At 41.9% G+C, this 72,089-nt stretch overlaps 1 protein-coding gene across 7 annotated transcripts; it reads right to left on the reverse strand.

Moving 5' to 3' along the window:
- Positions 1 to 2,795: 2,795 nt before the first annotated feature.
- slc71a2a (solute carrier family 71 member 2a) lies at positions 2,796 to 44,828 on the reverse strand. 7 transcript variants are annotated; one of them, XM_086186596.1, is made up of 14 exons: positions 44,452 to 44,828; positions 41,085 to 41,123; positions 40,600 to 40,686; positions 38,341 to 38,439; positions 30,962 to 31,024; positions 29,582 to 29,709; positions 28,928 to 29,042; positions 27,425 to 27,643; positions 27,014 to 27,127; positions 20,999 to 21,070; positions 17,669 to 17,781; positions 17,269 to 17,366; positions 15,912 to 16,075; positions 2,796 to 7,454 (listed from the first exon to the last, which is right to left on the reverse strand). In XM_086186596.1, exons 1-14 carry the CDS (start codon positions 44,524 to 44,526, stop codon positions 7,182 to 7,184), a joined length of 1,659 nt encoding a protein of 552 aa, XP_086042722.1. In that variant the 5' UTR covers positions 44,527 to 44,828; the 3' UTR covers positions 2,796 to 7,181. The 7 variants fall into 7 exon arrangements, with proteins under 7 accessions (XP_086042722.1, XP_086042726.1, XP_086042725.1 ...); XM_086186600.1 differs by lacking the exon at positions 41,085 to 41,123 and adding an exon at positions 43,232 to 43,487 and having other exon boundaries at positions 44,452 to 44,826; XM_086186599.1 differs by lacking the exon at positions 41,085 to 41,123 and adding an exon at positions 43,232 to 43,492 and having other exon boundaries at positions 44,452 to 44,826.
- Positions 44,829 to 72,089: the final 27,261 nt, after the last annotated feature.

A 72,089-nucleotide genomic window follows, 5' to 3' on the forward strand; every position in this document is an offset into this window, starting at 1 on the left:
TTAGTATGGATTCTACACCAGTTTTTATAAATGAGGCCCCTGCTCTTTATGTGAAATGCCTTGAGATGGCTTTTGTTGTGATTTGCCGCTGTATAAATAAAGATTGATTGTTTGATTGATTCTTTGTACAGGTTTACTCAACAGGAACTTGCATTTCTTGCAGAATACGGAAAGAATGAGCTCAGTTGCAAATGCATTTGACGTCCTTCAGGGAGAAACCCGTGTTCAGATGGGATGCTTGGTCCCCGCCATAGAGTAACTCTGCGAAAGACCAAGCTCCAACACCTTCACGTCTCCTCCAAGCTCTGTTAGCCTTTGATTGCTGCATCTCTTTCGAACGCTTTGAAGAGGTGCTTGTAGATCCAGGGATCACAGCCACAGACATTCGACATCTCAAATTTAAGACCTGCTGGACAAGTGATGAAAATATCCTCAACCTTGGTAAATGTCTCTCTTCTCAACATCCCCTCAATATGTGCAATTTCTCTAGAAACAGTGAAATGAGTTTGAAATTACATTTAATGACACATAGAGAATCTGACACACAGATTACATTACAGTACTTTCATATGGTCTAAATTATGGGTGGCATGATGATGCAGTGGTCAGCACTGTCACCTCCCACAGTCCAAAGGCATGCAAATGGAGACTAGGCTAATTGAATACTCTATATTGACCGTAGGTATGAATGTGAGTGTGAATAGTTGTCTGTCTATATAAGTTGGCCCTGCGATGGACTGGCAACCTGTCCAGGGTGACGCGCCACAGGCCTGAAAGCCGCTGGGATAGGCTCCAGCCCCCCATGACCCTTAACAGGATAAGCGGAAGAAAATGGATGGATGGATGGATGGATGGATTGGTCTAAATTATCCTGATATTTGTTTTTTATTCCACAGGCCTTGATTATGTCAGAAGTCACTTTGACGGTCAGACTGAGAATCACATCAGTGAGGGTTCCCATTCATCTGAGGAAGAGGACTTCTTTAGATGTTTTTATGTTTGTGCATGAAGGTTTGTATCAATGTAGACCTTTAAGGTTCTATGTCGCCAATCTTGTTTGAGTATTTTTGTGCAATGACAGCAGAACTTTCTGATTCATATCTTCACTAGTATTGACAAATTTTTTGGTTCATTTTAAGAATCATGAATCTGTATGATTTCTCGTACAGCATATGGCTGGTCCCACTGATCCTGGATCTGCTCCATGTAACTGCCTGGTAAAAGGAAGGTTTTTGTCACAGCTGCTGCAGCATGTGCTTGCTGATGGAGAATTGCTGGATGTAAATTCATTGAAGGAGTGAGGTACAAGACCTGGTCTGCTTGTAAAGTGTCATGAGAACTTTTATTGTGACTCCATCCATCCATTGTCTTCTGTTTATTCCTGTTAAGGGTCGCGGGGGGGCTGGAGCCTATCCCATCGGCTACGGGCGAGAGCCAGGGTTCACCCTGGACAGGTCACCAGTCCATCGCAGGGCCAACATAGAGAGACAAACAACCATTCACACTCACATTCGTACCTACGGTCAATTTAGAGTATCAATCAGCCTAGTCCCCAATTGCATGTCTTTGGACTGTGGGAGGAAGCCGGAGTACCAGAGAGAACCCACGCAGGAACAGGGAGAACATGGAGACTCACCCAGAAAGATCCTGTGCCCGAGCCGGGACTCAAATCCAGAAACTTCTTGCTGTGAGGCCACAGTACTAAGCACTGCACCACCATGCAGCCTTTATTGTGATTTGGCGCTACACAAATAAAATTGACTTGACTTAACTCTTAGGACTTTGAATATTGGTGAATAATACTGATTGTCTCCATAGGGTTTGTGGTCCATATATTATGAACCAAAAGTTAAACAGTAAATAACTGAACACATGGTGATGCTGTCAGCTTCATGTTTCAATATTTAAAGTCATTCAAAGAGACACTTTTACATGTAGTAGCTTCGACAGCCAACAAAACATACAACTATTGATAATACAACTGTTGAAATGGAATGAAGAAAACAAGAAGCCTAGTAAGACTCGTAATGCAGATGTCAAGTTGTCGAGTGTTGTTTTGTTTTAATCTCAAAGAACCTAAGACTGGCTTGTACACATCCAAACAAAACATGTTGTATTTATGGATATTTCCATGTTAAGTTCAATTCTTCGCATATAGACATTTAACTCATGTATAATATTAACACTGTCGAGGCAATTTACTACTGCTTAACTATCTGAGCCAATGTCATCAATAACAATGTTTGCATTACACATGCACACATATACTCTGCTCATATACTCTGCATGATGTGGGATTTGGAGTATCTTCTTTGTTGACAAACCTGAATTATTGGTTATCAAGGTTTAAGAAGTTATTTTCTGTGATTTGATTGATTCTAAAGGAAAAATTGTGTGCGAGAATAACTCAAAAGATGGAGTTTGCCATTTTACAGCAAGCTTCAATAAGAATGTGATGTGTAGATTATTGTGACAATTTCCTGGATAAATAATTTAGATTTTACTCACCCTGTGACCCCTTTTGTTGGCCACAGCACAGATTTTACATTTGTAGTTCTCCTGTTGGTAAGGCTGTGAGAAAAAGGACATCGGGATGCTTTCTTCATAGTGTTACAGAAATAAATGCTGCAGCAATGCTTGCTACACAGGACTAAAAGCTGAATGATCAACCACTTCAACTTTATATCAACCATAATAAATAAGCCAATCCTAAACTGTATTTATGTTATACACACTGTATCATCCACATGTACATTTACATTGTCAGCCCATAAGGCAAATAACTGTACACTCTGTGCCACTTATATACTGTTTAATTCATCAGCATCAAATTTTCTCTTAAGCTTTTGTTTCACATTTGCTACTAAGTACTTCAAGTACAACTTCAATTTATTCACTGGAAAACAAAAGCAGTGAAAAAGTTTATATCTGCGAGTGTTTTTAAATGATACAGTGTTGGACTGAGGGTAATTAGACAATCTTGATTTGCAAGACTGTTGACTTATGCTGAATGAAAGTTTTGTCTGGGCAGAAAAAAAGCATTGTCCATCCATCCATCTTCTCCCTCTTCTCCTGTTAGGGTGGTGGGGGTGGAGCCTATCCCAGCAGCCTTCCCCCTGGACAGGTCACCAGTCCATGGCAGGGCCAACACAGAGACAGACAACCATTGGCTCTCCCAGCCACGCCTACGGTCAATTTAGAGTCTGGATTAACCTGGTCCCCTCTTGATGTCTTTGGACTGTGGGAGGAAGCTGGAGTACCAGAGAGAACCCACGCAGGAACATGGAGAACATGGAGACTCACCCAGAAAGACCCTGTTCTCCAGCTGGGGCTCAAACCCAGAACCTTCTTGCTGTGAGGCAACAGTGCTGACCACTGCACCACCAAGAGCATTGTCACATTTTGCCAAATTTCTTTAAGCATGGAATTACAGTACTGGAGAATCTGCTGGTTGTGCAAATTAGATTTAGTGAGATTTCAAAAGTTTATTTGGTCATATCGATAACAGCTCTGGCATCGGAAGTCAGAGGATAGCTCTCTGAAATTGGGTATCATTTTGGAAATACATTTGTAAACTGATGCTACAAAATAGGATTTAGGATTGGAAAAAGCATGTCAGTATCGCTTATTCCTAGTAAGAAAAAATGGGTGGTGGCTAATGGAGTATAATTACAATAAAAATGAGTGGATTACAGAACCACATGTCAATCAAATTATGCTTAGCCCTTTAGGCCATATCTTTTCTTATTCAGGTCCATCTTAAGAATTGGCTGCTAATTATCTTGCATTACACATCTTCAAGTGAACTAAAATGTACAAAATAAACATAGGTGTGTATGTTTTCTCTCTTTTCTCTCTCTCTAAATATCTATATCTATATCTATATATATATATACACATACCAGGAGCAATTAGGGGCTCAGTATCTTGCTCAAGGATATTTCGTCATGGTCATGGTCACTGGAGGAAGTGAGGATCGAACCAATGACCTTTCGGTTGCTGCCATCCAATTCTCCCATCAAGCAGGCTCGCTCTCCCTGCTCCCCCCCGCCTACCAGAAGTCCACATTCATAACATGTGTTATAAACTGTTGTCTGTAACAACATCTACTGCACGTCTGTCCCTCCTGGTGAGGGATCCTCCTCCCCTCCTCACCCTGAGGTTTCTCAGATTTTTCCCTGTTAAAGGTTTTCTATGGAGTTTCTCCTCAGTCGATGTGAGGGTCTGAGGACAGAGGATGTTGTTATGATGCCATGGGAAGCCCTGGAGACAAACTGGTGGTGGAAACAGGCTATACAAATAAAATTGCCTTGCCTTGCCTAGATGGCCATGTTACCTCCAAGCCACCCTGCCCCCCTTTCTACTTTTTATCCACATATTGTTAAATATCATTATTTTCAAATAACTTTTTCCCTAAAAAAACATGGCACAAAAAGTTATTTTATGGCTGTTGACAGCATTTCCTGATTTATGGAGTGCTAAAAAGAGATATCCAAAATCCCCCGATGAAAAACATTCGACATTCAACATTCTAATATGTCATCAACATTAAACAAGTTTTAGACCTGGTTTTATCCAATGATCAGATTTCTGATTACAGAAAAGCAAGCAAATATATGCACATTTAATTTTTACAATACATCATTTGCATATTTCAACAAAGAACCTCAAAAATGTGTCACAAACACACACACACACACACACACACACACACACACAGACAGGCACACACACGCTAGTATTCAATTAATTCACTGTAGATGTTTCAGGGTAATATCAAACAAGTAAAATGCAAATGTTAAAATTAACCGAGATAGGCAGTGATTGATCCAGGTTGAGTGTGATTGAAAAACACACTGATCTGAGGTAAAGTGGCAAAATGTGACTGATAAAACACTGTGAGGTGCTCTGGTATTATATACAGTATAATGGTTCATTCAAGATTATTTAACTTCTTTCATTTCATCTAAAATATCTAAAAATAAACATTTTTTGGCTCTGTAGAGCATGTGTTGCGAACATGGTCTAGATTAAACTGAAAACATAACCAGATTATGATAAAGTATGTCTTTTAAGTGATATTTTGACTTTTTTTTTAGACTTTAGGTTGTTGACCCATCTTTCAGCTTGTTGTACTCTATTATTATCTAGCTCATGACAGATATATGAAGGAATATTAGAGCCAGAGAAGAGGGAAAAAATGAGAGGAAGAAGTTTTCTTTGTCAAGGTGCACGTTGAGAAAAAGTAAAAATGTTGGGGGAAAAAAGGCTAAATGTCAAGAATGAAGTCAAAGTCAAGAAGATTTTTTTCATCAGGCACTTTAAAAAATAGAAATATTAAGAAAAATTTGATATGGATCAAGAATAAAGGTGAAATACTGTTGCAGTAGGAAAATCCAATGACTAGAGCCTTACTGTAGGGCAGGGTTCCCCAAACCTTTTCTGTGAGGGCCACATAACTTTTCCCTTCTCTGATGGGGGGCCAGGGTCAGTTTGTAAAAAAGTGTGATCGCAGGGGTGCCTAAACGTAAAAATGTACTGTTTTCCAAAAAGCCACACAACCCAATAACCCTCTCTGGGTTCTTCACAGAAAAAAGGTCAGGAAATATATAATGACACTACCAAATAACCCTCTCTGGGTTCGGGTCTAGGATTTTTTTCTGTGGGTTGCCAGATAGGAGCAGAGACTGCAGAAGGGTGGAATAGAACGTCACATTCTGTGCGTGTATGAAATAGTTACTAACTGACTGTGTGTTCACACCAAATGGCAATGCGAATTTTCACGTTGCTTTATTCGTGAATATAAACACATCGATCCAGCGATCAAATTCACGTCATGTTTGGTGTGAACACACCTTAATAGTTAATAATGAAAATAGTTCATAGCTAGCTATCAATTTCATTATCAAATACAAATACACATATATGGAAAAACAAAAACAAAATGCGTCCCTGGTATTGTTCAGGGGGCCGGGCCAAATGTGGAGGCAGGCCGTAGTTTGGGGACCACTGCTGTAGGGCTTATGTATGCAGACACAGGTTCAACTCTAATTGTTCTTTTTCAGATAAATTTTTTGCACTGTTTGCTCTGCCTAGTAAATTTTTTACTCGCGTCAACTTGTTAGCTTAGCACGATGACTGATAGGAAGGTTGGATAACAGTAAAATGTCTGATTTGTTGTACTGCTTGTACTCTTCTGTTTGCCTCATTATAAATGTTATTAAGTAGAGCAAATAGAAAATTCAAATTTATCTAAAAGAGTACTATACATTTCAAGTCCGGGTCTCCCGTGTTGGACATCCAACTTACTCACTTATTGTAACGATAGAAGGAAAATCACTGAATTTGTGTTTTAGATTTAGTTTTCTATACAATCAGTGAAAGTAGTAGCACTTGACTTCAGCACTGCAACTTTATACTAGACCCTGCCACTTTTCACAACATTTTGACTTTTTCCTCAAGTCCACAATGGAAAAAATTTTTCTTGATGTTGACTTGGTACTCAACATTTCAAGTCTTTTACTTTAAGAGCCAGTTAAAAAAAATCCCCTGCTTTTCTTTTTTTCTCCTCATCATCGGACCCAATACTCCGTCGTCCAGATAGGATTATGTAAAAAAATTCCTTTCAAAACTGTAAAGCATCATCAGTAATGCTTTGGTTGCTGTTAATATGTTGCAGACATGTTTCCTCTGTAAAATAAGCAATTAAAAAAAAGTAAAACACAGCATTAAAATACAGCCTCAGAATGATACCGCTGAAGGTAAAAACACATCAACATCTTCAAGCTTTAAGATAAACAATAATTCTTCCTTTAAAACCACAAAAATAATTCTCTTCCTGTCAGGCTGTAAACCTACACGGGCCCTTTCCATTTCAAAACTATTTCTGCCACCAAAGATGGTGGCCTTGTTCTGCCAATCCCAAAGTTGTCTTTGTCCAAACTTGCCCAAATGCAGGCATCCTATTTGCAGCTTTAAGCTCCTGCCACCTTGTTTAACAAACACGGGTCATTCACAAGACTCTGCTAACCTAATTTGTTATCCCTGCCTTCTGAGTCAATATCTTCTAAATTTCAAAGTAGAGGAGAACATGGAGAAAACAAGTTCTTTTCTTTGTGAGAAATGTCTATCAGTGTAATCACAATTGGAATCCCACTGTCTGTGGTCCTTCCACCTGTCCATCAAACGATACTGTCCTGCAGCAACGGCTCAAAGTCCTCATTGCTGGTGGTGGGAGGGGTCTCATCATCGCTACCCGGGAGAGGCGTGTTGATGTGGACACCAGCCAGTGAGGATAGTGACTCTTTACTGCTTGGGAAGGGCTTGTTACTGAGGGAGAGCTGAGAGGAAGAAGAAGAGAAGGACGATTTCTCAGGGATGAAGAGAGCGACGAGGAAGGCAATGACCACAGAACACGCCCCTAACAGGAAAGGTGGGCCAGGGATGAGTGCCCGCTAACAAAGAGAGAGAGAGAGAGAGAGAGAGAGAGAGAGAGAGAGAGAGAGCATGATTATTTGTCCAAACAATTCATTTCTTTCATTTGAAAGTCAATTAAGTAAAGCTTCAGAACTATCTGACTTTATATCATGGTCAGGCTTAATGCTCTTTTCTGATTGGCTGTCAGGGTGTTGATTAAAACCGTACAAACGCAAACGTAGTTCATCTCAAGCTTAAACACTCATTCGAAATTACTCCACCAGCCAAGATGCTACTAAAGCGACTGTCCACTGTTAAAGCTTCCCTATGAACAGCAGCCATTTAATTTACAATTTGAATTTATGAATTTTGAGCACTTTTATTATTAAATGTATCTATTTTACTGGTTAAAATGTAAACTTGTTGTAAATAGTTAAGTAAATTGGCTAATTTATATATGTATTCATTTATTTTATGAGTTAGCCTATACTTTAACTGTTAATAAAATAGATGTTTCTCATCCAAGACTGCTCTAAATATAAATGTAAAAAATATCTTAATATGACAAATCAATGGAATTTGCTTTAAATTAAAAGTCAAATGAATTAGTGTGAGCTAAACATACCTGCAACAAGGCATACTGTAAGAGCACCTCAATGGTGTGGGAAAGTAGCGTTAGTCTTAGGACATATCTGAACACGTAAAATGAGGGTCAACATTTAAGATAACATTAAAGAAAATAATTAATCATCCCAGACCACATTGAATTTCTTCTTCAATGCAGTTAAATCTCCTTATTTTGAAAGTAGAAAACTAACATTTTCAACAAAATCTCTCAATTCAAATAACAGCATTTCAAGACAGCAAGCAGCTGGAACGAGCTCCCGGAAGACAAAACACATTCAATATTTGACCAGTGATTTTAGCAACCACCTTCATATAGCTGTTAAAATAACTCATGTATTTCTTCAAACTGTTTAACTGTGTTGTGAGTCTCATAGAATCACAAATTATTCAATTTTAATCAATATTATATATCAATAGTGAGTTATTTAAAGACTTTGGAGTTCTTTGGAGCAAGGAAGACGTTTGCATATTATTCTACAATTTCATTAGGCAGACACTTTTGTCCAAATTGATGTACAACACAAGCAAAAATTTAGACTGGAGGGAAAACCTTAGTCAGTACGACAAAGTGCCCCAAGGTTGATTGGCCACAAGTGTTGCCATCTAGTGGCATGGGAAGTGCCAGTTTTTTTGTTCTTAAAATAATTTCACCACAACCTATAATTCAACATCAAATTCATTCTTTTGCAACATTAAAGCTACTACATGTGTATTTATAACATTAATTTACAAAATAAAAAGCAAATACACAGAACAAACTAACTATACTAAAGGGAAGAATGTGTGTGTTTTAGAAGGAGTATGAATAAAAGGGATGTCCGTGTGTATTCACATGCCTGTAGTGCAGGGATAAGCATGTTTGAAAAAAATCCAGTGGTTTGTGTAGAGCCCTCGGTGTTTTGTTAAAAGTTCCCATCTGTGTCACAGCCAAGCAAACAGGAAAGAACCCAGATGTGAAGCAGGAGGTTGATGTAACAAGCAAAAGTTTTCTTGAACACTCAGGATACAAATTTAGTGGAACAGACAGGGCTTGAACCTATATCACCAGTGGGAGAGTCAGAGATGTTACCATTCGGTCATAAGGTGGTGATGTGATCAATTTAACAGGACTGTTTCATATACTTCGCAGTCCAAACAAAAGGGAATCTTGGAACACACAGTTGGATAATCGAAGGCAGGCAATGGGTCAGATAACCAGCACAGCAGGGACTTACAGGCTGTCTTGTTGTCAGGGACAGAAGATGAGGTTAAGAGGGCTGCAGGTGAGTAGATGATTGGCTGAGGCACAGCAGGTGAGATAATAGTGATTGTGATGCAGGTGTTGCTGGAGCAGGGGGTTGTGGAGGTGGAAAATAACTGGGTAGAGCAGGTTCAAGACTGTGACTGAACCCCCACCCAGAGTACGGCTCCTGATGTCTAAACTGATCAAGCAGGTGACAGGGTACGGCGTTTAATATTCTTCTGAGGCAGAATCTTCACGGATGTCAGGCAGCGTTGGGATCGGTGGCTCCTTCCCTCAACTGCAGAATCCTCTTCAGAGATGTTGGCAGTGGAGGGGTCAGCGACAGAAGATGGTCAATGTATGGGACCCTGCCCCTTGCCTGATGGTTGGTCGGGGTGCCTGTAGAGGAATTGCCTAATAAGGTCTTTATCAAAGATGTCCCCATGGCACCCACAACCTTTCCTCTGGACTGTAACCTCCTCTGGACCCCCTTCTGGTCCACGTTGGACCTTTGGGAGAGAACTCACATTCCTCTGCCTTTACAAAGAGTGAGATACTCAAAGCAGGGCCTCAATGATTTGTCCTCCTTCCCCTCAAAAAAGAAACCTGTGACGAGGAGGGACAGATGAGGCCAACCAAGAGTAGTTGATGTATTCTTTCATAGCCTTGCTCTCAGGAGTGGAGAGAGGGAGCAGACAGCCCTTATGTGGAGCTGTGCCAGGCAGGAGATGCCTGTGATGCCACAGTCATATGGCCGGTGAGTAGGCAGGGACGAAGCCCTGACCTTGCTAAATGCTTAGCTGTAATCATAGTATTTGGGTGGGATATTTGAGAGTTTAGGTGGTGGTGGTATTGTGCTGCGGGGGTAGGGGGTAGCAGTGGAGCAGCATTCTTCAGGCAGGTGAGAAGATATTGAGTTGCCGGACCAAGAATGGAGCTAGTACACCAATCGACCAATCAGGTTTTAGTGGCAAAGCCAAGAGAACCCCAGAACCACAGGCAGATCAGCATAGTCCAGGATGTGAAATTGAATGGTCTCATGATGATTTCCAAGACAGAAGCATGGAGGACTGACGATGTCTGGTGGGTGATGGTGTCCATCTTGTGACTGTCAAGGGCTTGTGCAGGGATTGTGTGAGTCAGTGGGAGTTAAGCTCTAACTGCAGAGCCACCCTCTCACTGACCAGGCAGGAATCAGCTCCAGAGTCGATGAGGGTGGCCTGAGTGTGCAGACCATCCAGGAAAAGTAGGCGGGCTTGGAGGAGGGGGGTGTGAGGGTGAGGAGACCGCTAGACCCGTATCTGCTCAGCTAAGAAGGAGCTCTGTCTTTTATTGGGCAGGTGGTGACAAAATGTCCTTCTCCTCCGCAGTACAGGCAGAGCCTGGCTAGCTGACATCTCCTCCGTTCTGCAGGAGTGAGGGAGATGCACCCCAGCTGTGTGGGTTCTGGTTCGGTCTACGGTGGGTGTGGACTGATGGAATCCCTCGGACATGCAACCTGCGGTCAGTCATTCCCGCCACCGAGTCTGAACCCTGAGATTAAAGCAGATGACCAGTTTGATGATGTCGTCGAGGGAGGTTGGGATCTTGCGTGATACCAGCTCATCCTCTTTTGAAAAATAATTTTAACCCCAATTTTTGTAAACCTTTCTTTCTTTTTTTTTTTCAAACACCCAGTGTCAATTTACTACAAATCCTGAGCACTACCTGTGCCTTACAGGCACTACCTATCTCTGCCAACCTGGGGATAGACCTGAACTGGACTCATGCGTCCTCCTATACATGGCCCATTAGCAGACCGCTTTTTGTCATGAGACAGGGGGGACTTTCACCAGGAGGACTTAGCACGTGGGAGGGTCCCACTTCCCACCAATTATTTTCCCTCCCATCAGGTGCCACAATTGACTAGAGGAGGTGCTATAGTAACCAGGATTTGTGAGGGGTTCCTGCAAGGATACCCCGAGTGCAAACTCCACACAGAAAGGCCCTTTTGCCAACCCCACCCAAGCTGTGGGCACTGGTAACATGGAGGACAGGACATGAAACACAATGACCACAGCATCCTCTGTGGGAATTGAACCCAGGACCTTCTAGCTGTGAAGTGACAGCGCTACCACTGCGCCACCATGCCCCTACCAGCTCATCCATGATGTAGTAGGCCAAGCTGTGCATAAAGGCATCGATCTGGGCAGTGGTGTTCCAGCCATACTGGGTGGCTCAAGAGAGAACATTTCTGGAAAAGTCTCCCCCTGACCACTGCCTTTGCCTCAGGTTCAGGAGTCTGACAGTGACTTTGGATCAGGCAGGAGTTGGCTAAAAACTTTGTGAAGCTCTTCTGAGAAGGCCAGGAAACACTGGAAGGCAGGTGACTGTCTTTCCCACTCTGCAGTTTCCCACAACCGTGCATGGCTGGTCAGGTGGTTAATGGCGAAAGCTACTTTGGCTAGTTCAGTGGTAAATGTGGGTGGCTTTGTGATGAATGGGGCGCTGGTCTCTGGGTCCCTGTCTTAGCGTTCTGGTGTTCCTACACGTTGCTCAGGAGTCTCAGAAGCTAGGAGAGGAGCCATGTTTGGATGCGGCAAGAGCAGAAGATGAGGATATAGGTGAAAAGTCAGTGAGTGATAGCGTGTGATTGCAACCAGTAGTATATAAACCACAGTTTGAGAATCACTGCCCAACAGGAACAAATTCATGCCTAACCCAAACTTTAACCTAACCTCAATTCACACCTTAACCAGGAACTGAGGACAAGGGTCAGGAGTAGGGTCAGACCAGTAATTCCGTAAGGTATACCACGGTACATAAACCTGGTATGTGACATCATTAACATAATGATTATTGTGTCTAATGCTGTGGTGTTGTGTGTTGGTTTGTGTGGTAAATGAGGATCACTCTCCTTCCCAGCCTCCTCCTCTTCACTGCTCCTCTTCTCCCCCAAAAACCAAAATAGTTGAGAGACATGAGGGGATTCTTCAGCTGTCTAGAGACACTTTGGAGCAGACTAACTTAGCGTGGAACATTTGTTTCATGCTTGAAACAACATGACAATAAAGTTAATCACATGGTGTATGTAAATGTTCAAATCATGCAGAGATGAAACAAAATAAATCCATGTTATGTTTATTTTTGCTGTATTTTGTGCAAAAGAGAGACTTGATTTTCCAGCAACTTTAATTTAACCACAATAATTATAGTTAAACACCTTAAAAACAATTAAAAATAAATTAGTGGTACATGAATAAATTCATAGAGTAACACACACACACACACACACACACACACACACACACACACACACACTAAAAACTGGTATCATTTAAAAACAATTAATCACTAAAGACACTCCCTCCCCACAGTGAGCAGAACACCTGCCTAAACACACACTCCTCCATGAAACTGTTCCACCTTCAGACGTGCTGCCACTAAAACTCTAAGACACAGTCAGTCCTGGGTCAGTCCAGTTCACTCCAAGTATCTGATTATTCCATCTCCTCCAAATGGCTAATTTCGTTCTAGCTAAGATAAAATTCATCAAGAGCAGAGTTCATTTTTTTTCTCTGGAGTATATTTTTGGCAAAACAAAATCAGGGAAAAGAGAAGACCTCTTCTAAACTCCTTACTTACTTCTTTCACATTTCAAACAGACCAGTCAACTGGGGACAAGACACAACTAAATACTCCAAAGTCTCTGACCCTGAATAGAAAGGTCAACCCTGCCCAGTGCTCAGGTGAACTCTGTGTCTCTTTGTAGTTATTGTTCCATGTATGATCCTCCACTGGAGGCCAGCCATCCTTTTCACCACAGGAGGCTTATACAGGACCTGCCAGCTGCCATTAGGGGAAAAGTCTGACCCAAAACCTCTGTCCACCTCGACTCCGGGATTCCTGTTAGAGAGCTAATGTTTTGGACCATCACACAGTTGGGAGTACAGCTGCTTCCTTTTATCTGTCCATCCATCCATTTTCTATACATCTTGTCCATGAGGGGTCGCAGGGCTGGCTGGAGCCTCTCCCAGCTGATATTGGCCAAGAAGCGTGGTACACCCTGGACGGGTCACCTGCCCATCGCAGGGCCATTGGGAGCAATGAGATGTTCAGTATCTTGCTCATGGATACTTTGACATGGTCAACAGGGGAAAGTGAAGATCGAACCAGTGACCCTACCGTTGCTAGATAACAACTCTACCTCCGAGCCATGCTCCCGATTCCTTTTATCGGAGCTGAATCTCCGATTTCATGGAAAGAAGCTGCCTACTCTCCTCTCTCCACTCCCCCCACCGCAGGATTCACAGTTTTGACAGGTAAGATGTAGTCCTGTTCCTCATTCCATTGGTCTGCCAGATCATAGCTCTGAGTGAAGGCGTGGAGTGGCACCGGGAGCAACTACCACACCATATTCAGTGGGCTCCACAGCACTCTAGTGGACTGCATACTTGTCTGTTCAGCCAGTCTCTCCACTGATGTCTTTGTGACATGGCCCAGCTTCATAATCCCTACGTTAATAATGCCCTTTCTTAGGCAGGCTGACGTGAAGGTGCAGTCAGGCAATCACTGTCAAACAGTAGCTCCTCAAACAGCCATATTTCTGGGGTCAGGTGGTCTCATGAAGCTCAGATTCCTCCAGGCGCTGAGTACAGAGCCACAAAACAGTGCCCAGTTAAACTGTGTACAGGGGACTAGATTAGAAAAAGTTGTTTGTCATAACCAAGCCACACTGCCCTCCAGAGCAGCAGCCAAACGACACCTGACAAGCAGGGAGAGCAACCATACAGCAGCTGCTGAGCTGCCTGAAGTCTGAAAGCAGCTGTCCTGGAATCAACGTCTCTGCCATTCTGGCTGGAAGAACCTTCTTTCGAAAGACTCCCTTAAAAACAGCTGTTGCATCCTAGTGTGTTCCTGAAGTGTTCAAAGAAGCTGGTAAACTGTCCATGCCCAGAGCCTTGCATAAGGCCACCTGAGTCACAGCTCCTGCAGAATGACGTCAGAGCCAAGGTTGTCCCGTTTTGCTGGACTCAGCTGAGGAAGACCTTGGAACAATTCAACAGCAGCATCCACATCACATCCTTCTGCTCTGAACAGGTCTGTGTCGAAAGACACTGCAGAACTCCTGATCTCAGCAGGTACAGAGGTCAGCTCTCCATTGGGCAAATGAAGACACACCATGTGCTTCCTTTGGCCCACAAGCCTCTCCAGGTTGAAGAAAAAGGAGGTTATTGTGTCTATGTTTCTCTATGTGAATCGGGCTCGTAACAGGGCTCCTTCAGCCTTTTCACGGAGAAAGCTCAGCTGTTTCTTTATAAGAAGCAACTGTTCAGCATTTTTTATAGCCACATTTTTTTATTTCTCTGATACCACCTTCCAACTGGTTTATGGCTCTTTTTGTGTTTGCAGTGGAGAAAAATGCCAGATTGATGTAAGTCTTTTGGCAGGGGATGAATCCATGTCTAATATGACTAAATGATGGTCTGAAAAGCCAACTGGTTGGACCTGACAATTTGCTGTATGTGTCATAAAAGAAGCAGATATGTTAATTGTGCATAACCTTGCAGCACTGACACTACCACCAGATACCTTCATCCAGGTGTATTGTTTAACTTAAGGATGTTTCAGTCTCCTCACATCCACTAGATTAGTCTCTGTTAACATTTGTGACAGGGAAGAGGATAACCATGGCTGAGGCTCCTGTCTAAAGTGGCTTCAGTGCAACTTCAAGTTCTAGCCACAGGAGGAGGGGCCTCAGCACTCGGCTCCCCGCCCCCCCAGGAGATGTTACCGTGGCTCAGCTGCTCTCCCACAGTGACCAGTAACTGCTCCATGGTGGAGCTGGGGTACCAGCCTCATGTCATGTCCAAGAGACTTTGGGGGCATTTTAGAGGACGCCATCCCGCTGGGAGACACGATTCACATGCAGAGCAGCACTAACTACACTTCAACACTGCACAACTATCGATAGCAATGATCATACAATAAGGAAAAAGAAAATCAGAGAAAAGTTTAGACACCGTCCTTTCCCACATACATCTTCACCACTGGAAGTCAGAGCAAGAAAGAGAGATCAGCTGATGGTCAAGGTAATCTGACTTTTAATGAGACTGAGTGGTGCAGAGACAGTTTTCTGTTTATTAAGTCTGATATTGAAACTAGAAGAGGAAGAAATTAGTGCTCAGACTTGGCCTGTTTCCTTGTGTGTTCCTAATAAATAGAACTTCCCAGGATGTTCGATGTCTGCATTCACATGATCAGATATTCCGATAACAGGCAGCTGGACTGATATCAGCTGATGAGGTACTCCTTCAATGTGATCGCATTTCTTTAAATTTGAAGTGCAGTGCAGCCATCTCTTGGCAAGAAATGGTAAGATAAAAACTCTAGTTCAATGTGTGATGAATATTTGATTACAATTTTTACCCCAAAGTTTGTATATTCCCTAAAAGACAAATAAAGAAATTGAAAAATTGTCTTTTCCTTAAAGACAAATTTTACAGTCATGTTGTCATCATATTTTATATTCATATTATCATTACTTAATGATGGATACAATTTCCTGGAACATATCTTATACCCTGTGTTTCCACTCTGCTGTGGGCATTATCTGCTCAAGCAAAGCCAGGGGCACTTCAGTCTTTGGAAGAAGCGTATACTATACCTCAGTGGGACTATGCAGAGGCAGGGGGTCAATGTTGAAGTCTCCCTGGATGGGATCCATGGTGTTCAGCTCAACATTGAAGAGGAAGAAGATGAATCCATACAGAGCTGGACCCAAACCATTACATAGGCCTCTGATCCCTGTTATCATCCCCTGGACAACACCTGTAGGGGTAGGAAAGGAGGCAATTTATGTTGACTAGCAAGATTGTCTCCCTCTGACTGCATCTATCTATCAAGCAAGAATTGCTGTCTGTCTGTAGATCTAATAAATATCAGATTTGTTTCACATTGCTGGGGATTCAGAGAAACACTATGTTGAATTTGGTACAATTTGAACACGCGGTATCTATCTATTAATAAATTTGAATGAACTCACTCAATGAGCTGTGTATATTTGTGTATGTGTGTGTTTGTGTGTGTGTGTGTGTGTGTGTGTGTGTGTGTGTGTGGGGGGGGGGGGCGCAGAGCTTCAGTGCTGTGCTGAGTGACTCCAGGCAGCATGCAGACAGAGAGCAGAGACGAGCAGAGTGTCCCAGAAAAGTGCTCTACAGAGAGAGCACGCTTACATCGCAAAACAGCAGCAGATGAGCTGCAGCAAGCAAATATATGTGTTCAGGGTCAGGACTGTAGTTACATGCGTTTGTCTCATATGCTCTGAGACAATGGAAACTGTGAAACCCCACAGGGGAACAACGCATTAATCGTTTTAAACATACCCACTCAGAGGCGGGACACAAGTCAGAGAAAAGTGCTCTAAAAAGAGACAAACAGACAGCAAAATCAGTATTTTAGCAGTGAAGCTGCTGCAACTACTACAAAGGAGGAGTTCAGGTATAATGTTGACTGTAGGTCATCCACATTTTGGAAGCACTCAGAACCCAATACACAACGACCATAGTTACATGTGTTAAATTGAATCAAATACTTCCCCAGGCCAGTTCAAAGCCAATTGATCTCATATGTATAAATGCTTCTGAGATTGTGGCAATAAATATAAATTGTCACTTGCACACAAATCACATTGAAACATTGATATTCCAACTGAAGACACTATCATATCTTTAAATGGATCCCTTACTTTGCTTGAAATGAGAAAAAAACATGTATTTATTATTCAAGTTCACATCCTCTTTAAGGTAGAGTATGTTTGCCATAAATTCATAATAAACTATATTAGTCTTTCTAAGCGCGATGGTAGTGAACAGAGAACATGAAGAACAAGCATGTTTCGAATGGGCACAAATTTAACAATATGCAGTGTCTGCTCAAACAGTTAGCTGGCAATGAATTGATTTCAGTGTCTCATTTAGCAAACAAAAAGTCCATCAGAAAATTCTAAAGATTTTCTTCCTCACCTTGTTTATCAGGATCAGCAGACTGTGACACCAGAGCTGAGACTGCAGGGAAAGTGATGGAGGACATTGCTGCTACTGCTCCCGCTGCCCACATCATCCTGTTCTCACACACACACACACACAAAGTCAAAGATTTGTATATGTGAGAGTGAATGGAGTATTCATTAATGTAATATTCATTGATCATTACTAAATCTGGCTTTAGGTGTGACCTCACCATCCCTAGCTGCTACATTGTGCTAAAATGCTAAACATTACCTTTGTTTAAACCTATTATCTATTAGACAAAATTTTGCCATAAGGAAAAATAGTGTACAGCATGGATCACATATGTGGTCTGAAGTGGTGGGATTAGCCCCCTTGCTGTTGCCAAGTTAAAACACAGATACACAAAGCTCACCATGGCTCTGATCCAAATCCATACCAGGCCAGCTGAAGTGTCTGGAAGCCCAAACCCAACAGAACTGTGTTTTTATTACCCAAAGTCCTCATCAGCAGAGTGAGAAAGAGTGTCTAAGGAGGGAAGGGAGAGAGAGGGAGGTCATTTTAATTTAATTTGTTTAACTTTGTACATGCGGTGTATGCAAGTGTTTTAAAAATCCTTTGTTCAAGCATATCAATAACTGAGATCAGAATTTCATATCATAAAATAGTAAGAAAAAACAGACTAATAATTAATCAGGAGATAATAATTTACATAATTAAATGTTATTCGTTGTTGATGGTCATTATCCTATACTGTTCCCTCTGTGTTGAATATCCTGTGGTGAACTCAATTTAGGGACTGTATAAAACACAGATGAGCATGATTTCATTCATGTTGTGACTGTAAAGAGACAGAAACAAAGAATATCAGGGGGTGGCACAGTGGTACAGTGGTTAGTACCGTCGCCTCACAGATTTCAGTTTTTTTTTTAAGCGCTGGAAAATGGATGGAAAAATATAAGGACTAAAATCACTTTTCATGACAAGCAGCCAACTGTTTTTTTTTTAAATATATTCATGTATCGTTTTATTTGGCTGTTTTGTTCATCTTTTTAATTTGTAAATTATACAGTTTCATTCACGTGGAACACAGCTTCCACAGAGTGAGGTGTGCTGAGTTGCCGTGATGGCAGTCATCCATCTATTGTCTATATCGCTTATCCTTTAAGGGTCGCAGGGGGGCTGGAGCCCATCACAGCTGACTTTAGGCAAGAGGTGAGGTTCACCCTGGATGGGTCACCAGTCTGTCGCAGGGCCAAAGGGCCAACACATACGGACAAACATTGAATGTTTTATGGAATGGACGGAATGCATGTTTTCAAATAGGAGTAACAAAGCTTTGTTCATTTGTGGAGATTTTACTATTGACCTGTTAAATCCTAATAGAGTTAAAGCTATCAATGATTTTATTGACACAATGTATAGTTTGAGCCTATTTCCAAAAATAACCAGACCTAGTCGAATTACATCCCACTCGGCTACACTAATTGACACCATATTTACTAATGATACTGAGGACAAAACTGTGAGTGGCCTACTGATCAAAGTTATTACTGACCGCCTGCCTGATTTTTGTTGTATTCAATGGAAATTGAAGGATGAATAGGTTTGAAAGGCCCAAGCAAACAATACAGAAAAATCAGGTCAGAGGAATGCATCACTTCATTTAAACGAGATTTGCTGACGCAGAGCTGGGATGTAGTCTATGACAAGGTTGATGTTAACAGTGCTTAAAAGATCTTCCTAAGAATGTTCAATACATTATATGATAAGAGCTGTCCATGAAGAGCGTTGAACAGTAAAAGTAAACCTGCCATTTGCCCATGGATCACAAAGGGATTATTAAATGCCTGCAAGAAGAAAAACACTCTATAATTAGAATTTTTAAGAGTGAAAACAAAAAGGCAGAAAATAGATATAAAAAATATAATAAGTTAACTCATATTATAAGGGTAACATAAAATGTAACAGCATTTTATGAAATGGCACCACAGCAAACAACTATCCCAAGTACTGCATTAATGAGGATAAGGTTAACTATAATACAGAAGATGTTGCCAATAGTTTTTATAATTTCCAGGGGCAAATGGTAAGAACATGGGGGAACTGTTGGACAGAAATCCTAACTCAACATTCTTGTATGGTGAGGATGAAAATGAAATTTTGGATATTATAAATAATTGTAAGAGCAAATTGTCCACTGATGTTAACGACCTCCACATGGCACTGGTGAAATAAAGTCATGACGGGAATTTCAACACCACTAACTTAAATGTGTAATTTCTCGTTTCAGACTGGATCTTTTCCAGATGAAAGTTATACCTCTGCTTAAAACTGAAAGCAAACACCACTTCACAAACTATAGGCCCTAACCCTAACCCTAATACTAATATTCATATAATCCTCATTTTTAAGAAACATCCGCATTTCCCAGTGTCTCAAACCAAGAAGGTAGTAACGGCAAATTAACTGTGAAAGCACCATCATTGCCACTCGTGGATTGACATTTCCCATCTTGCTGCTCTCGCGCTTGCATTATGTCGCGACGCAACACCCCCACGTGTGGCGGAGCTACAATGAAAGGCCTACATAAACGGCGACGTGAATACCAAAGTGCACGGGGTAGGCTCGTGAGAACATGCTGATTTCTTTCAGATCGCACTTTATTTTATCTCATAATTATGAGATAAGGTGTCTAATATTTTTTATCCAGTGAATGCAATGCGCTTCCATAGAAATTGGTCCTTTTTCCTGATGACACAAATATTTTCTGTTGAGGAAAGGACTTAAAGCAACTGCATGATGACATTATGAAGGAAATGAATGAATTAAAATTTTGGTTTGATTATAATACAATTATAATCAACAATACAAGTCTTGTTGTTTGGAAAGTGTAGAACAGATATACATGTACATATTTCAATTGAGGAGGTGTGTGCGGAAATATAATTCCCCCAAACACCTACAAACTAAGTTATCAAAGAGCATATCTGTAATAAATAAAGCAAAACCATTTCATGATCACAATTCACTCCACATTCTTTACTGTTTCCTAGTCTTTCCATATCTTACCTCCTGTGTGCAAGTGTGGGGCAACAATTATAAAACCTCACTATACCCATTAACTGTTCTGCAAAAAAGAGCAGTACACATCATTCACAAGGTTGGATATTTCTACCACACACATTCACTATTCTTACAATCAAAAATATTGAAATTCACTGATATTGTACTGTACCAAACTTCACAAATAATGCACAAGGCCAATGTATTAAGAAGGATTTCTTTTTTTGCTGTCGTCTTTGTCAGTTGTTGACTTATTTCTTCTTTATTTCTTGCATTTGAAATAAACTTTAAAAAAAAGCCCAACCATTCACACTCACAGCCAGCACAGTCCTGCACATCTTTGGACTGTGGGAGGAAGCTGAAGTACCCGGAGAGAATCCACACAGGTACAGGGACAACATGGAGACTCAATACAAAAAAGGCCCAGGCACACCGGGGCTTGAACCCAGAAGCTTCTTGCTGTGAGGCGACAGTACTGACCCTCCCATTAGGACCAAAGCTCCTAATAAGGCATTATGTAATGTCTGAGTTCCTGGTTAAAGTTAGTTTAGTCTGAATTAAGGTTAGGTAAAGGGTAAGGTTGAGCATCAATTGATTAGGGCTTGCGTTAGACTGTCCCTAACAATACAAGTCAATTAATTATATTCCTAATAAGGAAATGACTTAAAATGGTTGTTACCTGTGCTACAATAGACAGAATTCCAACGACTCCGATAAAAACAGCAATGGTTGTCGAGGAGAAATTTATGACCTGGAGGGAGAAAAATCATGAAAATTTCTTTTTCATTATTACTGAATATGTCATTCAAAGATATACACAAATGAGCAGAACAACAATCAGGAGTTCATATTTGTTTAAAAGATACTGAAGGCATCAATACATTGTTTTATGTGGAAAATTACAACCAGCACCTATGGCCCTATTTTGATCATTGGGCAAATTGGCACTTGGTCAAGCGCAAGTGGCATTTCCAGTTTCAAACTAAAATTTTTTCCCATCAAGTGCACTCGCCCTAGCAAATGAATCTGCACTCCATAGGTATCAACAGATGCTTAATTGTATTCATGAGGCAGAGCCTGATGCAACCATGGTGCGCTGCTACTTTTCAAGACCAGAAAACTTTTTCACCATAAACCAAGTAGAGGCTAGTCTTCGGTCAATGGCATTGGGTGTGAAGTACTTTTTAAAGAGCGAATCAATCAGATGAGCAGATGGGGGGCATTAGAATGTGATTCTCCCAATGTCTGACAAAATGGAAACACTGGCTGCCACCTCCTTCCAGGCCTACTTCGCACCTGATGGCTTGATGGATACTGCTGCTCCCTTATATTATTATTATTATATTATAAAAACACAAGATGTGCTCACGTTTTTAACTGGGGAACGAGGAGGTCTTTTTCTCCAGCTGAGAAGCACTCATTTCTCCCAAGTTGGAATGTGCACACCACAGAAATAGCAACATGCCAACATGCTAGCTCAAATAAAGAAAATTCATCTTAATGTATATAACAAGGCTTTGTAATTAAAAGCAGGTATTCTGGTGGCATACATTGCTTTTCAAGTATACTGTAAGCAGAATAAGCATATAGGGTGTTCCCTGAAAGATATATCTATAGTAATATGAATTGTTTGTAGGAGTGTTAGTTTCTAATGTCTTCCAAGGTAAAAATGTATTGCACTTATTAGAGAGTGGCTGGGGTCAGCAAAACTCTCCAGGGTTTAAATTCATGGATTTATTCAGAATTTTCCTCGTCCAGCTGTAAATAAATGTTTCATTTAGTACACTAAAATGATTAATTATTATAAGAAAATCGAAATATTGAAAAATAAATGGACTAAGCATCAGAGCAGTTGGAAGGAAGTGAAATGTGATTGAAATGAGTCAGAAACGTATTAACAGCAAAGGCTTCCAATGTAAACATGGAGATGCATTTCACACCAGTAGTCTTTTGAACTTTAAACTGAATTGTCCTTTCTTCTTTCTTTTTTGTCTGCTTTGGCACAATGTACACACAGGTATGTTAATGAATGACCTTTTGTTTCTCTTTAACAGAGCTTCAAAGACTCAGAAAGCAAAAGCTGAGGTAAAGCATCAGTTGGAACAGTCTCCTTGCACAGCCTCCAGATGGTTTTAATTGTGTTGTCTTTCCTCAAACTTCCTTTCTGTTATGTGAGCTGTTATCTGAGTTTCATACCAACAGATGAGACATCTATCTGACATTTTGTCCCCAACTTGGCTACTGCCATTTATCGAAGCGAAGTAAAATCTGGTCAACTGGACGTAAGTTTATCTTGAAGACGTTTCACCTCTCATCCGAGAGGCTTCTTCAGTTCTAGTGAAGAGTGTGGAAACTCCAGCTTATAAACCTATGTGGGAGTGGTCAGTGCTATTGTGGTGGAAACGACCCTCCCGAGACTCACCTGGCCTCCCCAAACGACAGTCGTTGTGAGGTGTCAGGGAGTTTCAGGGGTGGTCGTTAGGGAGTTTCAACGACCACTCAGATGCTAATGGGCTGTGCTGGCAGCAGCCGTTCCACATGGGTCTTTCAGCTGAGCTCTTTGGGGAAGCTTTGAAAGGACTTGGTTGTAAATTAGCTTAGATGAGCAGCATCTAAGCTAACTTCTTCTGCTTCCCGCTTCTGAAGAGTGCAGACGTCTCTTTGCTCTCTCCTGCTGCTTATGCTTTTATCTGCCTTTTAATCATTTTACTTTCATTTGACTTTTTTTTCTGCCAGTTTTGGATATGATTTTGTTTTTTTCTTTTAAGTAAACCAAGACTTCTTCATCATTGTTATGCTTTTTTAAAAACGTATCTGACGACTCAGCGACAAGTTTTCAACATGACCGAAGGAGTAACCCTAACAGAGTCTCCCTGCGAAAACTGTCGGATTTACAAACAACAAATTTGTGCACTACAAGAGCGGATTTTCGCCCTAGAAACAGAAAAAGGACTTCATGATACTCTTCCAGTGATCTCCAGTGGTAAGAAATCCACTTTTACTTCCAAAGAAAGGGGTGAAAAGACTGCTACTCACAACCTAAAGCTAAATGACACTGTGTCTTTTCCGAGGCTTGACCGTAATCTTGGTGCTAAACCAAAGAGATGTCAAAATGTTCGGAATGAAAGACTAATTACATCACCCGGAATAAAGTTAACCAACAAATTCTTACCACTGTCACATAAAAATGGGGATGACGTCAAAGCAGGGCAGCAGCCTGGCCGAAAAACTGTGCCAAGCGTCAAGGTCAAAGATACGCTGCTGCTAGGAGACGGGGCCGTATCTAACATAAACTGTAAGCAGATAATAACAAGCAGCTACCCCAGTGCTACAGTGTCTGACATCACTCAGGCGCTACCTAGGGAGCTGGCTACGAACCAGGGAGTGAAACAGCTGATCGTTCACGTGGGTGCAGTGGACATCAGAAATGAACAGTCTGAAATCTTGAAAGAAGACTTTCTTGCACTCTTTGAGAGACTCCATAAAGTGGGGTTACCCACGTTTATTAGTGGACCCCTCCCAAACACGGACAGGAAAGTGAATAAATTCAGCCGACTGCTTCAGTTGAACACGTGGCTACCCAACATCTGCAAGTCCAGAGGATTGCATTACATCGAGAACTTTAACCTGTTTTGGCATCGAGGTGACCTTTTTAGAGGAAAAGGGCCACACCTGAATGGAGGTGGAGTAAAGAGGCTGACGGATAACCTCCTCCACACTCTGAGGCATCAGAACCGGCCTGAACTGAACCAGGCTTGCGGGCAACCGATGAGAGAAAAGAGGAGAGGGAGAGGAGCTCCCTCTTCCCCACCCAAGGACCCGGCAAAGGATGTACCCAAAACAGCACCTTCTGCAACCACTGGAAAGGACTCAGCCACAGCAGCCTCAACAACAAACCCTGCATCCCCAGTGAAGGCATCAGCTCCAGCTCCCACAACAACAACATCAGCATCTTCAGAAAACAACTCTGCTGCAGCTGCAAGGACAAAACCTGCATCTCCGGAGAAGGTAAGGGATGCAGCATCCCTGTCACCTTCTCCCTCACCGCCGTCCTGGGCACCACCTGCTGTGTCTACACCCTCCGGAGACTCTTCACTCTCACTCCCATCTCCACAGTCACCTTTGAGATTTCCAAACCATCTTGAAAGCTTGATAAAATCAGGCACGAAAATGGCTCCTCTCACTCCAGACAGGATTAGATCGAGGGTTCTAGCCCCAAAGAAGTATCGTGCCCCTTCCCCTCCCCCCAGATTCCCCCCAGCTCGGTCTTCACCACCAGGCCCAGCTGTAATCTTCAACAGTGTCACCACTGCTGTCTAGGATGTAAAGGGCCTCTGCGTTGCTACCACTCATAGTATACCCAACTGGAGGTCCAGGGAGGAGAACTTCTCTGCAAAAACAATACCTACTGTAATATCACAAAGATTAGATAAGAGAGAGACAGACCATATGAGCAGAGAAATCGAATCCATATCTCTTGTAAGAACTTAGAGTCCTTTGAAACTCAGTCTAATCTCAAACATGCTGTGCTTAATGTCAGATCTTTAAATAACAAATCATTTTTAATTAATAATTTTATTTCTTCTCGTGATCTTGATTTAATGTTTTTAACTGAGACGTGGCTTGACAAAAATACAGGTAATGCAGTCCTGATTGAGTCTACTCCACCTCACTACACCTTTGAATCTGAAACAAGACAGAGCAAGAGAGGTGGAGGGGTGTGTAGCATATTCAGAGAAAATATAGTTATACAAAAATTGTCGTTTGGAGTTTTTTCATCATTTGAGTATTTGTCATTCAAATTGGAGTTAAAACAAGCCACCATACTTTATATCACTATTTATAGGCCACCACAGAACTGTTTTATTGATGATTTTACTGAATTACTTTCAGCTGTGTGCACCGAATTTGACTGTTTGGTTATTACAGGTGATTTAAATGTGCATGTGGATGTAGCCAGTGACAGACATGCTAAAGAACTCAGTGCTGTCCTTGAAACGTTTGGTCTAACTCAGCATGTGAACGAACCCACTCACAACAGAGGGCACACACTGGACGTGCTCATTACAAAAGGGGTTATTGTTTCAGGTGTTAATGTCATGGATATTGCATTATCAGATCATTTTTGTGTTTTCTTTAATCTGTCTGTTATACCCAAGCCAGCACATGGGTCGTCAATGGTTCGGAGAAGACTCATAAATGACAAAACAAGGACACAGTTTATGGAAATGGTTGCTTTTGAAAATACCTCTGGTTCTAATGTATAAACTCGTATAAATAAAGTGTTTTGAATGTCTTGGACACCATTGCTCCTGTTAAGGTTAGAATAGTTAAAGACAGACAAAAAGCGCCATGGAGAAATGAAGACTCTGTCAGGGCACAAAAAAGCGGGTGCCGGAGAGCCGAACGGAAATGGCGCAAGTCAAAGCTACAGGTTGACTATGACATTTATAGACAAAAATTATCCATGTTTAACCAGACTTTACGAAGAGCTAGGGAGAGGTATTTCTCTGAAGTGATTACAAACTCTAATGGTAATTCTCGAGTTCTGTTTGCTACTGTAAACAGATTAACAAACCCTTCAGTTCCACTACCCTTAGAATTCATTTCTATATCAAAATGCAATGAATTTGCAAAATTCTTTAGTGATAAAGTTCAAGATATTAAAAAAGCTATCATTTCTAACACACAAATGATAGCCCAGCATCCACCTGAACACCTAGAAGAAGAGAAGAAGAAGAGCCAACTCTGGAGGACAGGACTCAGCGGTTTTCCTCCACCTCAAGGAGGAAAGCCACTCCTTCCAGGACGACCATGTCCAAATCCTCGACAGAGAGGACAGATGATTTGAAAGAGGAGTTAAAGAAGCCATCCACGTCAAGATAGAGAAACCTTCTTTGAACAGAGGAGGTGGACTGCGACATTTCCTTTCACCTATTTACAACCAAGTCCTTTCAAAGCTTCCCCAAAGAGTTCAGCTGAAAGACCCATGTGGAACGGCTGCTGCCAGCACAGCTCATTAGCATCTGAGCGGTCGGTGAAACTCCCTAACGACCACCCCTGAAACTCCCTGACACCTCACAACGACTGTTGTTTGGGGAGGCCAGGTGAGTCTCGGGAGGGTCGTTTCCACCACAATAGCACTGACCACTCCCACATAGGTTTATAAGCTGGAGTTTCCACACTCTTCACTAGAACTGAAGAAGCCTCTCGGATGAGAGGTGAAACGTCTTCAAGATAAACTTACGTCCAGTTGACCAGATTTTACTTCGCTTCGATCTACGATGACCTGGATGAATGAGAACCTACACAGACCTTCTGCCATTTACCACTCATGCATGTGTGTTTAAACAACAAAACAGAAAAATATACATGATACATTGATACATTGCAGCCAACTGAAAATCCTAGGTTTTTGGACAATCCAGGCACTTTGATTTTGGGCAATGGTGACTGCTATTTTTAAGAATTTCTACTTTACCAAGAGGAAACATTACATCAAAAAGATAAATGACAGCTTAATCAGTGATGAAAATAAATGTCAAAGCACACAATTTAATTACAACCTTCAATATCTTTATTTTCTCTTCTTCTCTTCTTTTCTTTAAACAGCAGCCAATGTTAAAGCACTAATAATGTTAGAACTAGTCGCAACTTCTACAAGAACTTGGTGGGAAGCAGCATCGTGTCTCACCTGTCTAAGGTAGAGAAAGAAACTGGAGTACTGTCCTGCCTCTGGCAGGTAAGACAGGAACACAGTGATACAAATCAGCAAGACTGTGGAGTCCTGGCCCACCTTCCTCAGAGACTACAGAGAGAGAGAGGGACATAGGACACACAAAACAACAGCAGACAATCAGCTTGTCCTTAACTAACACATGAGACGTAAAGTTGAGTTGATGTTAGGCTGGGAAATGCTACTATATTACATATGTTGTGGACATTGCAAGATTAAATGTGTCTAAATGTACACAATCTATTGGTTTAGAGAGGGAATTTGACCTCTTCTATACACTTAAGTGAGGTATCACAAACTAACAATTTTAAGTAGTTTCAAATCTCAAAGATACATCATATACTTTGAATAGTTATACATGTTACTGACGGCAAAGGGGTCTGCTTGTTCCCAGGATATTGGCACCCCCCAGGTGTTGAGCCTCATTTTGTTGGGCAGAGATTCAGGCACAGCCAGCAGGATGAAGCAGATATCAGCCAGAGCGATCAGTGTTGCCACCAGAACCACCAGGTTGTCTCCATACCAGGCTGAGAGGTATGCTCCGATAGCTGGACTTGTCACCAAGCTGGCTGCAAAGGTAGCAGAGACCTGGAAGGTTTGGAGGAAATGAAAGATGAAATATAAATGATAATGTTACATCTGAATCACTGAATATATTGAAGAACCACATTTTGGAAAGGAAATAAAAAAAAAAAAGACGGATGTGTTCAGATGTAGGGGGTGGAGGGGGAAATTAATGCAGGGTCAGTTGTAAAAGCACTGGTAGTGATACTCATAAACCAGGGGTATTCAAATACAAATCTTAAAAGGCCATAGAGAATTTTTTTCATTTCTATTTTGAAATAAATTAAAACAAATAGTTGAATAAAACAAAACATGATGCCTGTCATGAATCTAAAAAAGTATATCGGTGAGGTTATAACACTTCTCTTTTTAAATATAAACACAAAGAACCACAAGAAAGAAAGAAAAATGTATTTCTGTCCTATGGTGAATCGGGCATCTCAGGAGTTCCAAACTAACATCAATGCTAAAATCAAACCAAATGCCCCTTTCAGTTTGAAAAACTGGTTAAATTTCAAAGACTGTTCCAAAAACAAAAGTAAAAGGTAAAAAAAATGTGCTCGCAGCAGTGAACTCTGAGTAACTCATTTCAGGCTGTCTGTGTATCGTCGGCATGGAGACAAGTTCCAGCCAGTATACCATGTCCTGGGGGTGGGGGCACGAGCAAAGTGCAGGTGTGGTCCCTTCTGGATTATCGTTGTACCTGTCTGTGTGTGCTGCAGCCACAAGGGCAGGGTGGAATAGCATTTGGTGTGAAAAAAAACAAAACGAAACAAAGCCTTGACATGCTGACCCAACCAAAACAGACAGTGAAGGAGTAACAGTTCGGGAGCCACAAATGGACAGTGATCCTTCTATTGGTACAGCACTAGGCCTGGCACAAAAATGACAAAGATGAGACATGAAGCAAATAAATCTGCTGACCTCAATACATGTCCATTGCATTTATGTGCATTTACATAAGAATGTCACCATTTTTAACATTTTTTGTGGGAAATTTTATTGATATTGATTATTTGATATTTTTCAGATTCTAATTATTATGCTTCACCTTGAATATACTTTGAAATTGCTGATCACTTTAAAAGGTTGTGTCTGCATTATTATGCAATATTATTATTATTATTATTATTATTATTATTATTATTATTATTATATCAATGTTACAAACTGCTTTTAAAATCACAGTAAGATAGTTTGCTGAATTTTTTTGAACAATTTATCATCTGGCAAAATTTGTTATTGTAACAGGCCCATGTGTTATCAATAATATCCAGATACCCATCCCTATCAAATGGAAGTTCTTACAAGACCATAGGCTGTACTCCTCTCTCGTTCATCTGTCACATCAGCAACATAGGCAAAGATGACGGAGAAGGTGACAGAGAACGCTCCAGACATGGAGATCATGGCAAAGTACCACCTGCAGACAGAACAAGAGGAAGAACACTCTTAACAGTTTGTTTCTGGCAGACACTGTCACAAGACAAGAATGAAAAAGCTATTCTTTTCAACTGATCTTGCCTACAATTACATGCTTATATTTTATTGCTAAAAAAAGTATACCAGCTGATACACTGTCATCAGACAAACTTTCAAATATCTCTATATGTAACAACCCCCCAAAAATATCTATATTGTTGACTTTGGGTTTCACGGCAGACAGAAGTCATGAATAAGGTCATGCTGACAAGGTTCTGCTTTACTGAAAAACAATTACAAAGTTATGGCCATTACAATAACAATTCCATGACAGCAGTATGGAACAAACCCATCCAGTCGGTAAGGTGCAGATTCTTTTGCTGTCTAGTTTTTCAGATTTTTGGGTCAAACATCATTTTAGCCCTGGATGGAAGCACTTCCATTTTCACAGCCGCTGAAGGTAAAAAAATAGCTGTTCCTGCATCTGTGTCTTTGGATGTTATCAGCATTATTGTGGCAAAATAAGACATTGTGTCCTACCAGGGGCTGAGCCTCATTAGAGGGATTGGAGCGCAGGTGAAGAAGACAGTGACCAGTAAGAAGGACCGCCTGCCCCACACGTCCGACAATGCACCAATCAGTGGAGCAGACATGAACGACAGCAGACCCTTCACAAGGTGAGTTGAGGTAAGTTAGTGTTAACAAAAACAGCTCTTCACTTGCTATTCTGAGATGTTTAGAAACTGCCCACTGTACAGGCAGAAATTTACCCTGTAGTTTGCAGTATGCAAGCCAAGCAAAACTAGTAATAGGCCAAAAAATATGAAGATGCCATATTGTTTTGAAAAAGGCCCAGAGTATTCATTTGACCAGTCTACCTTAAAATGCAAAGTGGGACACCAAAAGTTCATGCATTTGTGGATCTTTCTGGTACTCGAGTATGAAACGCTCCATTTAACTATATTTTTTCTTTTGTTCAACACTTCAATCATAGCAGCTTCTTTCACAGTTAGCACAGGTGTGCATTTGAAAAAGCAAAGCTAACAGAGAGGGATATTAAATCCATGTTTGGAAGGCAATTTCCTCACCCCGAGCTTTGAAAACCTCATGAGACAAGTAGCAGTCTGAAATATATTGCTTTCTCCTTTTCTCTGTCATTGCTGTGACTTTGTCCATGGCGCAAATCCACCCTTCACACTGTAATTTACTAATTAGCCACAAATGTCACTTTATGTGCATGTTTGCCAAGTAATAATATTAGTGACTACTTTTTGTGAATCAGATTGGGGGGCAGGTAAATGGCACAGATGGTGGGCAATTCATTGTGCTATGAGTTTTGGTTTAGTCATGGCATTGCAACTCATTGCTGTAATTGCAATAAAATATTCACAGGTAAAAAACGCCTGTTTAATAAGCATAAACATAGGTGATATTTCATCCTGCTTTGTCTAAAGTCCACAGCTTCAGCAATTTTTTTATGCTGCTATAAAGATTGCTAAAATGAAAGCTGTATGCCATCCTCCACTGGCCCAAATGAGTGAGTATTCAGCAAGGTCAAGATCCTATACTAAAGAGAAGCTGCTTTAATGTGAAAAATTCTGACAGTCTGTTTTCTTCATCAAATTATCAAGCTGCTTTAGTAATATTATGATATTTAATACAATCTTTTTGCTTTCCCAAACAATGGAGAGCTGGGATATTTTGACTTCTTTTTACAAACGATAGGAGGAAGTGGAGAGACAGTCTCCAGGTACAATTAAATATATTTAACAATTCAATGTCAAAAAAATGGCTTGCAATATGTTGTGCAAACTGCAAACTGGACTTACCTGTGGTTGGTTTGAAATTCAACCTGCGGCTAATATGCAAAATGGATCTACTGTGCAAGTCACACTGAGTAAATCTAAATCAGATTCTTACCTTCACCCCCTGAATGAGTCCATTCATCAGGAATGTGTGCTGAGGAAAAGTTTCATGTAACACCTACAAAGACAGATAACAAACACATTTTAAAGACCCTCCCAGTATAACAATTTCAGCAAAACATGAACAACTACTGAATTTCAACCACAATGGAAAACTGTAGGATATGGTGTATAGCTCATGGAGAAAGACAATGTCAAGCTTTCTCCACAAAATATGGCCGAGTCACTTTTTACCATGAATTATTATAAATGTATGGTACTCAACAAGATACAATTCCCAATATACACACAAAACATATCTATATAGTATATATGCATTCTTAATTTGAAAACACATTTCAAAACACATAAAAACTCCTAAAATCAACTAAAGGATCCAGGTGGTGATAGTAAATAGACATATTTTCAGTGGAATAGTTCTTAATTTATATAACAAAATAGCGAACTGGGTGGAGCAGCAGCGAGTCAAGGCCAACAACAACATGCAAGCCCAACCGTCCCAAACCATTGCCTTTGTGAGGGAAGGAGGCAAGACTCATAAAACCAACACAGTGGACAAGATCCGACCCTCTATTCCGACCCTCTATCCTGCAAGGAGCCTCGGACTGGGAGTTGAGGGTAGACCTGAAGCGGAAACTAGTTTTCCCACAGGATGTGGTAGTGACCTCACTCCAATCAGACCTCATCTTACTATCTAGGAGCACAAAAACAATCATTGTTGCTGAGCTCACGGTACCCTGGGAAGAGAGGCTGGCGACATCCCACCAACTCAAGAAAGCCAAATATCAGGACCTACTCGACGAAGCGGTGTTAAAGGGGTGGCACGCAACCAGCTACCCCATCGAAGTCGGCGGCCGCGGTTTCCCAGCAAAATCGGTGAACTACTTCCTGCAGAGGATGGGACTGGATCCCAAGATGTTGAAGAAAGCCACCAGGGAGATAGCTGAAGCAGCCGAGTGCAGCTCAAGATGGCTGTGGTTGAAAAGAGCCCACAGTTGGAACCCTTCTGCAGGTGAAGGCTTGTCAGTCTTTGCTGCCCCACTCAGGCGAAGTGTTCAGGTTAAGGAGCGAAACACCAGTGAGCCTGAGATCCCTGCTGACGATGCGGAAGGGTACCAACAATGTGGATGCTCAAGGAATTCCACGGAAGATCTGCATCACCGCAGTTAGTTAGCGTAGTCCCTAGTTGTAGCTTGTGGTAAAGCATCTCTGATGTTTTCTTCACCCATAACACTCAAAATCTAAATATTATGGCATTAACTTTTGTGTACTGAGGGAAAGGAACATGGTCCAACATATACAGTAAGGGATACTGCACCTTTGTCCGACCTGACTGAAGACACCACTATTTACGCCTTCAAGGCAGATGATATATAGTGATGAGGGTCGTCAGAGCAGTGATTCTAAAACTGTGGTACATGTACCACTGGTTGTACGTGAGCTCCCTCAAGTGGAGCAGAGGAATCCTAGAAATATTTTTTTTAAAAATGAAATGAAAAATAGTAAATACATTTGAAATAAATTAGAGAAATCAGCTGTAATTTAAAATAATTTAAGTTCCTGTAAAATGTTTGTGTCAGACCACTACGTTGTCACATTCATTCACGTGGTGCATGCATCAATGTCAATATAAGCAATTAAAAAAAAACTTTTCATTGTAACCTCAGAGTTTACCTGACTGACTTATATAGTTGGAAAATATGTTCAAATTCATTAGCATATTCTTCTTTTTTTTTAAGCTGTCCTGTTCAGCAGCATCCATGTTCCTGGTCCCTTGTTGTACTGAAGCAGTTTTACTCTGCAAAGGAGGAATCTGATAAACTCCTATCACCATTTATGCTTCACTTTATTAGGAATGGTGTTGGTTCATTGATAAAGCGACCGGACTGAGGCTCAGGAGTGGACAGGAAGAGAGAACAGGGACAGGATAGGGAAGACAAGGGGGAGGGGGGAGACAAAAACAACAACAATAGCAGAAACAAACAAACAAACAAAGAAAAAGTAACAACAACAACAACAGAGAGGAGAAAAGAAAGGAAAAAACATTGGTTGCAGAATTTCCAGTGCAGGCTTCCCATTGGGTTTAATATAATTTTTAGATAAATGTCTGAGTGTGTGATTATGGGTCAGTTGTGCACCGCATGCGTGTATGTGTGTATACGCGTGTGTATGTGTATGTGTGTGTGCTACGGTTTGTCTTGGATGCTGTGCGTAGCTGGCTGTAGCTGATGTGGGGGGGCCAGGACATCGCCCCCAGTCCAGGATAGCAGGCAGGTCAGGACCAGGCCACCAGCGCACCCAGAAACCCCCAGGAGACGGGGAGCCCCAGGCCCCCCCCCCATGCCAAGACCCTCTAATAATATTACAAATGAGTAAACAGAGGGAGAAAAAAATATAAATATAGAATTGAAATTAAAAGACAGTAGAAGCAAAAAACAAAACAGAAACATCCATCCATTTTCTTTCTATTCCTATGAAGGGTCGCGGTGGGGCTGGAGCCTATCCCAGCAGCTAAGGGCGAGAGGCAGGGTTCACCCTAGACAGGTTGCCAGTGCATCGCAGGGCCAACACATAGAGACAGACAACCATTCACACTCACATTCATACCTACGGTTAATTTAGAGAATCAATCAGCCTAATCCCCAATTGATGTCTTTGGACTGTGGGAGGAAGCCGGAGTACCCAGAGAGAACCCACGCAGGAACAGGGAGAACATGGAGACTCCACACAGAAAGATCCCATACCCGAGCCGGAACTCGAACCCGGAACCTTCTTGCTGTGAGGCGAGCGACAGTGCTGACCACTGCACCACTGTGCTGCCTCAAAACAGAAACATCACAATGCAAATGTATAATTTTTACAATAATAATAGTAAGAATAATATCAATAATATTATTAACTATTGATAATGATGAATTAACAAAAATACAAATATGGGGGGGGGGGGTCTTTAAATTTATATAATCCCTCAGGCCCCTGCCGACCTACACGGGACCAGCCTGCAACACCAAACACCCCCAGGCCCCCTCAAACACCCCTGTATGCTCTGGATTGAATGCAGCACAGCACCCTATGTCTACATGTATTTCCTTTTCCTGGCATTCTTTTAAGAGGTGCCCATGATTTCTAATGTGGTGCATCAAAAAGAGAGAGGGGAGAGGGGTTGTCATGAACCATAAATTTGATTTGATTGTGTCCCCTTTCCTCTTCCTAAACTGGTGTGATCTGCATTAAAAAGGTGATGTGCCACCTGAAAGTACTCCTACCAAATATTTGGTAATAGTTGACTAATTATCAAGAGCCCCTGTGACACACACATTTTGAGGAAAAAGTGAACGGGGCACGTGTCAAAGTATTTGTGGATGCAGTCAAGCAAAGTCTCCCTTTCACTGAGGCCAGGTTAAAAGTAAATACAGAAAAACAGAAACCCGCCCCATCTGGGCAAAGATGATCGACTACTTCTGAGAGTGAGTGGCCTGCGAAACATGGCTCATACAGAGAATTGTGCTTCCCGTTGCATGAGACAAGAAATCCTTAAGTATTGTCAAGTGCGGAGTAAGCACTCACTAGTTAGTCAGGTGGCCAGGATTGTCAGTCTACACAGTATACACTGTTCACAGCACAGGTGGATCAAAGAGAGCCCATACTGACCACCCCAATTCAAAAGTGACCCTGGCAACAGCTCAGCCAGACTTATTCTGGCAACATTTGTGGGGTGGAGCTAGAGTGGCTACATTACACACACTAATGACGGACAGATCAGGAGAACACATACATGCACAATACTTCATACATATCCTCATATAACACTGTCTGATGCATTTGATGTGAGCCCAGAACCAAGTAACCCTGACACACCCACTCACACCACCAGTGACAAAATCATCTCCAACTGCCTGAAAAGCAGGCAGACATATCTGCATTTCTGAAACATACCCAAGCTCAATGTAGGATCAGTGGCGAGGATGCAAACACTACCTCTGTAAATAAGTAAAATGTCATATGACTTTGTCCAAGCTGCAAATAATCAAGAGATAGATAAGAGGCTCAGAATCTTGCTCAAGGATACTTTGACATGGTCACCCGGGGAAGTGGGGATACAACCAGCAACCCTTTGGCCAGCCACTTTACCACTGGGCCACTCTACCACTGAGCCATGCTGCCCCCTTAGGTGTCCGTTATTACAGTTAATACTTGATAATAACTGACCAATGAATAAGGGGATAGGAATAAATATGTTTAAACTTCCTTCAAAATCAAGATGTTAAAGTGTTTGTGGATGGATTTTTTTCATTTTTTTTCTTTTGTAATAGTTCTTTTTTTTAATTTCTGCCCTTTACATATTTTAAATAAATTGCATCAATTAATCAATCAATCAATCAACCAAACAATCAAATAAAAACCCCAGATTCCCTTTAAGATCGGTACCACCAGGCACTGATCTGACACACAAACACATTTCTGGGAAGATCACTGGCTGCCTGTTTTGGATTGGAGATCTCTGAGAAGACCGAGCTGCCAGGACCTCACCTCAAGCAGTCTGATTATCCCTGGGGGACTATCCAACACTTCATCAGTCACCAAGGGGTTACAAGCAGGGGTGAAAGTGAGCCAGAACGGGCCGGAATCCAGTTCCGGTAAAATATTCACGGCCAGAACGGAGTTCCGTTAAAAAAGGAGGAGAAGAAAGCTGTCAAAATCCAATTTGTGTGTGCGTAGCTATCTTGAAGCAGGGCCAAATGTTTGTGTCATTGACCACTGAAAAGGGAGAGAGAGAATGGTGCTTATCAGAGGAAATGAAAGCAAATCACAATGATAGAGATCTCTTACAGACCTTTTCCTGTGCATATTGACAAATCTACCCATCTGAGATAACTGATATACCTTGAATAATAGTATTGCTTTTCACATGATCAGTGGCAATAATAAGAAACTGTTCACACACTTATCAGTGTGTATTTACACTTTCTTTCCGTACACCCAAGAACATACAAAGAGAATGGGTAGACAACAGTGCATTCCTCCTTTCTGGTGTCATGAATGCTAAGCAGTACAGTCAGAGAGATTTCAAAATTCACAAAGCATGTGGGCTATTTCAGATGTTTGAAAGCAAGCAACAGAATCTTTTGAATTTTGCTCAGCATTTTTGAGAATAAAAGCTTTCAATTCAGCTCAAACATGTCGAGTTTCTGCAGATAAGCAACACAAAACAAAACAAAACCAAAAAAACAAACAATTTACTTAAAAGTCAGTCTATCAAAATATTCTGGCAGGCCAGATGTCATTGCCGGGGGCAGTTTAAACCAATTACCAACAACATGTGTACAGATGGTAAAGCCCCACAAGGCAAGTTGATCGGATTTGTGATTTTGGGTTGATAACTTAAATTTGACTTATTGACTTCAGCTTTATCCACACTTTCTTAGCACTTTACTGAACATGTATACACATGATTGTGCCATAGTTATTCTCTCCTTTTTTTACTCTCACTGTTACAACTCCATATTTTACTCTGTAAGTCTGCTTTCTTCAACAATTAGTCTGCTCCGATATGACAGCAGGAAACTGATGGTCACATCAGCTATGCCTGAGGGAGGGGGGAGCAGAACAGGGTTAAAAAATATTGCACTTAGTCTGGGTTTCACATTCTTGCCGAACCACAGAGGATGATCGTCAAAAAAAAAATGGGTCACCTCCGCCCATGTCCACCACCAAAGACCACATCCAGGGTGTGGCAAACATGATGGAATAAAAAGGCATTAATAATTTACCTAAACGTGTGGCTCCATTTCACAAAAATGGCGAATGGAATAAAGTGCAATGTTTGCCGTAAAAAATAGGTGCCAAGACGTGTACCACTTTAAATTTAATGAATTATTTAACAAGATGAACATTAATATGGTATAACAGAGCTACACCGTGTTAGATGGCATGAAAAGAGAGTTCTTGGTGGCAAAGTAACCCCTAGTTCCTATTGACTTGACCATGCTATCAGTGACAAACATAGATTAGGGCTGCACAGGTACACAATTGCTGAAGTTTCTCCCTGTTTACGTCACTTTTGCACTTGCGACGTAAACAGGGAGAAACTTCAGCAATTGTTTACCTGTGCAGCCCTAATCTATGTTTGTCACTGATAGCATGGTCAAGTCAATAGGAACTAGGGGTTACTTTGCCACCAAGAACTCTCTTTTCATGCCATCTAACAATTGTTCTAATTAAACAGTTCAGTTAATTCATTGCTTTATCTTAAAGGAACAACAAGGAGCAGTTTTTTCAGTTATTATTAGGAAATACAAAATGCCCAATCCTCCCCTGTGCCTCTTCTCCTCAGCAAACTTGAAGAGCATACCCCCTGGCTGTGGCTGCACATCACATGCCTATGGTGTCATCAACATGCAGCTACACAATAGCATCTGACTAACAACAGGTAGGTAAAATAGAACTAGATAGCTTATTTCACCTTGTTTATTTCTATACATGTTTTTTGTTTTCTTTTTGTTTCAGTTGTTTTACATAATTTGTCCTGTCCTCCTGTTTTGCTTTGTTTTTGTGTGTGTGTGTGTGTGTGTGTGTGTGTGTGTGTGTGTGTGTGTGTGTGTGTGTGTGTGTGTTGGTGAAATCCCCATTGTCCTGGGCTAAGGCATACATGTGTCTATATCTATTACCAGTAATGCTGTATTTCTTTTTTTAATGCAACTGGCATTTTCAACCAAAAAAGTAAATAGAAAATGCTTTGGTGGACACAGCCCCTAAATAAGACCTCAAAAAGGGCTACAAATTAAAGTAATGTGTTGACACATAACAAATGAACAGGCCTTTACAGTACAGAGGGGCCACTGAATGGTTTTATAAGTAGGGGAATTGTGTGAATCAAATGCTATGGCCTTCACTGTAAGCCAAACTCAACATATATCAGAGATTTTGGACAGTATTCAGCAACACCATCATCAAAACACCAGCAAAACTTTCGAATGTCTTAGGGAGGCATTCTAGGGACTTGAAGAATCTATGTCAGGATGCATCAAAGCTGCTCCAGTAGCTCTTGTGGGGCCAGCACCTTGCAAAACCTGTTTTTCCTTCGATATGTCATCCCTCTTTAGTTTTCAAATGAAATGCAAACAAGTTGCTTCAGGCACTGAATTCCAGAGCAGGACAGTAATTAATTGAGATGCTGATGCTGTCCCAGTGGAAATGTGTTGACACAATGGAATGGAGCTTGAGAATCTGTCATCTAGTGTGCAGCCTTCCCTACATGCCATGGCAGCTAATTCTTTTAGCAGCATTGCTTTGTGTGTGAACCCAAACACAGGTTATGGTGTTGATACAAATATGAGACCTCCATCTTCCTCCAAACCACTTGTTTTTACTCACGGTGAGCATGGGCGTGGTGAGCAAACCCCAGGCGAAGAACTCCAGGAAGATTACCACAACAGCATGATACACATTGGGCCTGCCAATACCATGCTGGAGCTGAAATATAGACAGAAGTATCAGTGTTAATGTGACTTCCATTTAGTTATGACTTACAGCTTAATTGCCATGGTCTGTATCTGTGGCTATGGAGGGATGCTTTTATTAAACAGATGTTAAACACTTTAGAAACTAGACAGCATTTATGACTCACAACATTATGAGTATGGCATCATAAACACATAAGCCTGACATTACATACTGGGGTGGCAGAGGTTGTTTCTTTAGAATGAGAGAGTGAGGGGCTGTCCCAGTACGCGTGCTTGATCACACTTACACAATCTAGTACTCGGCGTCCGTGCACATATGCTTAATATAAGTGTGCAGTTATATCCCATGTATTTTCTGCATTAATCAAAAGACTAGACTATCCTCACTTAAGCTCCAGTAAGACCCTACCTGTGCGGTATTCAGCAGTTCTGCATGACATTAGGTTTACAAAGGATGATCATTACAGGAAGATATTTCCACTATTTTATGAATTTATTCAGTCTGCTTTTTTGGTAAAGTGTCTTTTGTCACCGAAGATGGTCAATATAGATAACATGGTTGTTTACCGTGACTGAAGAATAACAAGACTGAAACCTAGTATATGGCTTGATGAATGATCAGAGAGCCAAAATGTGGACAAATTGCCATACATAAAAGTTGAGTTTTCTTGCAGTGTCAGCTGAGCACAGCAGTCTGAACCAGGGAGTGGTTAAAGCTGGCTCACCTTCATCTAATTCCCTGCGGCACTACATACAGGAAACGGCTCAGAACAGCCCCCCCAGCAAGATGAAAGGCTGATTGTCTTCTGGAGTTGCATTAATTACACCAGTGGTATTTTAGCTCTTAAATTCCAGCAGATGTAGATCTCAGCAAAATAGAAAAATAATATCCCACATTTTGGAGCGATTTAATTCCAGTAAGTTGTCCATCAGCACACCACTCTAGAGATGGCATGCTGGTGTATTTCAACTTCACCAGTCAGTCAGTGACCACAGCAGTTATAGGGCTTGCTGCTCTAAGCGTCAGGCAAAAAAATAGTCCCTGCAATCATTTAACAAATGTTATCCAACAGTCTCTCTGATGTAAGGATTTCTGCTTTTTTATGTTTTATAGCTCAAGTTGATGGCTTTTCACCTTGGGTGTACGGAACAAGATTCATTGAATAAATAAATGACTATGAGTCTGGGGTCAAGGTGGAACTCACAGAGGAGCTGGTAGGAGGTAGAGACAACTCGACAGGAGCAGGAAAGAAGAGAGGTCCAACGTAATTGCAGGAGAGAGGAAACAGGATTGTACATCTGTGCTTTTATCCACTATTTGTTGAAAATATTGAAAGAAATCATAGTGTGGTTAAATCATGATTAACATATCCATGAGTTAGTTAATATGTTACAAAGGCTCCTTCAAGAGTTGACCCTAGATGAGTGAAGCGACCTTTTGACAAATAGCCAGGACTTTTTTTTTATGCCGATTATGAATCAGGGCCACTGTGGTTATCTGCAGGGGTTCATGGGCCGCCATGGAATATTTGTGAGAACTGCAGAGAGATGCCCACATACCTGGAGAGGAAGTACTGGACACCAGCACACCTCTCAGATACCTGCAACATTTTTTTGGCTCCCACACATAACCGAAGTTCAGATACATGCATCTGGGCATCAAATGCAGTTCAGACCCACAACAGCTAAGCAGAACTCAGCTATATTTATAATGTAAAAATTAGTTACGGTCATAGGTTTTTAATTAGTAAATATTTTTTGGTCATAATACTGATGTGTGAATCAGTTTCATTTAGAAACATTTAATTGCGAAATACCACAAATAGTTTTCTGCTTGCTGGTAAGCAGTATATTAACTTATATTTCACTTGTGTAATGTCAGTGACTGACAGTTACTAGACAGACTATATGCAGCAGAACTGAACGAGTGCAGCCCTAACCTATATTATCTACAATTATACAAAAGATAATAATGTTGAAATAAATAAAGCATGTAACCTCAAGTTATGTCAAATTTATTGTATAGCACACTGCTAATTTCAGGAAAAACAAGACATTTTACAAAGCCTATGGTGGGCAGTTCTGTCAAGGGCCAATAGTCTGTGCAGACACCCTTTGACTCAAGTGTGCCGTGCATTATGGTGTCTTGGCTTGCTTTTGGGAGCCGTACTTGTAGCCACAAAAGAGAGGTGATGACAACAGGTGGACGAGTCAATGTGCAGCAGCGCCTGTTGTCATTCTCTACATTACACAGCATCTGTATAGTGAAAAAATAGCAATTAGATTAGGGTTCAGAAAATGACTTTTAATTGAAAAAACTATTACTTTTTTTTCAGAATTGTTACTTTTTATTTAAGACTTATGACTTCTGGTCTGGGCAGCACGGTGGTGCAGTGGTAAGAGTCCCGGGTCGGGACTCAAACCCAGAACCCAGATGTTTCTGTGTGGAGTCTGCATGTTCTCCCTGTGCCTGCGTGGATTCTCTCTGGGTACTCCAGTGTCCTCCCACAGTCCAAAGACATGCAAATGGGGACTAGGCTAACTGAATACTCTAAATTGACTGTAGGTATGAATGTGAGTGTGAATGGTTGTCTGTTTACATGTCTTGGCCTGTGATGGACTCGCGACCTGTCCAGGGTGAACGCCGCCTCTCACCTGAAAGCCGCTGGGATAGGTTCCAGCCCCCCTGTGACCCTGAACAGGATAAGCGGACAGTCATGGATGGATGGATGGACTTTTAGTCTCCATTTTCCACTACTCTTCTCATAATCTTGATTTTATTTCCTAATTTGGATTTTTTTAATCTCAGAAGTAATTCTTTCAGAATTGTGACTTGGAGAGCCTTGGAAATTGTATTGCCAGCCCCTTGAGGGTCCCAAACCACAATATGAAAACAAGATGCCTAAAGCATGGTTGGCAGCAGATAGCCCTACAGAGCATTAACAGAGACTAGGGTTGCTAGGGTTGCATCTCAAATTCCCTGCAAAAGCAAATCAAAGACACTGCCATCATCAATGTTTTATTAATAACAGTGGCAATGACTTTAACTTTTTAACAGACATACTTACCTCCTATATTTTATTCTGTGAGAACACTGTAACACTCACCACACAAATAAGCATCTTCCCAAACAATAAAAAATGGGTTAACAAAGACATGAATTCTGCCTTGTCCAGAAGAAAATGGAATTGTCCAGAAGGAGATAAACCCAGGTTGAGGAAACTGGAGAAGGAGTTTAGGAGGAAAACCAAGCTGGCTAAGATTGATTATCAGAACAAGGTGGAGTGGAAGTTAATTTCTGAGAATGTGAGGGAAGCGTGGAATGGCTTGAACATCATGATGGGCAGAGCATCCAAGCCCGCAGGGGCTGTGTGCTCAGACCCAACTCTTGCAGAGAAATTGAATGTCTTCTTCACCCGCTTCAACGGGGACAGCACAACCACCACCTGGGCCCCCCAACCCTCAGCTCCAACCTCCAACCTCTCTGCACTGATGAGCAGCTAGTGACCTCGACACTGTGCAGAGTCAATCTACACAAGACATCTGACCCTGACATGCTTAGAGGCAGAGTCCTGAAGGCAAGCTCCCCTCGGGTAAGTGCCGTCACCAGGCTGTTCCAACATGTCCAGGACTGGCTGTGCGCCTGACCAGTGAAGGGAATGCACCATCATTCAAATCTCCAAAAAGGCACCTGCTATGGACCTAAAGGACTACAGACCAGTGGCACTAACATCTGTGCTGTGTAAATGTATGGAGAGGGCAGTCTGTAACCTCCTATTAGGCATAGTGTCAGACAAGCTGGACTCACATCAGTTTGCCTACAGGACAGGATGTGGTGTGGAGGATGCAAGCCTCTCACTTTTGGACATTGTCACCAAAACTTGGACTCAACACATCCACACACTAGGATTATAGTCATGGACTTTTCTTAGGCCTTGTTAAGGGTTTAGTTAGGAAGATCCAAGTGCAACCACACAGGAGGCAGGGAAGGTCGTTTTTAGATCCTGGCCGGTATGGTAGGGTGAAATTAAACTGACCAAGGAACAGGGCCGCCTTGCGAGTTTAGCCGCCTGGCCGACCTGATGTGTTTTTTTTGTGGTTCAACCAGATGGTTTATGGAATGTTCAGCTCCCTCGAGGCAATAGCGTCACTCCTGGAAGTCCTCCACCACAGCAAGCAGCTCTCTGTTCCTGATGTCATAATTCTCACCAGCCAGGATCCCGATCCGAGTGAGCCAGTGGAAACGCGCCCTTGGTTGCACATATGGCTAACACTGATGCTCCAACTCACTTCCAGGAGGTAGTAAACAAACTGGCCTAAACTTTTGTTGGAACTGTCATTGGAACTCAACATCACAAAGACAAAGGAGCTATGCTGTGGGGGCAGAGACAAGACATCACCTCTGTTCTAGCCACTTATCATCCAGATCCGGATAGTGGAACAAGTGCTGGTTTTTAGGTACCTTGGCATAGAAATGGACACTTCCCTGTCATTCTCAAAACACACGGACACAAGATACAAAAAAGCACAACGATGCCTCCGCTTACTTAGGAAACTAAGAGCATTTCAGGTTGAATCACCCATGGCCAACATACAGAGTCAGGCTGCTGTGGAATGGCCTGCCACATCCCACATTTGGCTGCTAATAATAGAGAGGCAACAGCTCAAGCCCCAACCGTCAGCCCATGTTAGGATTGTAACATTGAATTTAACTGAATACACATGATATGCGGCATATGCATAACAATACTCACATTTATTAAAACAGAAATGTGATTTCATGGACACATCATGTTACTTACTTTTCCAAAAGTAGCAAAGCTAACTGAGTCAGACTGGTGTACTTCGAGATCTTGCAGGTCCCTCTACCTTGGAAATGCAAGGACAAGATTTTCTCTGGTCTCGTCCCTCTTTATCTGATGCCTTTTTAGCCAAGGAACATAGTTTCTTCTGAGTTAAATCCAGAGTGTCATCTTCAGCTTATCATTTCAGCCTGCTCTCCACCGTCTACCTTTTAAAATATGCGCCGCTGCGGCTTTTTCTAAAAAAGGGGGCCAACTGTTCTGAAGGAAGGAAGGAGGAGATTCACATGCGCTAACATAAATGTGCAGCAGTTCTAGGATGACAACAAGAAGCAGGAGAACAACACACAGAGAAGGCACTCTCTGGTGCACACATCAGTTCTTTACATAACAAAATGTATTTTTGAAAACTTAAAAGGCTGAATTTTGTATCATTTAAATAGCCATTTAGTCTGAGCAACAGTTCACGACATTGGAAGCACAATGATGGCAGCGGAACACTGAGAAAGCTGTAAATACTTGAAATATTTATTTTAAGCTGTAACAATACAATTGCAAAAAGAAAACTAGGCCTGTCTGTGTGTCTTTTGATGCATTTGCTTCCCTTCCTCTGTTGGACATACAGTAACTGTTCAAACAGGATGATAAAATGGACGCTCACATAGAGTGTGCTGTGATGAATCTGCAGTCTGCTTGGCTTCTGCCAGTGTTATGTAACAGATAATGGCTCTATCCAAAGCACATCATTATGGCAGCGCTGGGTTTGAGCACAGTAAACCTGCTCTACAACACACATACGGTACTCATCCTCACCCCTGTTAACAGCCATGTTGAACCAAAGCCTCGATACGAGGTTAATTTCACTTATCACTTATGATAATTCTTTATTTCAACACATATATTGCCGTTTTGCTATCTAATCAGAAATAAACATTAGAGACACTCGGTTTTGACATCTTCGCTCGTCAGATGACAAGTTGACAAGCACCGTTGATTTGAACTAGAAAGATATCCACCGTGTTCCTTAACAGCCTGCTATGTCGTAGACGTTACAATTTGAAAAGGGGAAACGCTTATCTGAGAAGCAGTATTACAGGCCTGAGGATTCATTGCAGTTATGGTGTGAAATGGTTCATTAATGAGCACAGTATAGAATTGACTTGATTCATACATGAATGAAATGATAGAAATTACAGTAATATGAGTGCTCATTCACCCACCGTCGCTCCGTCCTTCATAATTATTTTCTTGACCAGCACCACCCGACCGCTGCCCGCCGGAGGTTCCCCCGCCATCTCGTCACACCTGCCTTGGGTCACGAAGCATCCTTGCCGCGTAGAGATCCGCGGTTCTCCGGGTGCTTCCAGGATGCCTCCTTATTAAGCCCCAATGAGGCTAAATGAACAAATAGTTAATGAAAAATATAGGCACACCGCGAAGACAATATCCACCAAGCTGCCGTCAGTAACAGTGTCAGATTAGTCCGTCAAGGGCTGCATGGCTGATACACTGACTGTCAAGTTAGAACAGAATCGGGAGCTGACTTCCGGTTCAGGCTGCCCTTTTTTTCGAGACGAAAGCCGTGAACAGTGGTCCGTGTAGGAGTGGATACTCAGCAAAATGAAAAGAACAGAAAACACAACACAACACAACAAAAAACAGTTGAATCTTACTTTCATGTAGGACGTGTGAAAGGCTTCTGAACTCTGAATTTCTTGGTCATCTTCCTGTGGCTTTGTTGTTATTGCTGTTGTTGCAGTTGATAATTACCAAGTAGTTTATACGTCAATTTAATTGCTTTTTTCCAGGTGTGTGGCAGAAATCAGTTGAAATTGTCAGAGGGGGAAAAAGGCCATAAAGGACACAGTGGAAATTGAGGGGGCAAAAACAATATTTCACCTAAAAAAGAATATAATTATTTTTTCAAGCAATAACAACTAATGTATATTTGTTACTCCCTTTTTAAGGTCAGCTCAGTCCTGCTTCAACCAAAACAGGCTTATCTCTTGATATAAATCCATCTTGATTAAAATCCATTGAAAAGGGAGTCTGCGACTCATAACCTTAATTTGGGTATTAAAGCCATAAAATGATTTGAAACCCTGAATTACAGGAAGTGTACAGAATAATACAAAGAAAAAATCAAAATGAGTTTTTTCACCATTTATGTAAGTGAATTTTTCCAGTTATCAGTTCAGCTGTAAATAGATAAATAAAAACTACAAGCAAGAGGCCAAACCTGTCTGTTCTATTCTTCCTAAATTCTAAATAATTTATGTCAAATATAGGCCACACTTAATATAGACCTATGCTCATCTCTGGGCAGACACAAAACATTTGATGAAATAACTGTGACCCATCTGGCAAGCTGGATATAAAACAGCAGGCCTAACTTGCCTAGGGATTTGTTGATATTATTTTTTAATTACAATTGGGATTTATTCATGTGCATTCATGCAAAGCAATAAAAGCAATGCTGAAAAAGATGCATCCAGTCATTTGTATTTTATTTTGACATCAAATGTGATTGGTTTGGCAGCAAGAAATGGAAGACGTTTGACAACATGTCAAGTGCTCTGGTTGAGTGAATAAAATATGATGAAAACAATGTGTGGTTCCAGGAAGGAACGCACCCCTCGACTCACATCAGTCTTGATGGTTTTAGTTTTACTGTGTTTTACTTCAGATAACTTCAGGTACAGGTTCAGGTAATCTTTGTCAATATACATAAAGCCTCACTTTACATTCATCCAAAAGCACGTTACACCAATGACTTGAGCACTATGTGTGATATAATGCAACCTCTGTCAGTTTCACCTGAAGCACGAAACTTTGTGATGGGTGATTTTATTTATGTCTCAGGTAAAAGACAAATGTTGATTAATCTCCTGACGAACCAGATCAGATAAGAAACTAGATCTCTGCTGTGGGGCAGTAAAGGATGCCTGCAAATATTTCCCAGTTTCCACACTGGAATCATTGAATGACAGCTGTGCACATCGACTGCCCAAATATAAAACTGTTTTAAAAAGGGAGAAAGCACAATTAAAGGGTTGGACTAATGAGGACGGCCTGTGCCTGCAGGAATGTTAGAATTGCATTGATAAGGACATGTTAAATGAACCATGTAATCACAAATTTGTTGATGTAACATGCTCATATACTGTGATCATTCCAATTCTACAATTGTACAGTTTCATTTAGCAGACGCTTTTGTCCAAAGTGACGAACAGCACAAGCAAGAATTTAGACTTAATTAAGGAAAAGCCCATAGGAAGCGCAAAAGTGCTTCAGTTGTGATTTGGTCACAGGTACTGCCATCTAGTGGCAGAAGAAGTGTCGCCCCCCCCCCCCCTTTTTTTTAACATACAACATCACACAACACAGTTAGTGCTACATAATCACTAAGTGCTGGGTCTTGGACCCTCTGACTTATTCTACCCCACAGGACAAAGAGGAGAAGAGTCAGGTTAAGTGCCTCGGTGCTCTCTGAACAATTGAGTCTTCAATTGTCTCTTAAAAGTAGAAAATAAGTTAAAATACATCCTAATAACAAATCATAGGTGAGCAAAGCTAAGTCCAGCATACAGTAAAAGAGACTTGGATTCAAACAGAAGCCCCAGACCTACACATATCTCCAAAATAGATGAAAACGGCCATTGTAAGACCAAAACAGAACAATGAATATAAAAGAAAAAAAAATTTATTTTAATCAATGCCCCAACCAGATGAAAACCCTTCCAGCCAAATCATGGACACTTATTTGCAGCAATGACAGTTATTTTATAAATCAACTATTGTGACTATTTGCCCGAGATAATGAAAAATATTCACCTAGCAATACCAATCTGGGTTATTAGGTCAATTCTAAACCAGTCACCCTTTCAATAGCATTCTCTGCACCTTTCCATTGTTCCTCTGGCTCCCTGTCAAATTCAGAATAAAAATGAACATTCTTCTTCTACTCCTCCTGGCACCGTCACCTTATCGTGGTGGAGGAGTTTGAGTGCCCTAGTGACCCTAGGAGCTATGTTGTCGGGGTCATTGTGCCCCTGGTAGGATCACACAAGGCAGACTGGTCCTAGGTGAAGGGCCAGACAAAGAACGGTTCAACAGATCCCTCATGGAAGGTAAAGCTAGGTGTTTGTGTACCCCGGCCCGGGGTAAAATTGTAAAATTGTCTTATAAACAGACCGGGGAACCACAGCTAAAAAATTTGGATTTTCATAGTTCAGGCAGTTAAATGTCATAACCAGCTCAAATTTTAATGAAATTAGTGGGTTATTTAACATTTGCCCACCAGGTTATACACTCTGTTCAACCAAACTTGTTTGAACAGAGTGCTCTGATCATGCTCTGAATTTGGGACATGGTTTAACTATTTATTTGAATAAACCTCAAACAACCACTGAATGCACCAGGTCTGATTAATCAATCTGTAAAATTTAGTGCCAAACCTAAAACATGAAAGAAAGTGTAGAAACCAGTCCAATACATCAATCATGACAGAGGGGGTTAAAGCCCTTATTGGTACACAGCATCGCCACAGAAAACACACAGAGTTACGTGAGTCAGATGTGAGCCAAGTTCAGATCCATTCCTCATGCAGTACTTTTATAGCTTTCCCAGAACATCCTTGCGGTAGGTGTCTTACATGACGATGTGAGACCAGATCAGAAAAGCAGCAAGGGGATTGGATTTTAAAAAAAAAAAATGTATACTGCTTAAGTTATCACAAACATAAATGAAAGTTCTTAAAAACTTCTACATCAGTGTGATTTGAGTTTGTTTGTTTTTTAGTATATGATAATGATAATAATAATAGTAGTAATAATAATAATAATGCAGGCAGCACGGTGGTGAAGTGGTTAGCACTGTCGCCTCACAGCAAGAAGTTGGGCACAGGATCTTTCTGCATGGAGTTTGCATGTTCTGTGTGGGTTCTCTCTGGTACTCTGGCTTCCTCCCACAGTCCAAAGACATGCAAATGGGGACTAGGCTGATTGATACTCTAAATTGACCGTAGGTATGACTGTGAGTGTGAATGGCTGTCTGTCTATATATGTTGGCCCTGCGATGGACTGGCGGCCTGTTCAGGGTGAACCTGCCTCCCACCCGAAAGCTGCTGAGATAGGCTCCAGCTCCTTGAGACCCTTAACAGGATAGGCGGAAGAAAATTGATGGATAGATGGATAATAATAATGCTACCAACAGAAGAGCATGAGTGGAGACGAGTGATTGAAGCAATGTTGAACATGTCAAACACAAGTTTTGGGTAGTGTTGACAACAGAGAGATGCCATGTCAGAGCAAAGATTAAATGATGATGATGGTGCAGTGATGATGAAGATGATTACAGTGATGGTAATGCTTTAGCCAGAAGGAACCATGTAAGAACACAAAGCACATCTGGTGATATGGTGGTGAGAGACACACGATCCCTTAAAGTTTGTTCTGGTAACAACACAATATCTCCTTTTTCAATCAATTGTCCCTTGTTGATTGCCAGAAAATCAATAGTATACATTCTCTTTCACACAGATATGTGTGGTTCTGAAATACATGAATATGCAAACTAAGGAAAACACACGACAGGGCCTCAGTTATTGATCAATTCTACTGGACTGAGCCAGGGTCTCACCAAAATTTTGACACAAACATAAACTTTCACACTGAATGAGGGTTGAAGTCCAATACAGTTCTGATGCCATGTATGTGCAGAGTTGTTACTGACTGCACTGATTATTCTGTATGAACACCGAGGCGATGATGTTTACCTTCTCTACCAGTAGATGGCAGTATGAGAATGAGAATTTGAATATATGCCTTTTATGCGTTTTTGTCAGTCAGGTATAAAATATATAGATAGATATAATATATATACAGATATAAAGATAGAGAGAGAGATTTTGTTATAATCTGGCAACAGTCATGGGATAAGGCATCATTTACCACCATATTACCACATGTTTTTACATTGTGTCCTCTTAGAGCTGTGGCATCACCATCATCATTATCATAATCACTCCATCAGTATCATCCACCCTCAAACCTGCAAGGGTTAGGGTTAGACAGCCATTCTGTTGACAACTAATGTACATTTGCTGCACCAGATTCATAGCTATTAAAGTTTAATTTAACACACATTCTCTGGATAAATATACTCTTAAACTAAAACAGCAACAATTCATATTAGCTAAATTTTGGCAGACGAATGATATAATGAAATATGATTTAACAAAGATAATGGAATTGGAATTAAAGTGGTATATTAGACTGGGGCTGTGTTAAACCAGCTTTCCAAAGAGTACAAGGAATATAAATTTGAGTTTAACGTGAAAACAATCGTTTAATACATCTTAAACTGAACCTGTGTGCCTCAAACAAGAGGTGCACAGAAAAGTAGCCCTCCATATGTCCAGCTTGCTCATAGTTTGAGATTAAAATTGACTTCAGTGTATAACATGATCCTGGTAATGTTCACTGTTCATAAGAGGTTGAGTGTTCCCACCAGATACAGACGGTCTCAACTCAATACATATCTACAGTTCCAGAACCCAAGTCCTTGAGATGGGTTGGACTGTCTCCTTTGCTGGAGTTGCTCTAGGTGAGAGGTGGAGGGGCTGGGATAGGCTTTCTGATAGCCCCCAGACTCTTTGCTTGTATGCAGGGATTCACTCTGGTGAATTCACTCTGCATCTTTGGGTTGGACAACAGGTCCTCACTGTTGTCTGCGCTTATGCAGTTCAGGGTACCCACTCTTTTTGGAGTCCCTGGGAAAATTGCGGGATGGTGCCCCAACTTGGGACTCTATTGTCCAACTAGAGGATTTCAATGCTCCTGTGGGCAGTGACAGCGTGACCTGGAGGGGCTATGCCAAGGGTATTGGACAGACAGACAGACAGACAGTCAGATTACTTTATTAATCCCTTTTGGACGTTCTGCCAGGGAAATTGCAATCTCCTAAACATTCACAGCACTGTTACCATAAAGGTAAAAAGAATAGACATAAATAGAACTGTAAGTTCTATAAGTTGGAGAAGAGGGTCAGGTAATAGTCAAACCTCAGATCAAGGAGGAGCAATGTGATGATTTTTTTCCTGGGCACAGAACTGTGGATCAGCTCTTTACCCTCGCCAGTGTGGTGGACGAGGCATGGGAGTTTGCCCAACCAGTCCACATGTGCTTTGCGGATTTGGAGAAAATTTATGACCATGTTCCCAGGGCAAGAGTTTGTTTCGCGTAGGCAGCAGTAAGTTGGACTTATTCCCATTCCCGTGGGTTGGACTCTGCCAAGAACGCTCTCATCCTGTTCATAACTTTCATGAACAGAATTTCTAGGCACAGTGGGATGGTGGAGGGTGTTGAGCTTGGTGGTGAGAAGATGTCATCTCTGTTTTTTGCAGATGATGTGGTCCACTTAGCTCATCAATATATATATATATATATATATATATATATATATATATATATATATATATATATATATGTATATGACAATAAAGACTTTTGACTTTTGAATATTTTTGATCTGTGCAAATCAAAACCTGGTGTCATGTGGCCGAGATGCAAGTCGGACCTTGCACCAATTTTGAAGAAACTCATTGAGGCATCATAAACAAAAAAGTATTTGTATTATATTAATATAATAAATATTATTTGTATTATATTTATCTATTTATATCAATAGAACCAATTATTGCCAAGATGCTCACAATTATTAATTATTGCCAAGATGCTCACAATGTCTTTTCCAAAAGTAATATAATTTTGTTTTCAACTTTTGCATTTTTTATGATCAAAATTATTTTGATAATTTTTCAACAACAGTTTTTCTCAAAAATGGAAAAACAGCCCAAAGGATTTTGAAAAAGTAAATTTTTTCCTTTTGTGCATTTTTGTCTATCATATTATTATTTTATGTCCTATCTATTAACTGAATGCGATCATATTTGGCAAACCGGTTCAAGGGGTTATATATAATGTCTGGACAAATATTCATGTTATTCAGATAAACTTTTGTGAAAGTATTCAAACAACTTCCTGTTTTGACTGCTATGTGCCGAAAATAGATTTGTTACTTTTTCAGTTTTAATGATATCAAACTCTTTCAAACTTTTTGTAATGAGGGTCTATAGATCATATGTGAAAAGTTTCACGCAGATCAGACACAGACTGTAGGATGAGCTAGAAAAAATTGGTTTTCCATTTCGCACAACTGTATGAAATTTTTCACAAGCAAATATTGTCATAAGTCATATATTGTCAGATTCAGTTCACATTAGACAATACAACAAAAACCCATCTCAAAATCTTAGCCTCCATATTTGTCTGGAGAGCTGCAGAGTTAGCAAGTTAGCCTGACGTCATCAACCCTCAGTGTCACTGGTCAAACACGTCAGACTGGGTTCACGCCGCAACACAACGGACAACTGAACAACAAAACCAAGATGGAGAAATGAGCCACAAGCTCAAAGATAGCAGCTACTTTAGTATTTCACATCTGTGTGTGTGTGTGTGTGTGTGTGTGTGTGTGTGTGTGTGTGTGTGTGTGTGTGTGTGTGTGAGGAAGTAATGTTGTCAGTGGGAGTTATAAGCCAAAACATCATTGCCCTACATCATGTGAAGACAGCACAGTCCAATTTGATGTGAATCAGATCATTTTTGTTACATCATGCTTACTTACTTTCTTCTTATACATAAATCATACTCATATTTGTTACGAACTTTCTTCTTATACATAAATCATACTCATATGTGTTACGAACTTGTCTTCTTCTCCGGAGCCTTCAGGCTCCCCTCATCCCAGATCTTGGGTGCTGCTGGAGGAGGCTACAGACCTGAAGAGGCTCCAGCTGCCACCCGTAGCTCCATCTGCTCACGTCCAAGTCTGTCCATCAGTCTCTTCCCTTTCTCTCCCTCTTTATCGCTGTCCCTCTCTTTCCTTCTGAATGTCTGTCTTCCTCCATTATCTGTCTTTGTCTCTGCCCCGCTCTCCTGTTTTCTTTACCCCCAACCGGTCAAAGCAGAAGGCCGTCCCCATTGAGCCTGGATTTGCTTGACATTCCTGCCTGTTAAAAGGGAGGTTTTCTTCACCGCTGTTGCAGGATGTGCTTGCTCATGGAGAATTGTTGGGTGTAAATTCATTGAGGGAGTGTGGTACTAGACCTGCTCTACCTGTAAAGTGTCATGAGATAACTTTTGTTGTGATTTGGTGCTGTACAAATAAAATTGACTTGACTTGACTTACATTTACCACTAGGTGATGCTGTGACTAAGGGTCAATACTGACCTATTTAAATATATTTTGGTTTTGATGGTGAATAATCAGAATTTTCAAGGGCTAATAGCTTTGCAGTTTGACATTGGTGAGGTCTCTTGTATGTGTTGTCTAAATTGGGAGAGAATCTCCTTGGAATATCTCCTTGGAATAGTTCATAAAAGTACAAGGCCTGGAAATAGCCAAATTTAAATAATTTAAATCAAACAGACGGACTTTGTGTTGCCAACTGAATTTTATCATGTAGGTCCAACCCATAAACAATGAGAATTATTTTAAAATTTCTTGGTGGCATTTTGGAGGCGTTTTTGCACAGCTATGTACCAGACTTACAAAACAGTTAATATTTCACCAGCTATGATGGATGTACAGAGTTTCATGAGGATTTGACCATGTGGGTTCAACAAATGACTGTTCATGTCAAGGCAAAACATATGCATTTGCTGACACACCAACATGTTGCTGTTTAATTTAACTTCACAGTTTTCACTGAGCATCAGCAAAGTCTTATAGTGACCAAATTTAGGAGGAATACAGTCATTGGGCTGAATGCAGGACATCGCAGAGTAAAATATGACATTTCCTTTGTGAAGTTCAGATCTTTTTTCCTCTACTGTCTTCTGATCATTTCAAAAGACAGTGCAAGAGTCACTTTCTTGCCCAGCATCCATAAATGAGCACCAACATGTGGTCTGTTGCGTTCCTATGAGGACAAAGCACAAAGAATTTACACAATTGTAAGGGAAATTCTCCTTGCAGATCAGTTGAGAGTTGCTAATTCTCTGAAGAATTACAGACTAGGTGTGATGAATCAAGTCTCTTTAATACATGCAGCATGGAGAGAAGACTCTTGCTGAACGCTCTCTCCCGATCTTTACAATGTCCCAACCTTTATACCATTCAACAACAAAGGGCAAATGGTTTACCCATCAAAGCAATGACTGTATCACCTGTTTAGCATTTGCTTCTCAACTCCCCCCCCCCCCCTTCATCCTGTCTCCGTCACTGTTAGTCCTTTTGTTCCTTGGTGGGAGATGGCCACAGAAACTCATGTGATTCACAAAATTCTTCCTAAGACTAGTACTTCTGATCTACCTATTAATTTAATTCCTACATTCCTCCCTTTTGACACGTGTCAACAACACATATTTAGGAATTACATAAAATCTTCATTCTGAGAAATCATTGATCATAGACCCAAGTAGAAAAGAAGAAAAAAACAAAAACCAGAACAAAAAACAAAACCAAAGCAAACCATAATTACACAACTCAAACAGCTGTCTTTTTCTCCTTATCAACTGTTTGATCTCAGCTGTTTTGACATCATCTTCTCCTGGGGTCTCCTGATGCTGTACCGGTGCACTTCTCCCTTTTGTGTCTCCTTGCACCCTCGATGGTAAGAGTCCATTGACATCATTAAGAGAAAAAATGGTATTCTAGATAAGGGTAGTCTCAACATGGGGGAGACAGGTGAAAGAGCAGCAGATTTTAAAACAATGTCTGTGGCTGCATTACCCTGTGACACTGGGTCAGCAGACCCTGTGTGAGCTTGACATTTGCATACTGCTATTGAGGCTGGTAGCAGTAACGCAGACAGATGATTAATGATAAAAGCAATGGGTTTACCTGTAGAGGTAAGGAAACCATAGTTTTTCCACAATACATGGAAGTTATGACAAACATTAAATACATATTGAGAATCTGTGTAGACTGTAATAGCTTGTCCTTTACCTCAAATGAAAACGTGGGTTAGTGCAAACAATTTGCGTCCAAATGTAACATTTACCATTGAAAGTGAAAGCAAACCAGAATTGTGAGTCAGGGTGAACAAGAATGCTAAAATATGCATTTGCTAAATCAATGACTGTAATCCATAAAGAATCTGCTGGAACCTGTGACATTAACGTTGCTACATTAGGTATAGTTGGAGTTGGATGTTGAACAGCTTCATTTACTGCCCTAAGATCTTGGACTGGTCTCCAACTTTCATTTGGTGTCTTTACAGGCAAGGTGGGGGTGGTACATGGTGAATCAGGGCATTCCACAATGGCACTTTGATTTATGAGAGAACCTCAGGTGTGTGCATGTGTACAGATTTAACAACTACCACCTTGATTCTTAAGAGACAGGAATCAATTTAGGTGGTGGTTTAGCTTCTAATGTTAATTCCATGCCTTGATGATACGGGACAACTGGTTTATCAGCATTGCTATGAGTGTCAGGGTGTGTACTTATGTTAATGTGCTGCTCAATGCTCTGACCTGCCGCCGCTGTCTTCTATGGTTGTGTCACTGGGAGTCCGGGAGAATGGACAGACAGTCCTGCAGGTGGCGCATGCAGCCAGGACTTGTCTTGTTGGAAGTTGTCCGGGGTACAACAGTTACTTGAGATGTGTCCGTAGCCTTCACATTTGTAGCATCTCCACTTGCCATTCGTCCGCCTTGGACCCACAGGCTGTGGATTTATTCTTTTTCTTCTTTTTCTTCCTCTGCCTGTCTGGTGAGACCATTGTCTTTGCCCATGATGTTGTTGGCCCCCCTGCTGGTAGACAACAACTGATGCATAGCTGTGACCCATTTCTCACCTCCAGTCTTTTGTGGAACAGGTAGCTCCTCAGCCATTTCCTTCAGTTCCTCTGAATGCCATGGCCTGTACACAAACACCTCTGATCCCAATGTGCATGTGCATCGTCCCCCCGTTGGTCGTAGCTGGGGGTTGGGAAACATCATCATAGGCATTTGGGGTACACCCCCTTTATCCTCTTGACTCCGTAACCAGTTGTGAAAAGATGCTGCTATAGGTTTCTTGGGAGAAACAATGTCAGTCTGCTGGGGCTTTGGAGTCAAAGAGAGAACAGACAGGTCAGGGTACAAATCTCTCTGTTCCTCCTTTCCTTCAGAAGTTCCTTGTTTGGGGGTCAGTTGCAGTGGTGGTCCCCTGTGGAGAAGTTCTTTCTGGAGGAGGGGCTGCAGGCATGGAGACAGCATACAGAGGAGGCAGAGCCCTTTCCTGATTTCTAGCCCTACATTTTTTCTCCTTTCTTTCACACATACTCTCTCCTTTCATTTCTTGTTTCAACAATAATCCTGTTACCGACTTAAATTCCTTCATATCTGCTTCTCTTTCCCACTTTTGACAAGCTTGCCAGTCCATCTTTTTCTTCCCTACTTTCTTTCCCTTCATGTTTTCTTCTAACAATGCTCGACACCTTCTTAAACAATCAGTGCTCAATGTGCCTATCAATGGAAACACCTCCTGAGTAATACAGTGCCAAAGTGGAGCATCCTCAACCACATTTTTTCCCCATTTTTCTGCCATTATTTTAGCAGGACCTGTAAGAGGGTCAGGAAATGGTTTTAATTTCCCATTTTGTTCCCCATAAATTTACCCGACTCACTACTGAGACAGGAGTGCTTTAGACTTTCAATGGGCTTATCAGTCACACAGATTCCACAATCACACTGATCTTCCCATACAAGTATGGTTGGATCTTATCATCCACACACTACCTTTGAATAACTCGTTCAGCCAGGTATATGTGTATGACACAGTCCGAGCAACGCACCCCTTTAGTATGTGAACATACTAGACACTGAATGAATCAGGACAAAGTTTATTTCTTGTTTCCTCACTCATATGCCCATTTTATTGTGATGGGACATCCTATATTATGATATATAATGTTAGTATATTATTACTATATATATTTAATGACCTTAGCATTAATCGTTCTTCTTTCCATCTCAGATTATATCTATAAGAATTATCTAGAGCTCCTTACTATTTCTTAATAACACATAACACATACGTTGACAAACACACAATGTTGTAAACATATATATATATATTTATACATATACATACGTACATGTATACATATATATATATGTATACAAAATGAGCTCTTTTCACGTGAATCACGATTTCAACAGCCTCTTGCTGCATAGATATCTCTTGTCTTTTTTTATTTTTTTCTATTTTCTTTTAGAACTTCCAAGACTACACAAGAATTACATGGAAGGGGCTTCCAAGACTACACAAGAATTACATGGAAGCGTTCCCAAGACTACACAAGAATTACATGGGAACTCACAGTTGTGACCACACAGGAATTACACAACTCGTGTAGAGACTGATTTATAACACCGTACTTACTGTACTCATTAAAAAAATAGAGGGAGCGTCTGCTGTCCGCCACCCGCTCCTGACCTCAGGCGGGATCCTGCCCTCCGTTTGTCGGAGCGGAACTTTCCCTGAGTCGTATGAGACTCCTGCCGTCAGATGACCTTCAGTCCAGGTTCAGGCGTCAATCAGCAGACATCCATCCTATCCTCGTCGCCAAATATGTTAGGGAAATTCTCCTTGCAGATCAGTTGAGAGTTGCTAAACCTCTGAAGAATTACATACTTGGTGTGATGAATCAAGTCTCTTTAATACATGCAGCATGGAGAGAAGACTCTTGCTGAATGTTCTCTCCCGATCTTTACAATGTCCCAACCTTTATACCATTCAACAACAAAGGGCAAATGGTTTACCCATCAAAGCAATTACTGTATCACCTGTTTAGCGTTTGTTTCTCAACTCCCCCCCCCTTCATCCTGTCTCCGTCACTTAGTCCTTTTGTTCCTTGGTGGGAGATGGCCACAGAAACTCATGTGATTCACAAAATTCTTCCCAAGACTAGTACTTCTGATCTACCTATTAATTTAATTCCTACACAATTCATTTACAAAAAGCAGTTATAAAGTACTCACGTTCATACCTACTGTCAATTTAGAGAATCCAATCAGCCTAGTCCCCAATTGCATGTCTTTGGACAGTGGGAAGAAGCCGGAGTACCTGGAGAGAACCCACGCAGGCACGGGGAGAACATGCAAACTCCACACAGAAAGATCCCGTGCCCAAGCCGGGACTCGAATCTCGAACCTTCTTTCTGTGCAGTGACAGTGCTAACCTTTTTCTTGTATTCCTTTAGTTTGTGTTCTCCCAAGTGGTTTAATCAGCTCTTTGTTTTTTCAAGTCATCATCGTCCTCCTCCTCCGCTTATCCAGTTGGTTCTGGTTGCGGGGCAGCAGCCTCAGCAAGGAAGCCCAGGCTGTCCTCTCCCCAGCCATGTCCACCAACTCTTCCGGGGGAACACTGATGTGTTCCCAGGCCAGCCGAGAGATATAATCCCTCAAGCGTGTCCTGGGTCGGCCTCGATGCCTCCTCCCAATTGGGCATGCCTGGAACACAGCCCGAGGGAGGCGTCCAGGAGGCATCCTTACCAGATGCCTGAACCACCTCAACTGAGTCCTCTCAACATGGAGGACCAGCGGCTCTACTCTGGCACCTCCCGTATGAGTGTCTCACCCTGTCTCTAAGGGAGCGCCCAGCCCTGCAGAGGAAACTAATTTCAGCCACTTGTATTCGTGATCTTGTTCTTTTGGTCATTACAGAATCAGAATCAGAATATCAGAATAACTTTATTGTCACCAAGGGATCGAGCCCAAGGCGAAATTAGTACACTCACTTGCCTGATACAGCTATCACAAATAGTCAAAATTATTACCGGTTGATCATAATAATGGCACACATCAGAATTAAACAAAGCACATATACATTTGATTGTGTATGTATGCTAAACTTGAGCAGTATGTTGTTCAAATGGAGGCAGAGAGACTGCGTGAGGCCTTGCAGCGTGCGCCGCGCCGCCGTTCCTGGGGGTGGCTAGGCTGCAGCCAGGGCATCAGCGCTGCCACCCAAGGAGGTGGAGAGGGCAGATGCAGGATGGGGTGGGGGGAAGGGTAGAGGATGGGGGGAGGTCAGAAGCATGAGAAGGAGGGGGGAGAGTGCGTGCAATTTGCGTCACCAACGTGGGTGGTATTCTCCTGGAAAATAAACAATGGGCAGATGTCCTTCAGCAGCTGATAAGATGGCCAAGTCAATTCCATGGTTAGTAGATTGAAGTGGAGAGTTCACAACCGAGTTGAAATAGACAAGACAGAAAGGAGGAGAGAGGAGGAGAGAGGAGGAGTGCAACCACTCTCGCCAAGCTCCAACCCAGAAGTAAAAAAGGACCCAAAGGGCCATTACCCAAAGCTCATGACCATAGGTGAGGGTTGTAAAGTAGACTGAGCATTAAATCGAGAGCCTCGCCTTTTGGCTAAGCTCCTATTTCACCACAATGTACTGGTTGAGGTTGATACTGCCCCAATCCACCTGTCAATCTCCCGCTCCATCCTACCCTCAGTCGTGAACAAGACCCTGAGATACTTAAACTCCTCCATCTGAGGCAGGACCTCCCTCCCAACCTGAAGTGGGCAAACCACCCTTTTCCGACTGAGGAACATGCCATGGCTGCACACCACTTGGCCTGCCGGTACTGGTCAGCTGCCTCTGCAGACCCACAGGCCAACCATGCCCTGTAAGCCTAATTCTTCAGCCTGACGTCTCCGCTTACCTCTTGTGTCCACCAGTGGGTTTGGGGATTACCGCCGCAACCGGCCCCAGCAGCCTTACGGCCACAGCTCACAATGGCCGCCTCGACAATGTTAGAGTGGAATATGGCCGATTCAGACTCAGTGTCTCCCACTGCCCCTGGGATGTGGTCAAAGCTCTGTGGGAGGTGGGAGTTGAAGATCATTCTGACAGGTTCTTCCACCAGGCGTTCCCAGCAAACGCTCACTACTCGTTTGGGACTGCCAATTCTGCATGGCGTCTTCCCCTGCTACCTGATCCAACTCACCACCAGATGGTGATTAGTTGACAGCTCAGTTCCTCTCTTCACCCGAGTGTCCAGAACATGCGGTCGCAGGTCAGATGATACGACTATAAAATCAATCATAGCCCTACGACCTAGAATGTCCTGGTGCCACGAGCACCGGTTGGCATTCTTATGTTCGAACACGATGTTAGTTATGAACAAACTGCGACTTGCACTGAAGTCCAATAACTGAACACCACTCGGGTTCAGGTCGGGCCTGCCGTTCCTCCCAATCACGCCCCTCCAGGTCACGCTGTCATTGCCCACGTGAGTGTTGAAGTCCCCCAGTAGGACAATGGAGGCCCCAGTCGGGGCACCATTTGGCACCCTTCCCAAGGACTCCAAAAAGGGTGAGGACTCTGAACTGCTGTTCGGCACATAAGTGCAGACAACAGTCAGGACCCATTCCCTGACCCGAAGGCGCAGGGAAGCAACCCTTTCGTCTACCAGGGTAAACCACAACGTACAGGCAGAGAGTCTGGGGGCTAAGAAGAAGACCACCCCCGCCATCTGCCTCTCACCCGGAGCAACTCCAGCGAAGGAGACAGTCCAACCCTTCTCAAGAACTTGGGTTCCGGACCTGGCGCTATGTGTCGAGGTGAGGCAGACTATCCTGTATCTAGCCGGTAACGCTCAACCTCTTCCACCAGCTCCGGCTCCTTCCCCGCCAGAGAGGTAACATTCCATGTCCCAAAAGCCAGTTTCCATGCCTGGGGATCAGACAGCCAAGGCCCCTTGAACTGCTGCCCAAACCACATAGGACTGGACCCTTCCGCTTCCTCCTACGGGTTGTGAGTCCATGGGAGAACGAGTCCATGTATCCCTTTTAGGCTAGGCCCGGAAGGACCCCATGAACTAAGGCCCGGCCAATAGGCACTCGCCATCAAGCCCCTACCCCGGTCCTGGCTCCAGGACAGGGCCCCGGTTCCCCTCCAGGCTGGATACACTTACTCCAAGGTTTAACTTTCATGAGGGGTCTGTTGAACCGTTCTTTGTCTGGCCCTTCGCCTAGGACCCGTCTGCCTAGGTGACCCTACCAGGAGCAAAATGCCCCAGACAGCACAGCTCCTAGGGTCACTTGGGCACTCAAACTCCTCCACCACAATAAGGTGAAGGCACAAACCAAGATGGCATAGTGATATCATCCAGTGAGATTCATAAATTTAGTATAGGTAAGTGTCTATTTACATAGCACTGGATGGCTATACCACACCACGTTTATCCTCCACAGAACAGTGAATCAGGGCTTGAGTGCTATTGTCATCTTTTAATGTGAATTATGTTTGTTGGACAGTTGTATATATTTGGAGGGAAGAATGAAGAACAAGAATTGAATGATCTGAAGGTGATGAAAGTCATAAATCCCTCTAAAAGGCAACCAGGTACTATATTTACATCTGTTACATTGTCATGAGCATTTCTTGACATGACAAGAGACCGTTTGAAGATTGAAGAAAAAAACCCAAACTTTTCTTTACAGTGAAGAAAAATCTGTCTGTATTTGGTCTTCAGGGAATCAGTTACAGGTTAGCAGCCATGTTACACATGTTGTGGAATTGCCCCTTTTCCTTCATCACATTCCTCAGGATGTCTGGAGTGATCCCTTCATGACACTTAGTTCTGAAAGAGGAGCAGACCAATCACAATAATTCACAACTTAAATTAACCAAGAACTTTTGCTTCCCCATTATCAAGATGTGTACCCGTCTACAAGCCATCTTCTCCTGTTCACCCTGTCCCAGGAGCTCGTAATTCCAGTCAGAAGCTTGAGCAGGGGTTCTCACCTCTCTGCAACCCGCAGGAGTCCATAAACATTTGTCTGGCGGGAAAACCCAGGACCACTAAATTAAAGAAGCGTTGCCTGATTACATTAAGACTGTTATCTCTCTCTGGTTGTATGTGTCTAAACATTCCAGTGTTCTAACTGTTCAAGTCAGTAAGGATGTTTGTGTGGTTGAAGGGTTCTGTGTCCCAGTTTAATGAAGTTCTGAGTATTGAGTAATGTCACCTGAAGCCTCTGTTCACAGAATCACTCACTTAAAAAACACACACACACGCAAACCTAAAAACACTCACATAGTCGCACACACACACATACACACACACACACACACACACACACACACACACAAACACACACACACACACACATATATATTCTTGCATTTAAATGATGTTTAGAATTTTTCACTGTGTGTCGCTGTCAAACTTTCATCGCCTCTTTATATCATTTTCAAGACTCTGAGCCATCTTATTTCTCTAAGTGATCTTTCTGTATGTTGTATAATTGCTCTTCATTCAACCAGTTCAAGACGTTGATATCTGAGAAGCACTGAGGATGGCAAAGTGTGCTGATTGGCCAGCAACCCCACACAGGTCAAAGGTCATTCCTCTGAGGCGGACCAGTGTCCGACTATAATAGTAGTGACACCATCCAATGCTTTAGGCGGCATTCGGGCATTCAGGCATTCAGGGGCTCTCTTCCGCGCTTGTTTTTGTGCGAGCTCCTAGAGCTGCTGGTCCGTCTCGCCCCTTTTCTATTCTACTTAATTTTTGTTTCTTTGTTCTTTAACTTTAGATGGCACTTCTTGTCTTTCCTCACAACAACTTTTCTTTTAGCAAAGTTTTTTTGGTACATGGAGTTGAACGTGCCTCTCTTTCATCAAAGTTTGTGAAGGCATCGTTCAGTGTAACACCTACATTATTGATTTTTTCCTATTTGGGCCTTGAATCTCCATCCTGACCAGTGGAGAGAAGTCACCGTGCACCTGAGAAGAGCAGCTTTGTTGAGGCAGTCAGCAGCCTGAGACCAGACAGTAGCGAATCACTGCGCTTCCATTCTCCATCCAGTGACTCTCAGCGGGAGCCATGGTCAACGAGGCGGAGGCTTTGGAGGTCATTCTCCCACAAGTTCGTTGGAGAGGAATCATACATTGAGGGGAGCAATTCAGCTGAGAATGTAAGCTGGTTTCGTTGGTTTTTGTGTTGTCACAATAACAAAGATCAGTGCTGCATCTGTTCAGGCCTCGATCGTCCTCTCTCACTGCCAACTCCGCCTGACTCAACTTAATTGCTTTGGTGGAATTATTACTTGTTTCTTACTTGAATTAAATCCTCTTAAATCTTCCAACTTATATATTTGTATACAAGCCACTGACCCACAAAGAACTCATTGAAAAGCTCCAAACCGAGACTGATCTTATCTTTCTTTTCTTTTTTTTTTCCTTTTTTTTTATTAACCTGTCCTGTTCAGTAGCTGGGGCAAGCAGCATCAATGTTCCTGGTGCCTTGTTGTACTGAAGCAGTTTTATTCTGCATAGGAGGAATCTGATAAACTCCTCCTATTGCCATTTATGTTTAATTTTATTAGGAATGGTGTTGGTTCATTGATGAAGCTACCGGACTGAGGCTCAGGAGTGGACAGGAAGAGAGAACAGGGACAGGACAGCGAAGACAAGGGGGAGGGGGGAGACAAAACAACAACAACAACAACAGCAATAGCAGAAAACAACAACAATAAAAACAAACAAACAAACAAAAACAAACAAAAACAAACAAAAAACAAAGAAACAAACAAAGAAAAAGCAACAACAACAAAAGAAAAAGAAAGAAAAAACATTGGTTGCAGAATTTCCGGAGCAGGCTTACCATTTGGTTTAATATAATTTTAAGATAAATGTCTGAGTGTGTGTTTTTGGGTCAGTTGTGCGCTCCATGCGTGTATGTGTGTATACGCGTGTGTATGTGTATGTGTGTGTGCTACGGTTTGTCTTGGATGCTGTGCGTAGCCGGCTGTAGCTGATGTGGGGGGCCAGGACATCGCACCCCCTGTCCAGGATAGCAGGTAGGTCAGGACCAGGTCACCAGAGCACCCAGAAACCCCCAGGACACGGGGAGCCCCAGGCCACCCCTCCCCCAGGAAACAGCCAGAGGCCCAACCCATGCCAGGGACCATAGGAAAGCATAGGAGCAGCAACCCCCACCCAGAAGCAACCCACAGAGAGACGGGGCAGAGATGACCCTGGTCCCGCCGGCCCCCCCCCCCCCCCCCCCCCACAGCATGAGCAGAGCCCAGGGGCACAGGGCCCCTCTGGCCCGAGACCCGACCAGAGCCCCCCAAGAGGTCCGCCAGTGGCGAGGCTGACACACACCCACACCCCACACCCAGGCGGGGCAGCCACAGCCCACCACAACGACCAGGCCCACCACCCCCAAACAGAGCTATCCCCCCCCAACCCACGATCCCCATCCCCTCTACTCATCCCCTGTTCGCCCCCTCCCCCCAGAGCAGGAGGGCTTCAGGCTATAGGGCACCACCAGCCAGCCAGCCGGGACCCCCCACTCCCCGGAGAGGCCCAGCCCACCGGGGTGAGTCGAAGGCACGCACGCCCAGGACCGCCACCCCCGAACAAAACAATCATACTCTCATCTTCCTCCATACAGGGGCTGAGTACTCCATAGATGCTGATACGGTCCAGGGCACCTCAGACTTAGTGAAACCACCAGCGAGCGATCCACCGCACAGCAGCAGGGCCCTCGACCAACCCCAGCCCAACCACCACGCCGGGAAGAGGACCACCCCCCCCAAAGAGCCCCGGCCAGGCCCCCAGGCCTGCAATGGTGCAGTTAGCAAAGGAGGCAGCACTGGACCCACTCCCTGCCCCACCTGCCCCCCCCCCATCCCAACATGGTGCAGGGTGCGTGTTGTGCATGGGAATGTAGATGTGATGATGTGGATGACTAGAATGTGGTTAAAATTGGTGGAGGCACCCAGGGCATGGGAGCCCCGCCGGTTGCAGATGGCAGAGTTTCCCAGTACATCCTCATGCACTCCCCCAAGCCCTCAATGTCTACGATGTGATTAAAATTGGGGGGTCCAGCCCCTCAAGGCCTAGTGATACATAAGATGTGATGTGATGGGACAGAGAGGCAATGAGATCTTATCTTTCTTTGTCTCTGCCCCACCCTCCCGCTCTCTTTCCCCCCAACTGGTCCAAGCAGACATCCGTCCCCACTGATCCTGGATATGCTTGATGTTCCTGCCTGGTAAAAAGAAGGTTTTGGTGGCCGCTGTTGCAGGATGTGCTTGCTGATGGGAGAATTGTTGGGTGTAGATTCATTGGAGGAGTGTGGTACTAGACCTGTTCTACTTGTAAATTGTCATGAGAGAACTTTCATTGTGATTTGGCGCTATATAAATAAAATTGACGTGACTTGACTTGACACTCACACACATACCAGAAGGGGTGCTAAATAACAACAACTGTAAGGCTGATGTTTCAAAACTCAGTGACTGTTATCTCATAACTTTCATCTTCTTCTGTGTTAACTGGGCTCACTCCCATCTCCTGATTCATTCCTAGCATTGCTTGGTAATGTTATCTGGATGGTGTCTAGTTCAAAATATGGACTTCTAGTCATGGACTTTTACTTTTTATCAGTGATTGTTTAGTTTTTTTAGTTCATCTGTTTCTTGTGTTTCCCCATTTTTTCTCGTATATGTTTCTTAGTTAGTTCTCTCTGTTCAGTTCCTGTTTCATTTTGGTAGCTCCATCCTGTGCCATTTTGTGCTTGTCTTTCCCTGCCCCTGTCTTCTTGCGGCTGTTTCATGTTTTGTCAAAAGTTGAGTGTGTTTTAGTTTGGTGTTTACAGTCAGTGTTTGTCAGATCCTTACATCATGATAGATCCTTGTGTCATTTATAGCACGTCATCATGTTCTCCTTGTGTTGTGTTGTGTTGTGTCACCTCTGTTGTTTTCTAGCCTATTCTTTTCCCAGGGTTTGAATTTTTGTGTTTAGTTCTCAGTTTAGTTTAGTTTTTTGTTTATTAAATAAATCTGAATTTCCAATTGGGTCCTGCCATCACAACCGCTACTTACGTCAGGCAAGCCTCAAATACCCTGGACTCTCTGGTTAGAGTCCTTTGAAACCAGTCTGCTGCCTCGAGGCAAACGGACATGAGTTTGGCTCATTACTAAGCTCTGTTGCAACTCTGGGAGTGGAGGATCAGTGTGTGCTCAGGACTGCAGGATGAGCTGGTCTGTGACCAGTTCATTGCACATGCCAATGGTGATACAGTGTGCGAGTCTTTTTAACTTGAACCTGATGATCTTTCATTGTCTAAAGCAATGACCATTGCATTGCAAGTGGAAAGTGCAGCTAAATATATAGCTACAACAACAATGGCTAGTCCCAGCCAAGCATCCTCACAGGTGATGCAACCGGGATGATGACAAATGTTCTTGGCTCCCCCCACAAAAGCGCTGTGATATCTGTGGATCTTGGTCCCATATCACAACAGCTTAGAACTGTCCAGCCCATGGCAATACATTCTGTAGCTGGGATAGGCAAAATTATTTTGCCAATGTCTATGTATATATATATATATATATATATGGTTTTGCCCATGGAGCACGCTTAGGGTTAGGGTCTGAACCGGAAGGGTCCAGTGTACTGTGTATCAGGTAGCAGACCAAGGCGGGGTGTTGGCAGTCTGATCCCTGGCTATGGGAACTGGCTTTTGGGACATGGAATGTCACCTCTCTTGCGGGGAAGGAGCCCGAGTTGGTGGAAGAAGTTGAGCTTTACTGGCAAGATGTAGTCGGTCTTACCTTGACACATAGCTGCGACTCTGGAACCCGAGTCTGAGAGGGGCTGGACTCTCTCCTTTAATTGAGAGGTGGAGGGCCAGGGTGGGCCCCGCTAAAGCAGTAAAAATAAAGAAAAAACATTGAATGAGATGGTGTGTCCAACTTTTGACTGGCAGTATATGTATGTATACATATAAAATAAAAAAAAATGTACTTACCATTTGTGACTTTTACTTCATGTTGTACATAATCTTGATACATGATGCTAATTCATTAAATCGTACAGTGAGTGTAGACGTTGGCTAATAAGGGCAATTCTAACCAATTATATTTAATTCCTTTTATCTGTAGCTTTTATCACAGATGTAGAAACCAGAAGGGTTTATTTTGGTTCTGTGACATATTCCACACAACCAAGAGTGGTTCTTGTGTATTCTGTGGATGAAATTGTATTTGTAATCGTATGTTTCGTTTAAAAGAAAAAGCTTACTGCCAAAATGCAATGCTTTATGTTCCACTTAATCAAAAACATTCAAGATCTTTTTCCCCATTTCTCATTTGCATTTCACATCAAGTTTTTCCCAGCTTATCATTTGAGAAATACCTGAGTATATAATAAGATGAAATAAAACCTTTTGCTGGGCTGCACGGTGGTGCAGTGGTTAGCACTGTGGCCTCACAGCAAGAAGGTTCTGGGTTTGAGTCCCGGCTCGGGCACGGGATCTTTCTGTGTGGAGTTTGCATGTTTTCCCCGTGTCTGCGTGGGTTCTCTCTGGTACTCTGGCTTCCTCCCACAGTCCAAAGACATGCAATTGGGGACTAGGCTGATTGAATACTCTAAATTGACCGTAGGTATGACTGTGAGTGTATGTTGGCCCTGCGATGGACTGGCGACCTGTCCAGGGTGAACCCCGCCTCTCGCCCGTTGACGCTGGGATAGGCTCCAGCCCCCCCGCGACCCTAGGAATAAGCAGAAGATGACAATGGATGGAAAACCTTTTGCTCTGTTTTTTTTTTTACACACCAGTTTAGTGGAAGCTCCTGTAATGCTGGTAAAGGGCCACCTTGTTTTAAAGAGTAAATGGGAGATGTTTGGAAAAATTAAGACATTGTTTTCGTAGTGCATGTAGTTCTGATGTGTGCCATCCGTATGAGGTTATTGGGTGTGAAACCTAATTCACCTCTCGGGGACAAATAAATATTGTGAACTGATCTGAAGTTCCTCAAAAGACTTAAGAGTTTGATACTTAAATTTTGATTAATTACTGCACAATAATTACAAAGCAAAGACTCGTGCAAGCAAGGTCGCTTTAAGGTGTAATCAGAGCCGTTTGCTTCATTAGGACCAAGGAAAGTTCCTTAACCTTGTAATGAGTGATCTTTACTGTCAGTCAGTCAGGAAGAAAGAATAAAGTGAAAGTTCCGGTCCTTGTGACAATGTCATCAGTCTAAAAAATTCAAAAGCCAGTTTGACTACATAAGAGTAGGACCCGATTGATATGGATTTTTTGGCGATGATGCCAATTTCGATTTTAGGGGAATAAAAAAAATTCCTATAATTGATATATCGGCTTTACATTTTCATATAAAAAAGAAAAAATACCTGCTTTCGATGGCCTAAATATATATCCAAACACTTGTTACAAAGATTTAATTGAAGGGCAACACCCACGATCGTCTCAGTAAACAAAGAAATCTCTCTGACACTGTCAACATTTACAAAGTAACACATTTATTGAAGTTGAATTTACAGTAGAGCTGTTATTGGTGTGCGTTACATTGCACAGTGTTTAATTAAGAGGTCAGTCAGTGTGTGTCTGTAGGTAACAGCCAGGTGGATAAACAGCGTCATTAAAGTGGTAAAACATGATGATGACATGAACATGATTGAAATGCGGCTCTCGGATGTCCTCTCAACTTGCCTTCACATTTTCTTTCCTTCATGACGATAAACTTCGATCAGAAATGCTTTTTCTCCACAGTGCCGTAAATTGAAAAACACAGACCTGCTGAAAATAAATGAAGTCTACAGCAGTTTTTGCATGGTGACGAAGCATTATCGTGATTTGCTCAGGTCTTATCTAGTCTGGTAGCATGCAGCTTCCTGAGTGAGCACAATGTTACTCTGAGGTACTGTAATGTTGCCGTTACATCATTCATGGTGCCATGGCCTAACTTGGATAAATAGTTTCACAAGGTAGCTAATATTTAAGCTGGGTTATCCTAACATTCTTTTGTGTGCAAGCATGTCATGTCACTCTCGATAATATCAGTAAAGCATGGCAGACACAAAAAGGCACATCATGGGAAATGGGAAACTTCTTAAGTTATTTTTTATTTAACAAACTAGTTATTATAAACTTACCATTGCTTACTGCTCAGTATGCGCTGTTGGCTGTTAAGTACTGCACAGTCCTAAACTCTCATTCTGTGGGGTTGCTGCGGAGCGTGACATGAGAGGAGTCGGAGTGCCCACTAATTTTTCAGCCTCTGCACTAACTTGAAACAGGCCTGGCAAATCACAAATGAGCACAGGAAAAACTTTTCCTCTCATAATTTTTATTTTCTCATTCAGGGTATATTAGGTTGAAAACCTTCAAATATAAAGTGTACAAAAATCACTCTCAAAGGAAAGAAACGATGTTTTAACTCATTTTGAAAGTTTTAAATATATTACAGTAACTTTAACTTAAATGGTCCTAGCTTGCAATATTTGCCATATTTTAACATTTGATAATTATTTTACATCGTTAGATAACTTACCCTGAGCGAGTGAAACAAAGTCTTACCTGCAGCACCGTAACCAGCACAGGATTTTATACAGAAACTTAAAATCTCATACCAGTAGCCTCTTTGTGGTTTCCTCCAAGCTGCATTTGTTTCTGTTCCTGCTACAGCCACTCTGCAGTACAGAGTGAATTTGTTGGTGCACTGCAGACAGGCACTTTGGCCTGGAGGCCTGGCCTGGTGGTACGACTCCACACACGCTTCAGGAGGCGGCAAATCTGATACTGATTTTGGACCTGACAGGCACAATTTTTTAGAAAAACACCATATTAACCACATTGTATTACTGAAAATTATGTATTAAAATCTGTGTTAATTGGTCCATTTTTGGCCAATAACAGATTATGTTCTAATGGTTATGACCAACCAATTAAATCAGCCAGCCAATTAATGGGTCAGGCCCTACATAAGAGTCACTGCCAATATCCCACACATCTTGCCATGGCTCCAATACAGAATGTTGATTCTGAGTAAGAGATTCATTCCGGAATCAATCTCAGTGAATCAACGTGACTTACAATGACTGTCTCATGATCCATTAGTTGATGGACAATATCGATTCTTCTTCCACTGAAGTTGAGTTTGTTGAACATCATTTCCAGGGACCTGCATGGGCATTTTGGTGGGCTGTTGCTCTCAACTGTGAAAAAGCCCCCCAATCCCCATAGTAGGCATCACTCCTTACCTGCCATCATGTATCTATGTGTTTTAAAATACAGTCATTTAACTGACCATAAATCAGTTGTAAAATAGCAAATTGCTTTTGCTTCTAAGGATTGATGAAATTGACAACATATTATTGCTGTAAGAGGTCAAAAGAGCTTTTGCCCAGGCAATAATAGCCAAACCTTTACACATATTTGGTTGCTCCATGCAGAAAGATGTTGCGCTCGTAGGATCCAAGAATCGATATGTTGTAATGTTTCATACCCCTTAACTTGATCCTTTACACTCAAGAGGGTACAGCAGTCACTATTGCAGGCCCCTAATTGGTTTAAACTTGGAAAAGAGAACTGCCCATTGCAGACTAAGATCCTCCGTTTGCATGCCCTGAATCAATTTCTTTCTTTTTTGTTTACACATGAAGAAGGCTAGAGTGCTTTAGACTACATATCTTGCAACATGCCTTGAATCCCTGCAAAGCTTTCACATCCTGTGATTTTATTTGTTACCATGAAAAAGTCTGTTCCATGTAGGCTAAAGGGATTTTCTGAGTATTTCCAAAATGCTCTTGTAGTAATGCCTTAGCCTTGTCATTCCCTCTGTAATTGGACAGCGTCTGAAAAGACCCCTAGGCTGTCACCCTGTGTATTGTCTAAGGAAGTACCAGCAGTCTGTGCCTTCTTCGCAAAAATAAAAGAAACTGTTGCAGAACTAGCAAAGCTTTTATTTGAATTTGTAACGTAATGATGTGACACTGATCACGACTGCACAGCTCCAGTGCCACAGGGTGATTTTGTTGGTCTGAAACTGTGGATAGGATTAAACTCTTAGTATTTCCCCCTGATGACTCTTCTCCGCCAAGCATCTTGACAATACAAGTTGCCATTGAAAATCTTGGACCATATTTTTAAACTCACATCTTTTTCCCATGGGATGTGGACCCAGCTGACAAGTCAAAGTTATGGGATCAGGCAAAAATGACCTTCCATGAGTACTGAGGGACTGACCTTCTTTTCCTCCTCTCTCAACCTATGAGTTCATACCATCAGATTTATAGATTTGTCCCTTGCTTCACAAGACCCTTCAGAGCCTCTTAGCACGTTCACCTTTGCCTTTAATTTTGCGATTTCCTTTTCAAATTCAAGCTTTCTGTAACTGTTCCTCTTGGTCTTCAAGTGCATGCTTTTCCTTTAAAAGCACTTCTCTGTCAGTGAGAGTACCCATTTAATAGTAGTAGAAGTAGTTTTAGCCCAGTGGTAGAAGTAATAGCTGATATATATCTCTTCTTGCAGGAATTAGTGTGGGGGTGGTGGAGCCTATCCCAGCGGCTAAGGGCGAGAGTCAGGGTTCACCCTGAGCAAGTAGCCAGTCCATCGCAGGGACAACATATTTAGAGAGAGACAACCATTCACACTCACTCACCACTCACCCCAATTACATGTCTTTGGACTGTGGGAGGAAGCTGGAGTACCCGGAGAGAACCCAGCAGGAACAGGGAGAACATGGAGACTCCACACAGAAAGATCCTGTGCCTGAGCCGGGACTCAAACCCGGAAACTTCTTGCTGTGAGGCAACAGTGCTGACCACTGCACCACTGTGTCACTGTTTATAAAAATATATAAATGTTAATCATGGCATTATAATATAGTTAATATCAGACTACAAGACATTTATTATAACTTACAAGAAACTTGTGAACAGTTTGTAGATGCTAAGAACATTAATAAAAGCCTCATGAGTATCTTATAATTGTTCATCATAGCATTGCGAACATATATTAGCTCAACTAACCCACCCATTATGTCTTCGTCAGGCCTTTACTAATCTTTTTTGTTTGCTTTATTAATATTAAAAGATACTTTATTGCGTATCTTTTATCAGTTAACTAGGCACCCATCCTTACGTTTTGAATTGACAGGACATAGATAGATAGATAGATAGATAGATAGATAGATAGATAGATAGATAGATAGATAGATAGATAGATAGATAGAAGGATAGATAGATAGATAGATGATAGATAGATAGACAGGTAGAAGATAGACGGATAGAAAGATAGATAGACAGATAAATAGATAGGTAGATAGATAGATAGAAGGATAGATGGTTAGATAGATAGATAGATAGAAGGATAGATAGATAGATAGATAGATAGATAGATAGATAGATAGATAGACAGGTAGAAGATAGACGGATAGAAAGATAGATAGACAGATAAATAGATAGGTAGATAGATAGATAGATAGATAGATAGATAGATAGATAGATAGATAGAAGGATAGATAGATAGATAGATGATAGATAGATAGACAGGTAGAAGATAGACGGATAGAAAGATAGATAGACAGATAAATAGATAGGTAGATAGATAGATAGAAGGATAGATGGTTAGATAGATAGATAGATAGAAGGATAGATAGATAGATAGATAGATAGATAGATAGATAGATAGATAGATAGAAAAATAGATAGATAGAAAGAAGGATAGATAGATAGATGGATAGATAGATAGATAGATAGATAGATAGATAGATAGATAGATAGATAGATAGATAGATAGATAGATAGATAGATAGATAGATAGATAGATAGATAGATAGATAGAAGGATAGATAGATAGATAGATAGATAGATAGATAGATAGATAGATAGATAGAAGGATAGATAGATAGATAAATAGATAGATAGATAGATAGATAGATAGATAGATAGATAGATAGATAGATAGATAGAAGGCTAGATAGATAGATAGACAGAAGGATAGATAGATAGATAGATAGATAGATAGATAGAT

This window comes from Aulostomus chinensis, chromosome 19 (assembly GCF_037954235.1).
Source record: "Aulostomus chinensis isolate RoL2024-O1b breed Wild chromosome 19, RoL_Achi_v1.0, whole genome shotgun sequence".
Lineage (NCBI taxonomy): Eukaryota > Metazoa > Chordata > Actinopteri > Syngnathiformes > Aulostomidae > Aulostomus > Aulostomus chinensis.

Bases quoted from the DNA above. Each gene is read 5' to 3' on its own strand.
- slc71a2a (XM_086186596.1), bottom strand. From the start codon at position 44,526: ATGGCGGGGGAACCTCCGGCGGGCAGCGGTCGGGTGGTGCTGGTCAAG. The intron at 41,124-44,451 runs GTGGGTGAATGA...TATCCTGTTCAG, and splicing joins TTATGAAGGACGGAGCGACG to GGTCACAGGGGGGCTGGAAC. The intron at 38,440-40,599 runs GTACGGCTCCCA...TCTATATTTCAG, and splicing joins CCTCTCTTTTGTGGCTACAA to CTCCAGCATGGTATTGGCAG.